At 40.0% G+C, this 72,089-nt stretch overlaps 2 protein-coding genes across 3 annotated transcripts; both read left to right on the top strand.

Annotated features, from left to right (window-relative positions):
• Window positions 1-19,029: 19,029 nt before the first annotated feature.
• On the top strand, window positions 19,030-28,138 carry LSM8 (LSM8 homolog, U6 small nuclear RNA associated). 2 transcript variants are annotated; one of them, XM_079785997.1, is made up of 4 exons: window positions 19,030-19,155; window positions 20,209-20,249; window positions 23,209-23,336; window positions 27,867-28,138. In XM_079785997.1, exons 1-4 carry the CDS (start codon window positions 19,125-19,127, stop codon window positions 27,955-27,957), a joined length of 291 nt encoding a protein of 96 aa, XP_079642123.1. In that variant the 5' UTR covers window positions 19,030-19,124; the 3' UTR covers window positions 27,958-28,138. The 2 variants fall into 2 exon arrangements, with proteins under 2 accessions (XP_079642123.1, XP_079642124.1); XM_079785998.1 differs by having other exon boundaries at window positions 19,031-19,196; window positions 19,528-20,249.
• Window positions 28,139-50,336: 22,198 nt separating this feature from the next.
• On the top strand, window positions 50,337-63,898 carry ANKRD7 (ankyrin repeat domain 7; the record flags this gene model as incomplete). Its single annotated transcript, XM_079785809.1, has 7 exons — window positions 50,337-50,566; window positions 55,785-55,899; window positions 56,060-56,233; window positions 57,101-57,207; window positions 59,250-59,387; window positions 61,459-61,565; window positions 63,792-63,898. The coding sequence occupies 7 exons, from the start codon at window positions 50,337-50,339 to the stop codon at window positions 63,896-63,898; spliced, it is 978 nt and encodes a 325-aa protein (XP_079641935.1).
• Between the last annotated feature and the right edge of the window lie 8,191 nt (window positions 63,899-72,089).

The following is a 72,089-nucleotide window of genomic DNA, read 5'->3' as shown; positions in this document are numbered from 1 at the left end:
AAACCGGCTCTCCAACATCCCCTGAGGGGTCCCGGATTGCCAGAGGGCGCAGGCCAGGCAGAGGGACCCCACGGTGCACGATCAGGGCCGGGAGGGACACAGGAGGTTGGCTAGCCGGGAGGGATCACAGGAGGGCTCCAGTGTGTGTCTGGCCCATCTCGCTCAGTCCCATCTCACTCAGTCCCAATTGGCTGGACCCCAGCAGCAAGCGTCTGTCCCCTGGTGGTCAGTGCACATCACAGCGAGCGGCTGAACACCTTAACACATCATTAGCATATTGTGCTTTGATTGGTTGAACGGACACTTAGCATATTAGGCTTTTATTATATAGGATACTGTTAAAACAACAACAACAACAAAAAAAAAGACCACAGGCCCCAAATGGAGTAATTTATGCTAAGGCCCAATGCCACCAAACTGAGGCTCAATTTAGTTTCATCTCCCAGAAATGGAATCTTAAACCAGTCAATCAGGAATTGCCTTATCAGCACTATTGGATAATCTGCCTGATAGACACCTGCCATCCCCTAAAAGAAAGTGACCTTGCAATAACCAACTCTACCCTGCTCCCAGGATAACATCTTTGTTCCCACTCCCTCTGCCTATAAAAGTAGTTCATTTTATACAGATCCTCAGAGCTCCATTCTATGTACTAGATTGGCTGTTGACTGATCAAATTGATTTTTGCTCAAATAACTTCTTGAAATTTTTAATATACCTGTTTAACTTTTAACAATATACATTAAAACTTCTCCAAAAATTGCCTAATAACTTGTTTCCCCATTTCAATAGAATTACTTGTCAACATAAGAAACATTCAAACATATAGAGAATTTTTGTGAGTTTATTTGAGCCAAACTGTCACAATTGCTGGGAAGAAAAATCTTAAGGAATTGAGATAATGCTCCAGAGAATTGCAGTTTTGCATCTTTTTTTATACATTGCCATCAAAAAAAGAAGCAAGTGGGTTACATGAACTCTATTGCTGATAGTTTAGGAAGACAGGAGAAAGCAAAGTCAGTGTGTGTGTGTGTGTGTGTGTGACCTCTGGGATTGGATGAAAAGTAAAATGATAGAAATGTACTTCTTTACATAGATGGCTACAGGATACTTAGTAGCCAACAATTAATATAACAATAACAATGAGAGGATTTATGGTCTCTGCCCTGGTGCATTGATTGTGCCTTTGAGAGGTTTGGAAAAAGGGGAGTTACCCTGACATTCCAAAGGAATCCTATATAATAAAAGGCTAATATGTAAATAGACCGAACAGCAGAACGACCAGTCACTATAACACGCACTGACCACCAGGGGGCAGATGCCCAATGCAGGAGCTGTCCCCTGGTGGTTAGTGTGCACCCACAGGGGGAGCGCCGCTCAGTCAGAAGCCGGGCTCATGGCTGGCTAGCGGAGCAGCGGTGGTGGGAGCCTCTCCCACCTCTGCGGCAGCACTAAGGATGTCCGACTGATGGCATAGGCCCGCTCCACATAAGGGAGCGGGCCTACGCCATCAGTTGGACATCCCCTGAGGGTTCCCCGACTGAGAGAGGGTGCAGTCCAGGCTGAGGGACACCGCCCTCCCCCCCGCCGAGTGTATGAATTTTGTGCACCAGGCCTCTAGTGTTATAAAAGAAATGCAAAAGACAATAGTCAAGTTTAGTTAAAGACTGACTTTTGCAGGGAAGATTCCAGCCTAGGACATAACTACCTGCCATAAACTGCTTTTAGTTAAAAAGTTTTAATTTCAGACCATGCTTTGTGTTTGTTTTAGGTCTCTGAGTTTCGCAAGATCACCAGAAGGCCTCTTCTGAGTTTGTCAGGTTAGCATAGGATCTTTTTTCATCCACATATTGAATGAAGGTGCTACCTTCTTAGCTTATAAACCACATTTAAAGCCTTTGAGTACCAAATATTTTATTCTCTTAAATAGAAAAATTTTGTAATAGTCACCTTTCCAACGGAGACAGTATTGTCTTTCCAATAGTTTTCTTATTCCTCAAGCCATATGGCAATCCTTGTTATATCCCTGCACGTCAGTTATGGCCCTGGGGGATTTAGAAGAATTTTAACAATTCTGAAAGAAAATGTTTTGTGTGTTTAATTAATTTATTTTTTAAATCTTTACTGTTGAAAATATTACATGTCCCCTTTGGTCCCCCATTCACCCCTTCTAGCCAGCCCCAGGCCTTCACCACACTATTGTCTGTATCCATGGGTTATACATATATGCATACAAGTTCTTTGCTTAATCGCTTCTCACCCACCCACCCTCCCCCATCTTCCCTCTGAGATTCTATAGTCGGTTCTATGCTTCTATGTCTCTGGATCTATTTTGTTCATCAGTTTATTTTGTTCATTAGATTCCACATATGAGTGAGATCATATGATACTTGTCTTTCCCTGACTGATTTATTTTACTTAGCATAATACTCTCCAGGTCCCTCCATGCTGTCTCAAAGGGTAAGAGATCCTTCTATTTTACTGCTGCATAGTATTCCATGGTATAAATGTACCACAGCCTTAAAATATATACATATACATACATATATATATATGTATATGTGTGTGTGTGTGTGTGTGTGTGTGTGTGTGTGTGTGTGTATATATATATATATATTACACAGAGAGTAAGGGAGAGGGAGAGATAGAAACACCAATGATGTGAGAATCAATGATTGGCTGCCTCCTGCACGTCCCCTACTGGAGATCAAGCCGCAACCCAGGCACGTGACCTTGACCAGAATCGAACCTGGGACCCTTCAGTCCACAGGCTGACGCTCTATCCAGTAAGCCAAACCAGCCAGGGCAAGCCATCAGTCGGACATCCCCCGAGGGCTCCCGGACTGTGAGAGGGCACAGGCTGGGCTGAGGGACACACACACACACACACACAGTGCATGAACTTTGTGCACTAAGCTTCTAGTTTTATAATAACAAGAATACAGTTAACGAATAATACATTTTGGATGGGGGAAAACAAAAGAGTGGAAGGAGGGTAAGAGATAAGAGTTGGCAATTCAGTTTCAACTTTACTAATTAACATTTGAGTAACCATAAATCTATTACTAATTCATATTTATGAGTTACAAAGTGTATTTGCTTTAGCAGGAAGGCATAACCAAAAGTCTATAAAATATGCTGAATTGTTCTGTCACTTATCTGTTTTGTTGAGATCATTAACATTCTTTGAAGCCAAATGTAGCAGATGTATAAACTTGCAGATATTTCTCATTGTCCCTATTAGCTCCTGACACATCATGGATTTGCAAGATGAATATTTATTTCTAATACTGCAAACCTATCAATGCCATGACCCCATTTTTTATACCAGATACTTATTTCTGAAGAAATTCAAGAGATGATTTAGACCAATTCCTCTTTGCACAGATAAAGACATAAAGGTTTTGATAGGTTTAGCACCTTATCCAAGGTAATGAAGCTAATTGTGGAAGATGATTCTAGAACACTCAGCTGCTGAGAAAATAACTATTAATTCTGAGGTCACATCATAACTTAATATCTGATACTAACACACCATCAACAGTATTGAGCCTCTTGAGACCAATCACATTATACTTCACATCCCCATGTACCTCACTAACCTGCAGTATCAGCCTTTCTACATCATTTTCTCACAAACTCTTAACCCACATGCTCTGTTTATCTTCTCTCCTTTCTTCCCTTCTGAAAAAACCCTTCCAGTGTCTCTTGTGACCCCCATTTGTGATCAGCAGTTCCCTATACTCCAAATATTCCCTTCACTTCCTTGAAACCTACCCGAGTCCTGAGTGAACACTGAATGTCAGGGCCAGTTGAAATAGGTGCATCTCTTGCTCCCCATTGCTACTTCCAAATTATCTCACCCCTTCCCTCCAGCAAAAATCACTGCTCTTTTAATGCTGATGTCATCTGGATATACCACTATGTCCTACTTCTAGTCACAACTTCTCATTCACCAGTCTTCTGTTCCTAGCAGAGTCTTCCATTCCCTTCCTTTATCCATGGTGATTTCGATACCTAAGTGGGTGACCATCAAAAAACCCCAGCCTCACAGTTTCTTGATTTCCATATTCCATTGACATTTTCCTTTTTCAACTTCAGTCACCCACCCATTTTATGGTCATATCCTAGACCTTTATATCTCTTACAAAATTACAAACCTTTTCAAATTTCAGATACAAAAGTATTTGTTTTCTGCTATAACCTCCTATGCATTCAGTTCATTGATAGAAGTAATTCCATACAACTATAAAATTCTTCAACAATGTGAGAACATTTGATCCTTTCATCCCACCACTTTATGATCCAGCAGTCTCCTCCTGTCATTATTTTCTATCTTGTTCAGCACAGATTCCATTATCACCAATATGCCTTTGCAAATACTTCCAACTCCTCGTTCCTTCTTTCCCTCAATTGAGCTCACTTTACAAAACCCCAATCCATGTATAACCTCACCTTGCTTCAGACTTTCTCCTTGTTTTCACCTAAACAGGAAAGTGTTAGTAATCACAGAAATAACATAATCAGGTGACTAATTTAACTTTAAATTCATAATTTCAGGTCACAGTTTGAATCTTGATATGGCCCAGAAATCTTGTTACATTTCTCTAAGTTTATTTTTCTGCTCCCCAGAATGATCATATTGATCTCTCTCTTCATCCTCTACCCCATCTCTTCTACCTTATCTCTCAGCAGGTATCCTTGCACATACTAGTAGTTTATTGAGAATATAGGCCTATCAGATGGAAGTGGTCTCATCTTCTCATGACAAAATTCCCAAGTCTACCTGCCACTGAACCATCTTCCATTTGCATCAAATGAGGAGATATCATGAACACACCAGAATATAGACGAGAACTTCAGAGGTTGAGGCAATTAAACTTAAGTGTTAAATTAGGGAGGATGCCAGATTTAGAAAGATGGTGAACATTTCTGTTCTGGAGAAAATGGAAAAAGGCTTTGGTGAGGAGACACCCGAACTAAGTTGTGTTATAGGACAGGGGTCAGCAACCTAGAGCTCTTGGGTCTGTTGACTGGTTTTGTATGGATACTACCATGCCACAATGGTAGGATTGAAGTGTTGCCACAGAAACCATATGACCAGCAAAGTCTAAAATATTTGCCATCTATCCCTTTACAGAAAAATTTACCAGCCTCTATTTTAGAAAGGTAACTCTGGCAACATGATAAAGAATAAATAATAATGGGGACAAATTAGATGCACAGAAAATATTTGGAAGGAAATTTTGTTAGTTTAGATAAGAATGATGAAGGCCTGGTCTAAGCCCATGGTAGTGAACATGGAAAAGAGAAAAAAATGAGAGGCAATTTGTGTACAGAATAAGAAGGATTCAATAAATAATTAGAGATGAGAAAAAAGATAGAAATAGTTTTACAAATTGACTCCAAGTTGTCTATCCTTGGCGAGAATGGTAGAGTTCTTAATGGCAGTAGGAGAAAAGGAGTGGGAGAAGTGAAAGTTTCCAGGAATAATAATGATTTTCATTTTGGACAAGTTCAATTACTATAAGATATATGCATGGAGCTTGTTCAAATTATCCCCAAATTGATTTCTAAGGCTAATGGAGTTAGGGAGTTCATTGGTCTGTAACTGGCAGCTGGTGCAATGGGAATAGATGAAGTCACTAAGGAAATGTAAAATAAATTAAAATGTCTCTTAAAAGCCTGTATTAGGGAGTAGAAAAGTTGTATATACACAAAAATATGCACAAATATGTTTAAGACAGCTTTATTCATAATTGCCACAACTTAGAAGCAACCAAGATGCCCTTCAGTAGGTGAATAGATAAAAAATAAATAAATAAAAAACAAAAAACAGCGGTACACCCAGAAAATGGATTATTCAGCACTAAAACATAATGAGCTATCAAAACTTGAAAAGACCTGGAGGAAACTTAAATACATTTTACTAAGTAAAGAAGCCATCTGAAAAGGCTGTATACTATATGATTTCTGGCAAAGCAAAACCATGGAAACAATTAAAAGATCAGTGGTTTTTCAGGGGTTGAGGGGATGAATAGGTGGAACACAGAGGATTTTTAGGAGAGTGAAACTATATGATTCTATAATGATGGGCACATGTCATTATATATTTGCCCAAACCTACATATCATACAACAGCAGAAGTGAATGGTAATGTAAACTATAGACATTGGGTGATTATGATATATCAGTGGGGAATGTTGATAAAGTTATGCATGTGTGGGTATAGAGGGTATATGGGAAATCTCTGTATTGTTATCTCAATTTAGCTGTGAACATAAGATAACCTAAAAATAATCTTAATTTAAAAAGTCTATATTTAAAGGGTAATTGAAACTCTCAATTCATAAACAGAAAATTATAGAGAAGTTAAAATGAATTAGCTAATAGAGACATCTTAATAGGTAAATCTCAAATACACAATTTTCCAGAATAAGAAAGCTACAAAGGATGCTATAATATACTATTTATGAGAAATTCTAAAACATAAAATAATGTACATTGTATGCAGACATTTTACTAAGTGAAAGAAGCCATCTGAAAAGGCTGCATACTATATGATTTCTGGAAAAGACAAAACCAAGGAAACAAAAGATCAGTGGTTGTCAGGGGTTGGGGGATGAATAGGTGGAACACAGAGGGTTTTTAGGAGAGTGAAACTATACGATATAGAAAAGTACATTAATGATAATACAACTTCAGAATAGGAGAATAGAGAGGAGAGGGAAAGACTAAGAAGGGTAGATTATAACTTTATCCGCCATCTTATATGTCCTTAAAAAAAAAACTAAAAAAAAAACTTTCAGTAAAAGACTCCAAAAAAGAGAGAGAGGGTATAAGCTGTCAGGAGGAAATCAAGAGGTGACAGCAGGTCCCAAACATCAGGAAAGGAAGGAGGTATGTTTTCCAAAGAAGGGCACAAAACATATCATCCATCTTGTAGACTAAGCCCTATCAGAAATCTCAGAAAAAGTTTCAGCAGAATAATGGGGGTGGGAGCCAAATGGTGGCGGATAGAGAGGAGAGGCTTAGCATTGAAGAAGTGGAGGCAGAGAAAGTGGCTCATTCAAAAAAGTTGGCAATGAAGAAGAGAAAGATACACAGTAGTTTGAATGAGAAATATTTAATTTGTCTGATGCTTCAATTTCAGGCCAGGTACTCAATAAGTCAACATTTTTTGCAAAACAGTGAATCCTTATATTATCAGAAGAAAATTATAGAAATAAATACTTTTTCCTTAGGGAATACCTGCAAAGTACCTCATATATTAATTTGGTATAAAAATAACACTAAGAGCTTGGTTTAAATCACAAATAACATGAAAAGTAGAATTAGAGAAGTTGAGAAAAGGTGAGCCATGAAACACCTAGGGATTTTCAGGGTATGCCATTCACCTAGACAGATCCCCACAAAGTGAGCATGTATCTTAATACAGTCTCCTGGCCCAGGATCTGTCCTTCAACCTTTCAGACATAGAAACTTAATCTCATCAATATGACTACAATGAACAAAGCTCATCACAGACTCCAAATGAAGCTGCTTTACTAGTACTTATCTATTTATATAAAAGCCTAATATGCAAAGTGTCCCCTCAGAAGTTCGACTGACCAAGAGTTCAATCGCTCACTATGATGTGCGCTGACCACCAGGGGGCGGCATGGAATGAAGGAAGGCCCTGGCTGGCAGCTGGCAGCCTCTAGGGACCCTACCCATGTACAAATTTCATGCATTGGGCCTCTAGTTTATAATAAGGAATGTAATTGCCAAGCAGAGCAGATGTATCAGGTTGAGCAGTAGTCCAATTATCACAAGGGTGTTTGGGAAACAAGAAAGCAGAACAAGGAGTTACCTTACTAGAATGTGTCATGATTACTGGCTTCTATGTGACAAGTGGCTCCTTGAATCAGCTGAACAGAACATTCTCTCTCCAGGTGAAGACATGCTCTCACAAATTTCCTTTTTCTACACCTTTATTTCTAACCATACTTATTCTAAAGCACAAATCCATTACTCACAAATGTTAATACCTCTCTGCCTAAGAGCAGATACATTTCTTTCAAATGACTGCTTTTCCCTGCACTGAATGCACTACACTTACTGTTTAATTTTTGGAGCTCTTGGAGGACATCTAAGATCACCTGCATAGAGAAGATAACATTTCATTCCTATTTACAATTCCACTGGCACATGCTGAAGGGCAGTGTCAACATTCCCCAAATGTCAGTCATACCTGTACCACTTTCACGATTTTTACTATATCTGAGGACAACTCTTTTGTTATTTATTTTTCTTCAAATAAATTCACTTCTTTACCAAAATTTATTTTTAAGGATACTTTATCTTACTACCATTAATTACCAACCCACTCTATACTTGACATAGTAAAAACAACCAATAAGAATAAAAATATCCTTAAATAATTCACTGGTTTCACTAGTACTGTACATTTACATGCTGCCATTTATTCCCACAGCTGCTAAAATATGACATATTGTTTTCTATCTTATGTAAGGTCTAATGTAGCCCATGCAATCCTTGCCTGTTACTAAAGATTGCAGTGTTATAATATCAGCACTGTTCTGATTCATCAAACCCTGATGTGAATACAAGTTTAACCTTTGAAAATAAATAAAAAAAAAAACTATAGAAAATATGAGATGTTTATATGGAATGTTCCTTAGGATAATATCTTTAAAATGAGACAAATTCTCTGTGGAAATAATGTAGCCTGTCTTTCATGAAATTCTATAACATTCTGATGGTGCACTTAAATGTCTGTCATTAAACCATTTATTGCTGCATAGGTGGCTAGTTTTATTAAAACATTTTCTGAGACATAAAAAGGTATAGCTATTCTGGACCTACAACAAAATATTTCTCACAGCTCATTCTATTCAATATGTGTAGCCCCCTTAATAATGTTAAATAATTATTAAGGAAAGCAGAAAAGTGACAAATTATGGGGTTTGTAGGCAAAGGTACAAAGAGTATATTTTCAGAGGCTATTTGAAAATGTACATGGGAGCTGATCAGGGTACAGACAATATAGTAAGAAAAGCCTTAGAAAAGCTTCTCTGATCTTTGAATTAGCAGTGGCCCTGGGTAATGCTCTTTGTCCAGACAGCTTGTGAGCTTAAGTCCCTAGAAAAGATTTGTAGGACATCTCACTAAAAAATAGCAATTATAAATACTTTATGTCTTTAAGTCTTTATTTCCAAACTTAGGTTCATGGTTATATAAAAAACCTCAAGCAAATTCAGAATGAAAAAAAAAATGTTTATATACTATTGATATTATATACAGAGATTATGATTCGAATCAATATAACTGGATCTATGAGATACAGCATCTTAATATTGGAACTTTGCTGAATTCGTTTTCAAGACATCTTAGGGAAGAATGGATATTTGCTGACTCCTTCCTTAGCATGCATTTCCCCTTTCTATTGAAGACCTCACTTTCTATAGAACTCACACAGCCTCACTACAAAGCAGCGATGTGATTGAATGGATAGATCCCACCACCAGGTTAAGTTGAGCAGAGCATCTGACACCTAACCACAGTGATTAGTTCAGGGATAGGCATGTATCACGTTTTGACCAATAAAATGCCAGAGATTTACTAAGAACTCCTATGAATGAAGTTTCCTTTTTCTTCTGTAGTGGCTTTAAAATTTCAGATTACAATGTAAGAAGAATGTGAAATCCATTAATGCCACCAAGAGCGGATCTAGCATGAAACTGAGTCCAGCAACTGGAGGACAAAGCTGCAAGAATCAAAATGGAGTTGGTGTCCCTATGTCATGAACATATGAATCAAGACTTCCCAATAGCTTAAAATCAAACAGTCTATGGGCAATTCAGTTACATGAATCTATATATACCTCCACATTTTTTCTTTTTAAATCCATTTTGGTTCAGGTTTTCCATTATTTGTAACCAAAAGCCTCCCAGTCATTACAGGGAGGTAATCTGGGACATCAGAGGAATTACTGGGTTCAGGAGGCCTGAGTTCTGGATTAGTAATACCAGTGAGTATTTTATGATCTTAAGCAAGTTCTTTAACCAAATCCTTTAATGATTTTAACCATGAGTAAAAGGAGAGCAGTAGTTCTAGATGCTTTCTGAAACATAGCACAGAATGTCCACCAATTCTACTCCTCTTCCCAGGCACACACAAGTGACTACATTTTCTAGTCTCATGTGCAGTTTGGTTAGGGAATTATGACTCAGCTCTAGACACTGGGATATAGAGCAAAGTGATAAAACCTACATCAAGGTGTAGCCTTTTAAAATATCTAATATGATCCCAAAGTTCTCTCTTTCCTTTCTGCAGCGACTGTAAGGGTAAATATTAAGGATGACAGAATCCTAGATCCCTGAGTCTTTATTAGGAGCTGCTCAATCCACATGAGACTCTGGGTGAATAAGAAATAAATTTTGTTTAATGAGAGAGATTTGGGAGTTTTTTATAGCACTTTAGCACTTAGCTATACACTAAGATTTGTTTTTCATTTTACTAACTAAATATAAATTAAGATGGAGGTACTAAACTATGCGTAATTTCAATTTACATTATCAGTCACATAATGTTGAATCAAGGCCATTTTGTCAATGCAATTAGCAAACATTGTCTTTAATGTTTGTCTTCCCCCCCCACCAGGGTAACCTGTAATGGTTGTCAAGGTAACTGGACATCAGAAATACACTACTACATGAAGCACCATATTTCTTGACCATTATCAGTTCTACAAATAAATGTTCATTGGTGTAGCAGAGAGCCAGACACTGTGATGATCAAAAACATACTGGAAAGTTGTCAGGTTTTATAGATAGTTTATACAAATTAGGTTGAAAACTAGAGAAAGAGAATTTTGAATGAATTAGGTACATTGGAATGTGATGATTTAGGGTGAAGTAGTATAGGCATCCTGTGGATGGGCCTGAACCTGTTCCTCACCAGGAGAAAAGCCACAGCAGAGCCTTGAGGAGAGAATATGGCATGACTAATAGGGACAGGCCAAGAGATAAAATGATTGAGATAGCAAGAATATTTTCTAGGTCAAAGTTGAGCAACCCATTCCATTGACCTAAGCAAGAGGCAGCATTCAATTAATAACTGATTACTAAACCAATCTGGAAACTTTAGATCAGTCTTCTAAATTGGATTTATTTTGTCTTTCCTAACCAGTCCCAGATGTTTGCCTATCACTCTACCTCTTAGGCACAAGGAATAATCTACTATGTAGTGCTAAAACTGGATCCTTCCAATTTCTTTGTTTCCCTCCAAGATCCTGCCCCATTAAAACTCGAGCTAATTGTACATAACTTACTCCTGTGTCTTCCAACCCAAACCCACAGGGAGTAAAACCTCCTTACTTCTACTTATTTTAGAAGTGATGTAATTACAGTATAAACTCAAGAGCATCTCTGGATATATATATTCTCCATAAAAATAGTAAACTTCTTAAGAAAACTATGTTATTTATTTGATACTCTTTGTCAAATAGCTATTTCTATTTTTTTTTTGGCATGTCAAACTTTCATTAAAGATTTCTGAATAAGTAAACTAATTAAATTCCACCACAATTATATTTATAGATGGGTTTTCTGTGTGGGTGAGTGTGTGTGTGTGTGTGTGTGTGTGTGTGTGTGTGTGTGTGTTTCTTTGGAAGGGTTTACAGGCGAACACAGATTTAAGATAAAGTTTTGTCAACTGCTAGAATTCAGGTCAAACTGGAAATTTCTTATACGTTTACAATCATCTATTTGCATGGAGTAGAAGGAGAATATGAAGAGAATCTTTTTCTTTACCCATGTCTATGGTCTTGTATCTAAACTCAGTACAGGGGGCCAGCTACAGACAGAAGCAAGAATTGTTTTCACAATGATTCTCTGAGACCTGGGTATACATGTAGTTCTTCTCCAAAACCCAATAACAAGCTCTGATATAGACACAAGGAGGAAGCCTGATCACTTAAGATTTGAACACAATATAGCTATACCTAAGAGAAGATATTGAGAATAGCCTAAACTAGAAACACCAATCAGAAAGGATATATGCACCCCTATGTTCATAGCAGCACAATTTACAATAGCTAAGATTTGGAAACAACCTAGGTGCCCGTCAGCAGATGACTGGATCAGAAAACTGTGGTACATCTACACAATGGAATACTATGCTGCCATAAAAAAGGAATTCTCATCATTTGCAGCAACCTGGATGAAATTGGAGAACATTATGCTAAGTGAAATAAGCCAGTCAATGAAAGAAAAATACCACATGATCTCACTCATTTATGGATAATAAAGAACATTATAAACTGATGAACAAAAATATAGATACAGAGACAGTAAAGCATCAAACAGAATGTCAAATTATAGGGGGAAGGTTAGGGAGAGGTGGGGGAGATAAGAGATCAACCGAAGGACTTGAATGCATGCATATAAGCATAACCAATGGACGCAAAACTCTGGGGGGTGAGGGCATGTATGGGTGTGGGGTTGGGGGGGGGGACAATGTAAGATATGTACACATATAATACCTTAATAAAAAAAAAAAGTGTGGGGGAAGAAAAATAAATACATAACTAAAAATGTAAAAAAAAAAAAAAGAGAGAGAGAATAGCCTACTATTTTGGCAAACTTGGAAGCCTAAGGCTCTAGAAGTTTTGGGAGACATCCTCCTGCTCTCCCATTTCCCCACTCTTCCAGAGATATATATATTGTTACTGCAGGCATGAGTCATGGTGCTGGCAAAAAGGGCACCCTGAAGAGAATTCTCAAGGCTGCATGAGCAATAATGAAATCTGGAATAGAAGAAAAGAGTCTTGGTGAGTTATTGTGAGACATCCCAGATGGACTCCCAGAAGTGACCTGGAAGACTCTAAATGGGGGATGGAAATCCTGCATGAGGCAGATTAGGCATGAGTCAGAGAAAGCTGAGTTGTTATTATATAAGTTCCTTTGGGCCCTCAAGCTATGACAGCCCCTAGGCAAACTTGAATTACATATATAATAAAGAGCAGTTCAATAGTGTCCAAACCAATGTTTCAGACAATATAAGGGTTTGTTAATGTCACAAAAAAATTCTTCTGTACAGTGAATAATCCTCTACAGGTCCTTTCTTACCCCTGCCCATATAACAAAGAACTGCCTTAATTACAAGTGAATGTTTTTAACTGTACACTTTGTTGACATGAAGTAGAAAATATCTTTTACAAAATTGGAATTATCTTCTGACCTTCCTAACATTTTCTCATTTCATATATGCCCAAAACTTAAATGAGTAGAAATTGAATTATTCACTGAAGTGAACACTGTCAGAGCTTTACCCAGACACCCTAAGATTGTCTTCATGGTTTCTGTGCACCTCTCCTGGCTTCATTAGTTTTTGCTTCCTGAGGCCAGGATCTGCTACTCTTTTCCAGAATATTGCCACCCTTAGACTACCTGGGCTTTGCCCTCCCTTACAGAGAGCTGGGAGTTTGCCTCTTCCACTCCAGGTAGCCCTTCCTAAGGATTGGCAAGGTGGGGGTTATAGAAGCCCAAGTCCGTTGCCTCAGATGAGGACAAACTGCAGCATCCACTCCCACATCGCACTCCTCTGCGGGGTCAGCCTAGGTAAGTCCTTGTCTGCAAAGGCAGCATGCTTTGTTTCCTCCCCTCCCCCTCCTGCTTCTCTCACTTCCTTACTGAGTTCTCTTGGGAACACTTCTGTAATAAATCACTGATACATAAATAAATCCTTGCTTCAAGGTGTGCTTCTGGAGACTCCGTCTTAAGACTGTCTTCTAAATAGAAAGATATATAAAGAAATCCCAGGACTCAGAAGGGGAATATGACAGGGAGTCTCACAAAAAGGTGGTTTAACCTATTACCATCCCAACATGATTTTAAGGAAGACTGTAAAAGCATTTTGCTTGAGTATTTGACTGCCACTAATATTGGAAATGCCAACATGAGTGACTTATTCTGTAAACTCTGGGCCCTTGCAGGTTCACCATATCCAGTTACTCCAGGAAAGAGGCATGTGTAGCTCAAACCTTCATCTCCACCACCAAAATCACCCAGGATTCTGAATGCTACTAGATCACTGTGGTGTTGGGGAGGAAGGTGAGTTCAGATTTGTCATATGTTAACCTGAAGAATCCACTATGTTTAGGGGGATGCACAGATTATTGGTGGCATCTCCTTATTGCCACACAGGCTGGTCAGTGTTTGGGGTCAGAATGCTTTCACTTTGGTTTGCTTTTGAAGCAGAAAGCAAGCAGCACAAAGGATATACATGAGATTAGGATATAGAATAGTGGCTGCAATAACTAGGAGGCACACCCAGAGTTGGGGGATCTCATCCTCCCAGAGGGAGGAATCAGCAGGTCAGAACAGCTCTGAACGGTGGGTTCACTCTTTGCAATTGATACCATTTCAGACTTAATGAGGGATTCCCCGTAGTTTACCCTAACACCACTAAATAAATTCTTGCTGTGCCACAGTCAGATAACTGAGTCATTTCCGTGCTTCATTTATTGCTATGTCACTGAGCCTCACTGAAGTTTTAGTGCAACAACCTGGCTATGTTCTACCATAGACAAGTATTTTGTTTTTTAAGTAAACAACCCATTTAAACCAACTTTGGTGGTAGCAGTTATTGCTTAACTAGAGTTACTTAAATAGGCCTGTATAGACCTATGGAGGGAGCAAAAATCTTATATCCTCCTTTACATCATATAAAAGATGATCTAGTGATATCAGATGATGACAAGAATTGGGGTTAGGCTACAGATACCCTCAAACTCAAGTAAGATACAGATCCCTTTGTAAGGAAGTATTCATGCTATCTTAGTTTGAGTCTCCTCTAAAAACAGACCCTAGGACAAGAACCCAAATGCAAGTAGTTTAGGGAAAACCAGAAAAGGAGTAGGGAAGAGTTACAAGAAAAGGAAGACAATCAATTAGAGGTGCACTGTTAAGTCAGCTACTATGTTGAATGACTGGAGAAATCCCATCTGAATTATTCTACCAAGTTGAAGAAGGGCTGAGATATTTATAAGCCTTCTTTGACACTCACTGAAGATTGCTCCCTAAGAGTGCTGATTCCCCAGCACTTCTAGCCTGCCACAAATAGATAGGCAGGATTCCGGAAAAAAACCTCAAACAGAGATGCACATACCAATAATGGAAAGTCACTGAAGCACAATGAAGTAGTTTTGAGAGAATTGCAAAATGTGTGTTGTTATACACCTGTTTACCTAGAAACTGAGTTACAAGGGACATACCAGTACAACTGGCCCAAGTAAAGAGTAATGACAACTTTGCATTTGAAGCATACCCAGGATGTACAGGGAACTTCAAGGCTCATGGTAGACTGACTTTCCAACAGTTCTCAGAGAATGCATGGTAACATATATACTTAAATGGGAAAAAAATGAAGTCAGCTAAAAATTCAGCACCCCTTTATGATAAAAACTCTCAGCAAAATGGGAATAGAGAGGTTATTCCCCCAACATAATATAGGCCATATATGACAAACCTACAACCAACATCACACTCAATGGGCAAAAACTAAAAGCATTTCCCTTAAGATAGGTATGTCTGCTTTTACCACTCTTATTCAAAATAGTACTGGAAATCCTAGCCACAGTGATCAGACAAGAAGAAAACATAAAAGGCATCCAAAGTGTAAAGGAGGAAATAAAACTGTCATTATTCGCAGATGACATGACATTGTACATGTACAGAAAACCCTAGAAACTGCTAGATTAAATAAATAAATTTGGCAAAGTAGCAGGATACAAAATTAACACCCAGAAATCAATGGCATTTTTATACACCAATAAATAACCCTCAGAAAGAGAAAATAAAAAAAAACAATCCCATTTACCATTGCAACAACAACAAAAATATAAGATACCTAGGAATAAACTTAACCAAGGATGTAAAAGACCTGTATTTGGAAAACTTATAGGACATTGAAAAAGGAAATACAGGAAGACATAAAAAAAAGTGCAAGCATATAGCATGTTCATTTATTGGAAGATTTAACATCATTAAAATGTCCATCCTACCCAGAGTAATCTACAGATTCAATACAATCCCTATTAAAACCACCAATGCATATTTCACGGATCTAGAACAAATATTCCAAAATATATATAGAACAAACAAACAAAAAACTCCAAATAACTTCAGCAATCTTGAGCAAGAAGAACAAAGTTGGAGGGATCACAATACCCTATGTCAAAGCCATTGTAATCAAAACAGCCTGGTACTGGCACAAGAACAGGACAGAACAGAGACATCAGAAATTGACCCATGCCATCATGCTCAATTAATATTTGACAAAGACGGTAAGGGCACACAATGGAATAAATAGTGTTGGGAAAATTGGACAGGTACATGCAAAAAAATGAAACTAGACCACCAACTTACATACAGAAGAATAAACTCAAAATGAATAAAAGGCTTAAATGTAAATCACGAAACATAAAAATGCTAGAAGAAAAAAATAGGCAGTAAAATCTCAAACATCTCACGTAGCAGTATTTTCACCAATACATTGCTTAGAGAAAGAGAAACAAAGGAAAATATAAACAATTAGGACTACATCAAACTAAACAGCTTCTGTATGGCAAAAGAAACCATCAACAAAATGAAAAGGGAAACTAATATTTGCCAATGATACATCTGATAAGGGATTAATGTCCAAAATATATAAAGAACTCATACATCTCAACACCAGGAAGACAAACCATACGATTAAAAAATGGCCAAAGGACCATTCTCCAAAAAGGACATACAGATGGCCAATGGACACATGAAAAAATGCTCAATGTTACTAATCATCAGAGAGTTGCAAATTAAAACAAAATGAGGTATCACCTCACCTCTACCAGAATGGCTACCATCAATAAATTAACAAACAAGTGCTGGCAAGGATGTGGAGAAAAGGGAACCCTGCTGGTGGGAATGCTCACTGGCACAGCCACTGTGGAAAACAGTATGGAGGTTTCTCAAAAAAAGCCATTTGACCTAGCAATCCCGCTTCTGGAATATATCCTAAGAATCCTGAAATACCAATCAGAAAGAATATATGCACCCCTATGTTAATAGCAGCCCAATATATAATAGCTAAGATCTGGAAACAGCCCAAGTGCCCATCAGTAGCTGAGTGGATAAAAAAGCTGTGGTACATCTACACAATGGAATTATATGCAGCTGTGGCAGCATGGATGGACCTAGAGACTATTATGCTAACCGAAATATGCCAGTTAGAGAAAGACAAATATCACATGATCTCACTTATAAGCGGAATCTAAAGAACAGAATAAACTGACGAACAAAATAGGTGCAGAGGTATGGTTGCCTGGACAGAATTACAGATTTCACTTGGGAGAGGGGGGAGGCAGGAAGAGATTAACCAAGGAACATATATGCATAACCCATGGCCACTGATAATAAATAGCAAGGGGAAGGCCTGGGGTGGGGAGAGGATTAGGTGAGGGGAAGGCATAATGGGAGAAAATGGGAGACATCTGTAATACTGTCAACAATAAGGTAAATATTTTTTTTTAAATGAAGTCAGCTGATAGGTTTGATAATGGGTATGGGTTTTGCCATAACTGATGTGTTAAATCTGTAGCTCCAAAATTTTAATGAAAATATATTTAAAGCACATAAACCCTATGTGGCAGAAATTAGATTCGTTGTAATTAGTAAAATCATGACACAAAACTTTAGAATTTTAAAGTAGGTTTGTATAAAGAGAATTTAGTTAAAACTGTTTTTAGTTTAAAAAAATTAGAAGCTAAATGATCAGAAGAATATTTTAATATCACTGTAGCTCAATAATATTGCACTACCAGAACATTTCTAAGTCAAAATTCTTGGTTGCCAGCCGGAAGCCAGAGACAAACTTGAGCTGATCTAAGCAGAAAAGGAATTTATTAAAGGATATTGAGTAGCTCACATCATTGTGAGAGGCTGGAGGACAAGATTAAGAAGTTACACAGCCAGCCACACAGCATGTCTCAGACACACAGGAAAGCTGGGTCCCTGTGGACACTAGTGCCAAACAAGAGTGAAGGTGGCAGGCTCCAAAACTGCTGGCAAGCCCCTGTGCCTGGGTGCCACCTGCGGCATTAATGGCACGGCTCCTTTAGGAACTTGCTCTTGCTGCATCTATTCTAACAGAGTGCCTGTCTTAGTATATGTACTATAAGTGTTCCTGATTATATGTGGTTTCAAACAGATCAGAATAAGTTTTAGTATATGAAGTATTAACCATTTGGTAATTTTATGGGAATGCTGTAATGAAAACAGATGCTTCACTTTTCATAAGAAAACTGCTGACACCGCAAGTTATTTCAAACCCACAATTCTTCAGTTAAGGAATCACAAGCCTAACTGAACTCAGAGATTTTGTAAAAAAAAAAAAAAAAAAAAAGCCATAGCTCCTAAGGGAGTCTCACACACCTTTTCCAATTTGGCTTCCATTTCCTAAATAAGTGAATAAAAAACGCGGCCAAGTTGGAGCACTTTTAGAGGCAATTGCAGAATACGCGAACCTGCTTTTTGTCGGTGTGTTTATCTTAGTCCCAGGCCATTCAGCTTCCCAAAGATTGTCGGCCCCTGTGGTGGCAGGCGGGATTCCACCTCCCGGCACCTACATTTCAGAGAACAGCACTCATCTCATTCTACTTCGCTGGCGATGAAAACGCCTTACAGTATTCCGTTTTCCCTGTCTTCCCTCAACACTTTCCCCTAGCACCTCTACCCACGCCTGTCACTCCGCTGGGAATCGCCTCGCTCTCCCACTTTCACGCTCGGACCCCATTTCCCCCCTCCGACCCCGATGAGCTGCGCCACCCTCTAGCCTTTGCGGCGCGCGGCTCCAGAGAACACTACCCAGAAACCGGCGAAAAAGTTCTGCGCACGCGCACTAAACTCGCGCCGCTTGGCCTCCTGGGTACGGTTGGCTGGTTTCTCCGTCTCTGATTCGCGGAGGCTACGGCGTGGGAACTCTCGCGGTATTTGCTGTGGACGGCTAGTGGGCTGCTTGGGCTGCTGCGGCTCCTTTTGTCGCCCGCGCTTCTGCGTCGCCCGGAGTGTCGGCCGAGCAACATGACTTCCGCTCTGGAGAACTACATCAACCGTATCCTCTGGCGGCCGCCGCCGGCGCTGGCCGGAGCCGTGGTGAGGCCCACGCTCGACCGGAGAGGGCCTGGGCCGGGTCGGCGGGCGGTTGGGACTTCCGGCCACTGCGTGACCCGGGTTCGGGGGTTAAGGATCCGGGGCCCGCCAATCCCGCGCCCGCGGCACTAAGGGGCCCAAACGCGCCTTTTCATTTTCACCTTGAAAGCATGTGATTATTCTGAACTTTTCCCTGTCTGTAGAAGTCATCGATTTATTCATCCTTCCTACCTCCTTAGGGCCTGTGCCGCCAAGTTGGGGAATAAAAGGAACAGTGGTGCTACCGATGGCGATATTGTTGTAAATCCATGTGCTGCGCTTGTTTTATTCGTAGGCCTGGCTCATTGTCCTGCCCCTTTACCACCCGAAGTCTCAACTTCTTTGTGGATAGAATGGAAATAAAGCTGGGGCGGTGGCTCGTCGCAGGGGACACAGAACTTTAGAAAGCCTCCGGGAAGTCTCCAGTGCTCTGTGCTTGTGTGACACTTTTAAAGTCTCGGGGCAGAAACGCTATATTGTGGGGCGGGGAGTGAAATACTAAAGACTTAATGCTGTAAAGCACATTCATTCCTGTGGCACTGATTACATCTTTTCTTTTTAATTCCAGAAGCCAAGTCCTGGAAGACAGTGAAATCATTCAGCATTAATTTAACACTAATCCATTTTAGTTTTAGAGATGAGCACACAGGTCTAAGAAAGGACACGCCTTGCTCAGAGTCGGAGGTACCCAGTTGGAGAGAGTACCGAACATCCCAGCTGCTTTGAGACAGACAGGTTATACTTGATCACAGACAGACAGTGACTTTCTTTTTCTATCTTTACCTTTTCTAATTGCCACAAGGAATTGAAGACGTTAGAAACTTCACGTTTTTATGTTGTGAATGTAGTGTGTGTGTTGAACAGTTGTATCTTAATTCTGTCACCTTTTCCCCAGCGATTCAAACCACTTCCTTACCAGGTTCTAGGTTTTCAGGTCGCATTCCCTGAGAAATGCTTTCCTTGATTCAGTTACCAGGAACTGTTGCTGTTATTACTTCTGATGGGAGGATGATAGTGGTAAGTATTTGGCATATTCATTCTCTGCTTTCTTGGAGGCTTATTGGTTGTAAGTTTTTCTGTAGACGCTCTGATCTGTAATGCCTGGGCACGGGAGTGTTATACTGTACCTGCATTACAGTTTTCTTGTGACTCAACTCTTTACCTGAAAGGTTACCCTGATCACATACAGAAAAGGATTTTCTTTTTCTATTTTTTCCTTTTCTAATTGTGTAGTTATCACGAGGAAGTGGAGGAGTTAGAAACTTTTAAGTTTTTATGTTGTGAATGTAGTATTTTTTTCTTTATTAACAAATTTGAATATAAGTTAAAGGTTTCTAGAAGCTAGATTCTGCCCTCAGGGAGCACCTAGCATAGTATGCAGATATCTGTATTTCATATTAATCTTTCCCAGTATTTATTTTTTTTTCCATTCAGTACTCTGATATTCACTACATGAATCATAATATTTTTTTGAAAGTTTGTATATTCTTCTTAGAATCTTTTTTATGATTAACATACTACATTTATGGAACAGTTAAGGTGTGTATGATGTTAATATTCTTTGACTCTTCTGAGGTTGTATGACTTCTATCTTCTGTAGGACAAATTATGATGATTGACCCTAAATTTATTTAATCTCATTTGTCTGTTTATCACAGTATCTCCTTTAATTCCAGAAAAAAATGGGATTCTCTCCTTGACCTCTTCCTTGATCTGAGGAATTTATTTCATAATTCTTGGCTACTTAATTATTTCTTCACTTATAATTCATACAGCTGTTTGCTTTCAAAAAAGTTTTAAGGCTACTAAACTCTCTATATTCTAACCGTATCTAATTTATATAACTTAATCTCTCATTTTTCCCTTCTTCAGTTCTGTTTTTATTTCTTGTTTTCTATTTAATTCTTGTGATTTTTCTCAGTAGGTTCTTAAGAGAAGATTACCAGTCAGAGTGTTAGATTTTGCCATTTATTAAATTACTAGAGGCCCAGTGCACGAAATTCGTGCACAAGGGAGGGTGGTCTCTTAGCCTGGCCTGCACCCTCTCCAATCCAGGACCCCTCGGGGGATGTCCGACTGCTGCAGTCAGATATCCCTCTCGCAATCTGGGACCGCTGGCTCCTAACTGCTCACCTGCCTGCCTGCCTGATTGCCCCTAACTGCTCTCCCCTGCCGGCTTGATCTCCCCTAACAGCCTCAGGCTCAGCCCCCGCCACCATGGCTTTGTCCAGAAGGATGACCGGAAGATGTCTGGTTGAACTGGTCTAATTAACATATTACCCTTTTATTAGTATAGATATTATCATTTAATCTTCAGGACAACTGGGTGAGACTATAATCACCCTTGTATTCTAGGTTAAGCACCAAGCTCAGAAAAAGTGAGTCACTTTCCCAGAGTCACCTGTAATCAAGTGGCAGAACCAAACTGGGTCTTATTTCCTTCTTAATTAAGAGAACAATCATGTTTTCTTTTAAGCACCTCAGCTTATATTTTGACAAGGACAGTTTGAAATGTTTTAACCTTAACACTTCAAGAAGCCTTCTGCTATTAACACATATTTACAAGTAGTTTTTTTTATTTTTCAAAAACATCAAGTTTAAATTTTTCTATTGTTAAAAAGATATGTAATGAATTGGAAAATTATTTTAATTTTATAAAAGAAGGGAAGCTTTTTAAAAACAGCATTTTGAGTACTAAAGTTCGTTTGTTCTGCATTTCTTTGATGCATGGTACACTTGATAGAACAGTTATATATAAAATGAAGCCAAAATGCTATGTATTTATGTGATAACTATTTGCTAATTAGTTTACTATAGACAGTATTCCATATTTTGTTTTCTCTTTATTTCATTCTGATTTTATATATATCTTGATTTTCAAAACATGAAACAATTTAATAGGGAGCTTCAGAGATTTAAGCAACCAAACAAATATAAGTTAATGTTTCTTCAAAAAATTGAATAGCCTCGAGTTATTGTGCTGTGCTATGCCCATGTCTTCCCTTATTCAAAATCAGAAGTCTTCCATTAAAACTTGGTCTGTATATTTCCTTCAAGGTCTGGCTCTAATTATTGCAATCATGTTTGTATCTACCTTATTGTGTTATTAGTAGGATTGAATAAGTAAATGCATATATTCAGCTAGAACAGTTTCTGCCAAATAGTAAAGTACTCATTATGTTAACTGTTGAGGTTTATACATCTTTATGGGACTTATCTGAATCTCTTAAGAATGTGAATTATATTTGCTTGTTCATAGTAGTATAGTAGTTCAGTTGTCTGTCTCTGAAGCTATCCTTTCATGGTTCAGATCCTAGCTCTGCTACTTTCTACCTAAGAAACCTTTAGAGATTACTTAACCTCCCTGTGCCTCAGTTTTTCTTCTCTGAAGTGGGAATAATTATATCTACTTAAAGGAAAAGATTAGTTGAGATAATGTGTGCAGTGTGTTTAGCACAAGTCTAGTGTGTTGCATGAAGTGATACTGCTACATTGCAATAGCTGGTATATATGGTTCCATACATATATACACACACAAGGGTGGCAAAAGTAGGTTTACACTCATGAGTTTGCAAAACACAGTTTATTCTTGTATTTTCCATACCTGCAACTGTAACCCTACTTTTGCCCAGCCTTGTATAATTTTCCCTTAAATTTCACTTGTTTTAGTTGGTGTCTGTAGAATGTTAGCTTCTGGATGGGCTTTTTTGCTACTTTCTTGGAAATACACTGGTACATTGGTGTCCTTTGTAAGTCTAAGCAACTCTGCACACTAGTGAAATGTGTGGTGTAGTTTCTTTACCCTTTAAAAAACCAAGAGGTAAGTTTTGTGCCAGAATATTGGTAATTATAAAGAGGAATTACATTTTATAGTGGACTTTTATATTTCTGTAGGAGGACCCAGCAACTAAAATTATTGTCTGGTTAAATTTACATATTCAAGTAAACCCGAATACTTGAACTTTTCTTTTCACAGGGAACACTGAAAGGTTTTGACCAGACCATTAATTTGATTTTGGATGAAAGCCATGAAAGAGTGTTCAGCTCTTCACAGGGAGTGGAACAAGTGGTACTAGGGTTGTACATCGTAAGAGGTGACAACGTGTAAGTGAAATGAGTCTTCTTTAAGGCAGGTTAAATATACTATAGGTGTACTGCCCTGCTATGTGGAGAGGAGGTTTTTATCTACTGAGATTTGTCCATATTTCTAATAGTTAAGTGGTCTGGATAGGGTTCAGAAAGGGCTTCGACTTACACTGAATAATTCATTAGGGAGGCTTCTTAGAATGTTCTTCCAAAATACCTCTAATTTCAGAGGAATGTAAATATACTCCTAGGATATCAAAGCTAAGGTTTGAAAATTTCTTTGAAATATTTTGCATGAACAATTTTAAATGATTCCTGCTATATAACTAGAGCTGAATTTATAAACAAGTATTTATTTATTTTTTTTAAATTTCAGTATAATTGGCATGCTAAATATGTGCTTTGTCAATGCTGTGGCCTCAGTTAATTTGTGACACACTGATAGGGCAGTTTAAGAAGATATATTGTAGTGGTGGCAGTTTAAGAAAAGTCTGCAACAATATAGAACAAAGCTGTTTAGTAGACCTTTTGGGGTGGGGGTGGTGGAAATGCTATATATCTGCATTAAGGTAGATACCACTAAGGTGGGTACTAGCTGTGTATGACTACTGAGTACTTGGAAAGTGGCTAGTGTGGCTGAATAACTGAATTTTAAATTTTATTTAAATATAATTTAATACATGTGGCTAGTGGCTACTGTATTAGACTGTGTTATAGCAGCTAAAAGATTGTTGAATCAATTTTCTAGTGAGTACTGTATAGATTTAAAACATGGCTAGAATACAGCAAAAGATGTATTAGCATCTCAGATTATTTGTGGGGACAGGTAGGATATAGAAGATGTAAGAATACTGTTCATTTGAATTGTTTATCTTAAGAAAATCATCTTTTGGATGGATAAGTTATTGGCTTTTTATCTAAATAAGGGGTTTATAAAATAGAGAGATGACTATTAGGTGCAAAGTTATAAAGTTAGCTGTAAATAATAAGAATGCTAAGGAGATGGGGCCCAGGTCCCCTGACCAGAACACACTTTATATTGCGGCTCTGCATAAAAATTGATTTTAAGAATCTCCTACATTAAAAAAATAATATTTTTGAACTGCAATTTAAAAAAATGTAGATCTTTGCTGTAGACCCAGTAGTGTGCTGAAGCCAGCTTATACTGACTTTTGAAAGCAGATTGTTGTATTTTCAGTTTTGTAAGCTGGTTGATTAATGTCTTATTGGTAGCTTGATATTGGGCATAGTTGGAGTGTTTACACTATGGATGTCAGTAAATACTCTAAACCAGCCTCCCATTTTTTTCTTTGGAGAGCTGGTTTTAAAACATTTATCAGCACCCACTGTCTTCCATAAGGATTTTAAATGGTCCTAAATTTTTAAGGGTACAGTTGAGATCTTTGATTTGTTTTATTTTGAGAAAACAATACATTTCCCCAGAGTTTAGTACTTTTCATTATTAGAGAACTGAAGGCTTTATATAGTTTAAAGCAAAATTGGGCAAATTCTGTATTGAAAGTATCCTATCTAATAAGGAGGGAATATGCTAATTGACCGCTACGCCCTCAAAGATGGCAGCGCCCAGTCCTCTTAGCCCCGCTGGGGCGGCAGGTGCGTGACATGGCTGGACCCACCCCGCATGCCTGCCTCCGGAGTCCCCCAGTCTCCTCAGACCCCAGCCGCCCAGGGCCGGCCCAAGGCACAGGCAAACCTTGGATGACAGCTGCCCAGGGCCGCCTGAGGCTCAGGTAACCAGGGCCAGCCGAGGCTTGCACTGCAGGCAGCGGCAGCAGCAGAGGTGTGATGGGCGTGTCGCCTTCCCCTGATCTCTGGGTCCCCTCCTGCCCCTGAGGGCTCCCGTACTGTGAGAGGGGGCAGGCCGGGCTGAGGTTCGCCCCCCGTCCAGTGCATGAATTTTCATGCACCAGGCTTCTAGTTCATTTATAAAGAATTTACTCTCATTAAAACCAAACAAATTTAAACAACTGATTTTTAGTGGAATAATGTTTCACACATGTCTCTTGGTCTGGATGGAACAATAACTATATCCAGCTAGAAAGCCATGGCTTTGTTACTTAGCACACCATTAATGAAATTAATGTAATAGGTTTTTGTTTAATCATGGGAAAACTTACTGGCTATAAATAGCCAATCACATAAAAAAATAATTTTATTAGGTACCTAAGTACTTGTTGCTGCTGTTATTTTTGTATATAAAAAACTACTTTTTGGTCTTGAATTTAAATCAAGCAAACTGAGAAATCATGACAATTACTAATAAACATTATACACCACTTACGGATTTAGTTCATTGATGTTACTGTTAGGTCGCCGAAGGAGGAATGCATGAGGCCAGAATGGTGAGGGATTACAAATTTATTCAATCATTCGCACACCAGGTGGCTGAGCCTGTATAGCTCCAGCCTCCAGTGACAGGAGTCAGCGGCTTTTAAAGGACTTTTGGCGGGCTTTTTCTGGGTGGAGACTTATTTATGCAGACCTGGAGGGGAGATAATGGAATATGGTCACTGCAAGTGAAATGTGGTCTCAGCAAAGGGAATGTCCATTGTGAAATGGCCTGAAAAGCCAGTTCCGGAGGGGGGCGGGGAGGTGTATTTATTCAATCAAACCTAACAGTTACTTAAATAACAGATGCTTTAATTTCTTATTTAGTGATTTTGTGATTTTCCTCTCTTCTCAGACCTCCCTAATACAGTTCCTAGAGCTGAATTCGTAGGATTGGAAGTTTTGGGTTTTTATATCATACCTATCCTTCCTTTAAAGACTTATGATCAAACTAGAGGCCCGGTGCACAAAATTCGTGCACTTGGGGATGGGTCCCTCAGCCTGGTCTGTGCCCGCTCGCAGTCTGGGAGCCCTGGGGGGATGTCTGACTGACAGCTTAGTGGGCCTAAGCCGTCAGTCGTGTCAGTAGGACATCCTTAGCATTGCCACAGAGGCAGGAGAGGCTCCCATCACTGTAGCTGTGCTCGCCAGCTGTGAGCCCAGCTTCTGGCTGAGCAGCGCTCCCCCAGTGGGAGCACACTGACCACCAGGGGGCAGCTCCTGCGTTGAGTGTCTGCCCCCTGGTGGTCAGCATCATAGTGACTGGTCAGTCCACCATTTGGTCATTTGCATATTAGCCTTTTATTATGTAGGATATGCTGTAGATGAGGCTCCCTAGAACCATAAGAAGTGCAAAAAACTCACTGTTAACTCATTCTTGAATTGGCCCCACTTAAAATCAAATTGTCCCCCCTGTGGGGCATGTGCTGCACTTTGGGAACCAGTGGGCTTGACACTTTTCCTCTCTGAGCTTTATTTCTGAATACATACGCATATACCATGGGAATTGTAATCTCTTCTCCGTCTACTTCACTGGGTTATCATGAGGAGGTTCTGAGCTAATAAACCTAGAAATGTTTCATCCAGTAAGTGATGTCTAAATGGGAAGGGACTGTTATTTTTAAGCCCACGGGTACCCTTGTGGGTAGCAGGTGCTGATTAGGGGAGGAGGGCATGCTTGTTTCTGGGACTGTAGCTATGGAAGCTTTGCAGAGGGTTCCGCAGGCCTCAGAGGTGCAGGCTCTGGCCAGCAGCCCTGTAGTGGTGGTCGTCCCTGGAGGCGCTTGCAGGGGGCAGGGAGTTAGGGGCATGCTAGGGGGGCGGTGAGGCCGAAGGGGAAGTAACTGTCAAATTTTTCTGCTTGGCGCCATTCTTTAGATTGTATGTGGCTGTTTCGCAGCTGTACCTGCTCAGGGAAGAGCTCCAATCTCCTGGAGCACGGTGGGGGCTGGGGCTGGGCCAGGGCAGAGCCAGGCAGGCTAGGAGGGCAGGTTAGCCACGCCCCCAGCAAAGTTCAGTGGGCCTGCTGTCAGGCGGGGGAGTGGGGGGAGGTCTGACCCTGGAGGGCCACTCAGGCCTGCCTCCACCCGGGTCTGGAGTTGTAGGGAGGAGAGGCATGCCCAGCACCAGCAGAGGGGGCCCAGCAGCGGCGGGCCACAGGCCCTGGGTGCCTCGGGGGTGCTGACGGGTGGTCGCCAGTGTGCTATTATTTTGGGCACCCCTGGCAGGGGTGGTGGGGCAAGAGATCAGGAGTTGGAGGTGCAGGCTGCAGCCTCCCCATCCCCCCTAGGGGTGAGGGGGTTTGGGTTAGGGTGTCTGTCGGGGAGATTGGAAGAGCTCCCCGTGGCCGCTTCCTCTTCCTTCTTTGCAGTCCAGATTTCTGTCAGGCACTGTCCTCAGATCCCTGGGAACTTGGCTCCGGCCGCCCACCCCCTGCTGCACACGCATCATGTCGTTACGGGGACACTGTCATGGACAAATTAGCATGTTACCTCTTTATATGTATAGATCACACTATATGAAATATGTCCTTTAATATTAGTTCCTGCAATAATGTTGCCTTCAAATGATTTCTTTTTGAGTTTTGTGACTTCATGAAAAGTTTGTTTTTCAAATTAAGTAGTTCTTTTTAGTTTGTCTTCTCAGTTTTATTCAGAAATGAGATTGTTTTAACTCACTTTTTTTCTCAACTAATTGCAGTGCAGTCATTGGAGAAATTGATGAAGAAACAGATTCTGCGCTTGATTTGGGGAATATTCGAGCAGAACCTCTGAACTCAGTAGCACACTGAGAAAAAATTACATACATTGGACATCTGTAAATCTTTGTACAGAAACTGATTATTCTGAAGATGATGTGTGGAATTTTTATAAACGTGTAATTGTGCAATTTTGACTATTGATTAATTGTGATATATGTAAATTATAATATTTTTACATTTTGTTGAATAAAGATTTTTCTTGTCTAAATCATAGGTTTGGTAGTTGGTTTTATTTTTCCATTAAATAGTGTGAAAATCTAATGATTATTTTGAGAATTTTTAGAAAAATTTTTTTGATATTTTAATCTTTATGGAAAACTTGTTGAAAAGAGAAATGTGTGTGTTGTGTAACTGAAGCATAAAATACCACCAATAACAGTGCAGGATACACATCACAGAAAGGTAAGTCTTGCTTTCCAGATATCTTACACACACCCCTTCCCATTTATTGCACTGCCCTGGGGACTGTTCTCTCGAACTTTAGAAGTGTGGGTAAAATGTGTTTGGTTGAGAAAAGGAAAAATGCTTAAAAGTTGTATATTATCTGAAAAAAATTAATGCCATATAATATTAAAAGCCATCTTGGTTCTTAAGAATTGTGGAATTACTAGTATTAAAGGAGTTTTTGTTGTTTATAAATGTGAGTAAATAAACCTTAAGTTTGTGTTGAAGTAGTACTTGCTATTATTGTCAACAACTTTCTATGACACTGGTTCCATAAACCTGGTTTCTAAAGAAGTACTTTAAACCTGGTTTCTACAGCATTTCAGGCCTATCATTGGTTGATTATTTGAATGAGTCAAGGAATGCCCCTCATCTACAAATAGGCTGTTTTCTAAAACTCCTTGTATAATTGGTTGATTACATATTTTAAGGAATCCATAGAAACAATGTTATAAGTAGTGTTTAGATGTCCAGGCTAGTCCACAAAGATTATCAACCTATGTTTAGGCCAAAGTGTATACCTGTGCTGAAAAAACTTGAAATTTAAATAAAATTTTTAATGAAAGTGTTAAAAATAGCTATTAGCAAACTTTTTGTCACAATGCAGATAGTAAATATTTTAAACTCTTGAGGTCCCATATTGTCTATGTTATAGCTTCTCATGAAAACAACCATCCTATTTAATAAAAGAGTAATATGCAGATTGACCATCACTCCAACACAAGATGGCTGCCCCCATGTGGACACAAGATGGCCAGCAGCGGAGGGCAGTTGGGAGGACCCAGGTCTGCAAGGGATGGCAGTTGTGGGTGATCAGGCCAGCACAGGAGGGCAGTCGGGACGGACCAGGCCTGCAAGGGAGTGATCAAGCCTGCAGGGGAGGGCAGTTAGGGGTGACTGGGCCGGCAGGGGAGGGCAGTTAGGGGCAAACAGGGTGGCAGGGGAGCAGTTAGGCATCAATCAGGCTGGCAGGGAAGTGGTTAGGGGGTGATCAGGCTGGCAGGCAGAAGCGGTTAGGGGCAATCAGGAAGGCAGGCAGGCAAGCAGTTGGGAGCCAGCAGTTTTAGATTGTGAGAGGGATGTCCGACTGCCCTTGAGGGGTCCCAGATTGGAGAGGGTGCAGGCTGGGCTGAGGGACACATACACACACACACCCCGTGCACTGGGCCTCTAGTCTATACTAATAAATGGGTAATATGCTAATTAGACTGGATCTCCTTCAGGACAGTGGCTGTGAGGGCTGAGAGCAGGCAGCTGCAGCAGCGACTGTGAGGGCTGAAGGTGGGCAGCCATGGCGGCGGCTGCCAGGGCCAAGGGCAGGCTGCCGCAGAGACTGGCAGTGGCAGCAGCTGCTGGGTGATGGGGTGGCGCCTTCCCATGATAGGCCTGGTCACCTCCCACAGAGGTAGGCCAGAGGCAGCAGCAGTGGCAGGGTGATGGGGGCTGTGCCTTCCCCTGATCAGCCCGGTCGCCTCCCGTAGAGGGAGGCCAGAGGTGGGGTGATGGGCCTGAGGCAGCAGCAGTGGTGGGGTGATGGGGGCAGCACTTTCCCCTGATCGGCCTGGTCTCCTCCTGCAGAGGTGCTCCCAGACTGAGGGGGCAGGCCGGTCTGAGGGACCCCCCACCCCCCAGGTCCTGGATGCCTGTGGCCAGCCAGAAGGAGGGAAGCCTGGGTGCGGGGGCCGAGGCAGAGGCGGTTAGGGGCAGTCAGGCAGGCAGGCGAGCAGTTAGGGGCAATCAGGTAAGCAGGTGAGCGGTTAGGAGCCAGCAGTCCCAGATTGCGAGAGGGATGTCCAGCTGTGGTTTAGGCCCGATCCTCTCCCTCAAGTAATGAGTTGCCAATATGATGTATAATTTTGAAGTCTAAAATGATTTACAAAGATGTATTTTCTTGGTTGATGTCAGAAAAATCATTCCCAAAGTATGAGTTGGTTGTCTTTATTGTTTGGTAGAGGAAATAAATGAAAATGCACCAAATGTACATGCAGTTCTTGACTCCTGGGTGCACATGGTAGGATTTTATGCTCAACCAATTCAAGTTGGATATTGTTTTGCAAAAGCACTGTAAGGGAAACATAACTATAAGTGGTATCATTAATATGCAGAGGCAAGTTTTTTATATTCTTTAATGAGACTTTTATTTTTACAGTTTCTTATAAAGAGGCTCAAATCATTTTTAACCTATAATTACCAATTCTGTGCTTTGTGACTCAGGTACTATCTAAACCCAACTTAATAAATCAAATTTTTCTTGGCATGGTATTCTCACTAAAGCATTTTGCAAATGGCAACTAACTTCAAAAAGGACTTAATTTGTTTCTTTTTAACTGAAAAGATACTATCTAAAATAATTTAAAATATTGTTTTCATGTTAAAACAATTTGATAAATGGCCTTACATGCTAACTGTTTTGGCTTAAATAATACAAATCTTGAGGCCAGAGAATAAGAGATTATAGATACATTTTTATTAATATTTGCTTTAAGCATCTCCTTTAACATCTTAATAAAATTCGAATTTTTAACCTTGTGAGATATAAGAACTTTTAAGTAGTATTTAATGCAAATATAGGCTATGTCAACATTTTTTCTCAGACATGTAACACAAAAGATTCCCCATGTGGACAAGAAAGGAAACAATCCACAATGGGATCCAAACCTACTTGTGTAGTAGCCAAAGTTACAAAGTAGTCTTTAACTGGCAATATAATGCATTCTGGGCCGTCTCCTTCAAAATTAGTGCATAGTGTTTATTGAATGCATACCATGTGCCAGCTGTGATGTTAAGTGCTTAGAACAGTGACTATTTTACATATGGCAAAATTGAGGCTCAATAGGGTTAGGCGCCTTACAAGAGGTCACTTGGAATAGGACTCTGATTCAACTAGGTCTTTGTCTTCCTTACTGCCTTATCTGCACAAAGTATAATCTCAAAATTTCTTCTATCAAGTACCTATCAAAAGCATAGTTGGAAGAAATACTTAAATGATCTAAGGCTATTCCCGAAGCTTCACATACAGGGTGGGGCAAAAGTAGGTTTGTAGTTCATGTGGAAGATAATATAATGTTAATAAATAATAATATAAAAATAAACTATTTCACATACAACTGTAAACCCAATTTTGCCCCAATATTCATTGTGGGCCACCTTTATTATAATTACCTGAAATACTTTACCCTACTCTCACTATTGTGGTTCAGTAGATAAGTGAGCACAGGTGCTCTTTGTGAACAGATGCTGCCTCCTAGTGATCACTGCTTAGTTTTCTGTGTCCATAATGTTAAAACAAAACAAACAAAAAAACCCACAAAACAGAGTTTTGAAATTTTGTCAGGGACATTTGTCAAGCCATTAATGCATGTTAGGTACTATGCTGGAAGCTATAGATATATCAGGGAACAATATTAACTAACTGTTGTTCTTGTGAAGCTTGTACCTGTCTATAGTACCTCGGCCAAACCATCTCGACTCAAAAATTTACTGTTCGAGGTCATGAGTTAGTTCATTAAATTCTCTCACTGCTCTGGGATATAACTTATGGGTCTTGGATTCCAGTTAAAGCAACTGAAAACTGTGTTTTGAGTTTAATATAATTTGTATTGAACTTCGCCTGCCTTTTTTCTGTTTTACGATTACAGAGTCTATGTAGGTTGCAAAACAAGAAGGATAAAGGCAAAATAGGACTTCACCAACAGTTCTCTATCATTAGCCAACAGTATACATCATTTGGTAATGAATGAGTTGAGAACTATTCTCCAAGACATCTTTCCTTAGGTTTAGCATTTAAAAATTTTAAAACATTCATTTTTTTAATTTATTTTTCTTATACCCGTTACTTCCATACATTTTGTACATATTTCTCTTTTAAGCATCCTTTAATTTTATAGATATATTGCTTGCCTGAGGTGGCACAGATCAAGTATTGTTAAATGAGGATCAAACTCCCATCCTAGTGGTTTTTCAACTATATGATATGGTTTCTTCTCTCTTATCATCTTATACCGTACACATTTTTTAAAGTTTATTTTTCCCATTTACTACCTTTACAAATGCCACATGATAGAAATGGCACAATATTATTATTATATTTGAAATATGTTAAAAGGAAAATAACCTAGGAGTGAAGGGGTGGGAGAGATCCCTGGAGGATGTGACACATTTTGTCATGTATGTATGTAAAACTAGAGTGTTTCTGTGTGGGAGGCTACAGCAGGAAAATAAAGTGTTTCTGTTTGCTATATGAAAACTTTGTTTCATCTAATTTGTCTCATACCAGGTAAGTCATAGGTTATAATAATTTGCACTTCACAAAGAGGAAAATTCATAAGCATATGTTGCCATAGTTTTGCAATCTGGCTTAAAATAAATGGTATGAAAGAGGTCATAATGACAAATTTTTAATGAAATTTGTTTATCTTTAAAATTACAATTCTATTTTATTTTCTAAAATTATTTATTGTTTTGATAAATATTGACAAGTGTTTAATGTATTTGTCAATTTTCTCTGTGACCAATGGTGAATGTACACATTTCTCTAAAATTTTGCTATTTTTAATTAATTTAATAAATGTAAAAAACATGGCTCTTTTTTATTTTTTTTATTTATCTTTATTTTCAAGAGCATTACAAATGTCCCCTCCTTGTTCCGCCATCACCTCATCCACCCAATTACCGCTGCATCCCAGGCCTTCTCGCAATATTATCTGTGACCATGGGCAATGCATAGCCTATATAATAAAGAGCTAATATGCTAATTAGAACCGAACAGCAGAACGACCATCCGGACGACCTTCCAGACGAAGCCAGGGCTGTGAGGGCCGGCCAAGGCAACTGGGGCTGTGAGGGCTGAGACCCTTGCACGAATTTTGTGCATCAGTCCTCTAGTATGTATGTATGTTCTGTGGTTAATCTCTTCCCATACCCCTCCACCCTTTCCTCTGAGGTTCTTCAGTGGGTTCCACGCTTCCATGCTTCTATTTAGTTCATCACTTTATTTTGTTCATTAGATTCTACATATAAGTGAGATAAAGGATATTTGTCTTTCTCTGACTGGCTTATTTTACTTACTATAATAATCTCCAGATCCCTCCATGCTGTCTCAAAGGATAAGAGATTCTTATTTTTTACAGCTGCATAGTATTCAAATATGTAAATGTACCACACCTTTTTTATCCACTCATCTACTGATGGACACTTGGGCTGTTTCTGAATCTTAGCTATTGGAAATAGTGCTGCTATGAACATAGGGGAACAAACATTCTTTCTGACTGATGCTTTGGGATTCTTTGGATATATTCCTAGAAGTGGGATCATTGGGTCATATGGCAATTCCTTTTTATTTTATTTTTTTGAGGAAAATCCATACTGTTTTCCATAGTGGCTGTACCAGTACTTGTCATTTGTTGATTTGTTGATGGTAGCCATTCTAGCAGGTGTGAGGTGATATCTCATGGTAGTCTTAATTTCTATCTCTCTGATGATCAGTGACATTGAGCATTTTTTCATGTCTCTTGGACATCTGTATGTTCACTTTGAAGAAGAGTCTATTCAAGTACGTTGTCCATTCTTTTTATTGGCTTTCTTCCCCCTTTTGTAAAGTTGTATGAGTTTGTTATATGTTTTAGAGATAACCTTTTATCAGGTGTGTTATTGGCAAGTAGGTTCTTCCATACCGTGGGTTCCCCCATTTAATTATGATGCTGGTTTCTTTAGCTGTGCAGAAGCTTTTAGTTTGTTGTAGTCCCATTTGTTTATTTTTTCCTTTGTTTTTCTTACACTAGGAGAAACTTAGAAGCAGTGAAAAATCTGCTACATGAGATGTCTGAGATTTTATTGTCTATGTTTTCTTCTAGGATTTTTACAGATTCATGACTTACATTTAAGTCTTTTATCCATTTTGAGTTTATTCTTGTGTATGGTGTAAGTTGATGATGTAGTTTTGTAGGCTTTTTTATTTTGCATATACCTGTCCAATTTTCCCCACACTATTTATTGAAGAGACTGTCTTTACTCCATTGTATGCTGCTGCCTCCCATGTGAAATATTAATTGAGCACAATGGCTTGGGTTGAATTCTGGGTTCTCTGTTCTGTTCCATTGATCTATATGCCTTTTCTGGTGCCAGTACCAGGCTGGTTTGATTACCCTTTGTAGTATAATTTGATATACAGTATTATGATCCTTCCAACTTGGTTCTTTGTTCTCAAGATTGCTGAGGCTCTTTGGGGTCTTTTTGGTTCCATATAAATTTTTGGAGTATTTATTTTAGATCTCTGAAATATGCAGTTGGTATTTTAATAAGGATTACATTGAATCTATATATTGCTTTGGGTAGTATGGACATTTTAATGATGCTATTTCTTCCAATCCATGAATACAGTATTTGCTTCCACTGGTGTACTTCCTCTATTTCTTTTTTCAATGTCCTGTAGTTTTCTGAGTACAAGTCTTTTATATCCTTGGTTAAATCTATTTCTAGGTATCTTATTGATTTGTTGTTGCAATGTTAAATTGGATTTGTTTTTTAGTTTGTCTTTCTGATAGTTCATTATTGGTGCATAAAAATGGTATGAATTTCCAGATGTTCATTTTGTATTTGTATTCTGCTATTTTGCCTGATTTATTTATTAAATCTAGCAGTTTTCTGGTGGAGTCTTTAAGGTTTTCTATGTACAGAATCATGCCATCTGAAAATAATGACAGTTTGACATTCCCCTTCCCTATTTGGATGTCTTTTATTTTTTTCTTCTTGTCTGATCACTGTGTCTAAGACTTAGAGTACTAAATTGAATAAAGGTGGTAAAAGCAGACATCCCTGTCTTGTTCCTGTTCTTATGAGAAATGCTTTTAGTTTTTCCTCATTGAGTATGATGTTTGCTATAGATTTGTCATATATGGTCTTTAATATTCCCACTTTACTGGGAGGTGTTATAAAAAAAATGGTTGCTGGATTTTGCTAATACTATTTCTTAGTCTAATTAAATGATCATGTGATTTTTATCCTTTATTTTGTTTATGTGATGTATCACATTTATTGATTTGCATATATTGTACCAGCCTTGTATACCTGGAATAAATCCTACTTGGTCATGGTGTATGATCTTTTGCCATATTGGTGGATCTGATTTGGTAATATTTTTTGAGGATTTTAGCATCTATGTTCAACATGGATATTGGCCTGTAATTTTTTTCTTTGTAGTGTCTTTTTCTGCTTTTGGAATCAGGATAATGCTGGCCTCATAAAAAGAGCTTGGAAGTCTTCCCACCTCTTGAATTTTTTAAACTAGTTTGAGAATAGGTGTTAGTTCTGTTTTGAAGCTATTGGGAGCAGGACTTTGTTTGCTGGGAGTTTTTTGATTACTGCTTCAGTCTCATTAGTTGTTATTGGCCTGTTCAGGTTTTCTGATTCACCTTGGTTGAGTTTTGGAAGATTTATGTTTCTAGGAATTTTTCCATTTCATTTAGGTAGCCCAATTTGTTGGCATATAGTTGTTAATAGTAATTTCTTACAATCCCTTTTGTTTTTGTGGTGTCAGTTGTTACTTCACACTTTCATTTCTGATTTTATTTATTTGGGCCTTCTCTCTTTGTTTCCTGATGAGTCTGGCTAAAGGTTCATCAAGCTTGTTTATCTTTTCAAAGAAACAGCTCTTGGTTTCAGTGGTCAAAGGTATCCCTGGTGGAGAATGCTGCCAGCCTTGCCCATATAGGAGTCTAATCATTGCCTCTTGGTTCCAGACAATAGTCCCTGAGGGTCTCGCACTTGGAATATCCAGCTCTGGACTGTTCTCCAGTCTCCCACCAAACTGCCCCCAGTGGGGGAATCTGGCCTTCACAGAGCTGATCCAAACTGAGAGGCATGTTCACCAGCACCGCCAGGAATACAAAGTGGCTCCTCTCCTCTGGGGCTTCTAGTCTAGTGGGGAAAGTGTCCCACACAGTGTGTATGAGGCCATTAGGAAGAGACAGCATAAACCAGGATACCATTCTGGAATCTATGGCTTCAGAGTTCTTGGTGAGGTCCACTAACATTGTTTTCCAATACCCATCTCAGCTCATTAGTGCTCCATGCCCTCCCTTAAGATACACTTGTCCTGAGTCATCTTGGCTCCTCCACATGTGAGATGCAGGCAATGCTAATGCCTCAGACCTACCTATGTACCTCATGGTCTTAAAATACATTGTTACAGAATTTATCAGACGACTGAAAAATACACAGGAGTACCCAGAGATACAGAAAAACCCCATTTATTTCCAGATGTACTAGTACTGAGACTCAGGGAAGCCTATTTCCAAATCCTGAGTAAGTCAATGTGGAGGAAGCTTTCTCTTTATATCCTTTTGTTTCTTTGTCTCCCAACTATGGATCATATTTCCAGAACTTTTGTGGGCTTTGCAACAAAATGCCATCTGAAAATAATGACAGTTTGACATCCCCCTTCAAGCACAAGCCCCATGTGTTGGGATGGGGGCAGTGAGACCACACCTAAAGGCCTGGCCTGGCGCCAGCGCTGATAACCCCCTCCAGAGGTTGTGTATTGTTCATGTTTTATGGCCTCTGTAAAATGGGAGTATTTAGGTAAACAGGTTTTGCAAGACCAGATAATTAAGGAAGGGGCAGTGACTAGACCAGTGATGGCGAACCTATGACACGTGTGTCAGCACTGACATGCGTAGCCATTTCTGATGACACGCGGCCACTGAGGCGGCCGCATGCCGAGGATGAAACATTTGCTGCTCCTGAGGATGAAACATTTGCGAAATAATGTTTTTTCCTCAAAGTGACACACTACCCGAGTTATGCTCAGTTTTTTGGCGAAGTTTGACACACCAAGCTCAAAAGGTTGCCCATCACTGGACTAGACTATAGGCTCACAGGAATGTGCATTAGGGATACAGAGTCAGGCTGCTAGCAACCCCCTCCCCAAATGTCTTATTTTCCTCATCAACGTGGCCAAGCAACATTGAAATCTCTTTAATGTTGGGCTGGAGCAATTTAAACACCCATCCCTTACTCAAGTATTCAATGTCTTTCTTCATGCAACTGCCTGTATAGGAAAGAAGCATGTCATAGTGCTACAGTTGTGTTACACAATCCCCATAGAGCACACAGGCTCAGAAAATATAGAGTAAAGGGGTTTAGTTTGGGAGGAAATGTATGGGCTCCTATTTCAGTGAAATGGCACCTAGAGTTCTAGTTACTTTTATTAACATGATTATTTCTGCATTATATATTCTCTATATATATAACAGCCTAAGTGACCGGATGACCAGATGACCGGATGACTGGATGACTGGACGACCAGCTGGTAGCTATGATGTGCACTGACCACCAGGGGGCAGACGCGCAATGCAAGAGCTGCCCCCTGGTGGTCAGTGCGCTCCCATAATGAGAGTGCCGCTCAGCTGACAGATGGGCGCCAGACACTGGGCTGATGGCTGGTGAGCGCAGCTGCAGCAACAGGAGCCTCTCCCTGCCTGCGCGCCCTGCACGCCAGAGCAGTGGGGGCAGGTGCAGCGGGCCAGGATGAGTGAGAGCAGTGGCTCCCAGCCTGGGCTGTTTCCTCCCTGGCCACCTGCTGTATCGCTCACTACTTCGTGCTGTGTGGAATCAACATGGACAGCGGGCTGGAGCCCAACGAGCTGGTGGGTAAGGCCAGGCTGCAGCGGCATGGAGGTCCACTGATCCCCGGAGGCCAGGCCGAGGGACCCCACTGGTGCAAGAGTCTGTGTACTGGATCTCTAGTTTCAGTATATAAAAGAATTTGTTAACTCTATAGTACTACCTAAAACAATGTTTATGATTAAATGCACTGCATCAAAATACACTGATAATATGTCAAAAGCAGGGTATGATTAAAACTCTTTGATGTTGAGGACCGTAGATGCGGCAGCCTTGTCCTCAAACTGCTATTTCATTCTTGAGAATGCATTTTCCTATAGAGCCACAGTGCCTTATCACAGCTACCAAAATAAACAATAATTCACCCAGTAACTAGTCTACAATCGGATTTCCCCAAGTCTCTCAAAAATGCCTTTTTACAATTGGTCATAAGAAAAGACATGATTTCTCTGTACCCTAGTTTTTGGTATTCAGATAATTTTGTGTAATTTCCCTAGAGTTGTTTGCTTGTTTTGATTCCCCTATTTCCCTGGGCAGAAACATTGAGGTGCCTTTTGCTGGGGCTGGAGATCTGAACTCAGGAAGAAGTAGCTGGCCCTTCTCTCCCTTCCCCCTCCCCTGGCTGCCACTCTTACAGTGGGGGCTGCTCCTCCCGATGCTGAGAACTTTGCTGCTCCTGCACCAACTGCCCTGGAATAGCCCTGTTCTTTTTGCTCTAGACACATTACATCCCTGCTGTTCTTAACTATTTTTTTTTAAGAGAGAGAGAGAGAGAGAGAGAGAGAGAGAGAGAGAGAGAGAGAGAGAAGGAGGTAGACACATTACATCCCTGCTGTCCTTAACTACCTTATTTTTTAATTTTTTTTTTTAGAGAGAGAAGGAGGGAGGGAAAGAGAGAGAGAGAGAAAGAGATGTCAATTTATTCCACTTATTTATGGTTTCATTGGTTGGTTGGTTATTTCTTATATATGTTCTGACTGGGTATGAAAACATGGCATATGGGAAGGATGCTCTAGCTGAGCTGCCCACCAGAGCTGTCCTTTGCTATTCTTGGTGTTGGGGGAAAACTTCAGGTCTTTCTGAGCTTTGCTTCTCTGATGCTGTTTACAAAATCTGTTCTACTTCTCTTCACTTAGTCATCTTTGCTTCTGTCTTTTGTCCCTGTAAATTCTGAAGTCCTCAGAAGCACCCAGGATGCTTGGGTGTTTCAGATGCTTCCTTCTTGCAGTCCTGTGGTGATTTTTAGATCTCATCAGTTGGGTTTTAAGGAGGAGGATGTGCATCTTGGACCATGAGAGGCACCTCTGCCCTTCTGTAGGGAACAGACAATGCTGGCAGTGGGGGCAGCTCTTCCAGACCCTGGAGCCTGCTGAGCTACTCCAGGTGGGAGAGAGGCCCTCGTGACAAAGTTGCTAATTTCCATATCTCTTTCCAGGATGCCCAGCAGTGTGTCTGATTCTTGTTGATAAAGACATTTAATACTATCTATTGATAAGTAGATGGGAAGATTCTTAGGTGATATAAATAATTGATACTGTGAATGTAGTCATTTATAAACTATAAACTGAGAGTATCAGGATATAAATAATTGATACTGTGAATGTAATCATTTATAAACTACTAGAGGCCCGACGCACAAAATTTGTGCAAGGAGCTCGGCCCTCACAGCTTTGGTGGCTGCCTCAGCCCTCGCAGCCCTGGCTTCTGGATGGTCGTTCCGCTGTTTGGCCACCCAGTCTAATTAGCATATTATGTTTTTATTATCTATACTAGAGGCTTGGTGCATGAAAATTCATGCACTGGAGAGGGGGGGTCCCTGAGCCCGGCCTGCCCCCTCTCACAGTCCGGGAGCACTCAGGGGCAGGAGGCGATCTGGCGATCAGGAGAAGACGACGCTCTCATCACACCTCTGCTGCTGCCATTGCCGGCAGCGCAAGCCTCGTCTGGCCCTGGTTACCTTAGCCTTAGGTGGCCGTGGGTGGCTGGGCAACTGCCATCTGAGGCTTGTCTGTGCCTTGGGCAGGCCCTGGGCGGCTGGGCAGCTGCCATCCGAGGCTTGCCTAAGCCTCGGGCCGGCTCTGGGTGGCTGGGGGGCTGAGGGGACTGGGGTACTCCAGAGGCTTGCCATGCGCCTGCCGCCCTGGCAGGGCTGAGGGGACTGGGTGCCGCCATCTTGTGGCTGTGGGCATTGCCATCTTTGAGGGTATGGCAGTCAATTAGCATATTCCCCCTTACCGCCATCTTTGTGACTGTGTGAGGGTCAATTAGCATATTCCTTCTTTATTAGATAGGATATATAAAAGGCTAATGTGCAAAGTGTCCCCTCAGGAGTTCAACCGGGAGACCGGGAGTTCAATTGCTTGCTATGACGTGTGCTGACCACCAGGGGTGGCACGAAACAAAGGAAGGCCCCAGCCAGCAGCCAGTAGCCAGGGAAGGAAGGCCCTGGCCAGCCAGGCCTAGGGACCCTACCCATGCACAAATTTTGTGCACCAGACCTCTAGTTATAGATAACTGAGAATATCACTGTACAGTAAAAATTAAAAAATTCTAGGACTTACATAGTTTAAGCAGCAGGAAAGGTTCTTAGGTGGTCCAAAATTAGTGACTTATTTTAATCAAGTTGGCTAGAGTCAGTTATAGTTTGAATTATACCTTTCCTCCCTTCTTACTACCACACTTCACTCGTCTTTTGTAGTTTCCCACTCCCAACTTCAGGTGTGAAATCCAGCATTGTTTCTGTTTTCATCTTCAGTACAATTTTTTGAAAGTCAACACTACCAAGTAGTACTACTGTGTATTAATCATTGAGATGAGAGATGGGAGATGGGAATACAAAAAATATTAAAAATATAGTCTTTTCCCTCCAGGAGCTAACAGTAATTTTGGGGAAGCCCATTACAAACCCTCCCCCCCACACCCAAATAAAATAGACATGGTAAAGATACTGTATGTTCTAAGAGATCAAGGAAAGGTCATGGTGTGAGGGTGAATTATTTAAGAAATTTTTATTTATCCCACCTTTTAATAGATTGGGGTTTATTTAATGTCTACATTCTTTAACTTGTTAGCCAAAAAAAAAAAAAGTCTGTGAAGATATGTAAGGGTTTTTTAATATTTTGAATATCAGTAGAATGAAAGGCTAATATTTGATGATACAACAATTATTAGGAGACATTCAAAGTTGACAATCCTGTTGAAGTTCGAAGATAGAGGTGTGAATAGTCTCAAATGGAAAACATTTTACAGGAAGAAAAACTAAGTCCAAGAGTCTGAAACTAGAGAAGGTAGAGAGGGCAGAGTGTATGGTGGGATGTCTGGGTGGGGCCTCCCAGCCACTTTCTCATCTTCGTTCTGCGCTTAGCTTTGTGTGTAACCTTGAGGAAGCCTCTCAGCTGCCTCCTCAGCTCAAACTGAGGTTAGAACACTGATCTTCCTTCCTCGTTTGTTAGATGGAAAGGTAATCCCCCTAACAGCATCAGCACCCAGACCTGTACCGTGGGGCAGATGCCACAAATGTGCATCAAATGAAGGACATGTTTGCGTTTGTCCTGACAGGTGCAGACTACCCAAGGCACCCTGAGAGCACGGGGTTTCCTTAGGGCATCCACAAGGATCATCCTATTTAGTCTGGCTGCAACGTCCAGAGAGGTAAAGTGGTGTTAGAGCTCAGAGTTCAGAGAGACCAAGGGCTCCCTGTGGGTGTTCTCAATCTAGATCTCGTCTCTTCCTGTACACCGCACTGCTTCCTCGGTAGTGGGCATACACTGAGGAGGCAAACCACCTTAGTTACAGTGGATTGTTCAAGCCTGTTAACGATGCCATAATCACACACCAGCAACAGGACTATCTGAGGAGTGGCAATAAGCGATGCTGTGAGAGAATAACAATCCATTTACAGAGCCAGTGTTCTGTATTTGCCAAAGAAAACCATTATGTTTGTGTTGTATTTTATAAGGTGCAAAATGTTTTCACATAATTTATTTCACTTACTATTGTTTACAACCCAGTTAGGTAGTATGGCAGACATTACCATTTTACAAGGAAGAAGAGATCATATGGGCAGCCATGGACAACCAGAGATCATTCCTTGAAGGGCCAGGATAAGCTTTCTTCTTTAAGAGTAATCTCTGCAATGAAAAACTGACAACAAAATAATGGCAATCAATTGCTGTGTCTGTCAGTAGAAACATTGCGAAAAAGAAAAAAAAAAGGAAAGACAGACAGAAATTATAGATAATAAAATGTGTGTGTGGGGTGTGGAGTTAGTTCTTTTCTATGACTTGTGTGACTAAGATAGAGTTGCCAGAAAAAATGCAATATGCTTATTCAGATTTGAGGGTTTTTTAAATGACTGACTTTAGAGAGAGGAAAGGAGAGAAACATCAATTTGTTGTTCCAATTATTTATGCATTCATTCATTGGTTGATTCTTTTTTTTTTTTTTTTAATATGTTCCATTGATTTTCTACAGAGAGGAAGGGAGAAGGACAGAGAGCTAGAAACATCGATCAGCTGCCTCCTGCACTCCCTCTGGGGATGTGCCCACAACCAAGGCACACGCCCCTGACCTGAATCGAACCCAGGACCCTTCAGTCCGCAGGCTGACACTCCATCCACTGAGCCAAACCGGTCAGGGCCATTGGTTGATTCTTGTATGTGCCCTGATCATGAATTGAACCCACAACCTTAGAGGTTTATCAGGATGATGCTCAAACCAATTGAGCAACCCAGCCAGGGCCTTAGATCTGAATTACAGATGTCGTTTTTTAGTGTGAGCATATCCCAAATATTGCATGGTACATCCTGCAATCATTGCATACACCATAATTTGAAACCAAAATAATCTTGATTTGCAAAAGCCCTGCATTTGAGAAGAGAATGGGGATTTTCTTAAAAACCCCAAATCTTTATGTTTCACTAGAAAAGCAAAGCTTGGTGGACCCAAGGCTTAAGCCAATAACGTGAACCTGCTGCTATTTCACCTGACACTGTGGCTAGGAAGGGGCATGAGACATGGTTCATTCCCTCCTAGATCATCTAAATCTCTTTTCAATGCACACTGCAGACCCAAGGGGACCTCCTTTTCACAATGACCCATGCAGATTCATGAGCTCTGAATACGCAGCCTGTCCAACAGGTTTCAATGACAAGTCATTCACAGTTCATTTTCTGGTGTAAGCAACCATCAGCAGGAGCTAGGAAAAATTGTTTTCCCAGCAGCAAAAGGCTAGTCAAGTGAAGCAGTGGGAGTGGAGAAGGAACAAAGAAATCTGTAACTGGCTGTGATCAATTAGTTGTAAGACACCACTGCACTCGGACCAGCCAGAAGATAGGGTGTGGTTGAAACTAATATAAACCTCTACAGTTACCTCCTTCTTTCACTCATAGTGATTATTTACAGCTGGGGTATTTTTCAATGTATGAACCTACACATCATATATAAACTATATATTTTAAAAGCGAAAACATTACACATTGGAACTTTGTCAAGAAAAGAGCCTTTTCCTCCCCAATGGAATCAAAGGAGAGCCAGGCAGATCTCCTAGAGCATTGTGGGGGACTTGCATGCAAAATAAGCCCAGACACTTCGCCAGAATCCCGGCGGTTCTGGAAAATGTGAGAAGTCACATGATCAGCCTCAAATCTCAGAGGGGTGGGCGTGTTCTTAGGAAGGATGCGGGCAGAGCTGGTCCTGAGCCATCCCTGCAGGTGGAGGAGGATTCCCTGTCTAAACTGAAAGGGAGACGAGTGAAATTTGTCCCCAGAAGCTAAAATAAGAACTACACAACCAGCAGTAAGTTTTAAAAATGAGCTCATGGAGAAGAGGCGCACAGTAGCCGCAGAGAGAAGTGCCGGGCCAGCAGCTCGCCTGGTTTGTCCCTAGAGCGGCTCCGGCAGGAGCGCCTGTGCCCTGTATTGTCCTGCAGCTTTGCTGAGGGCGGGAGGGGCGCTCTGGACCCAGAAAAGACAGCAGTGCCAGATGGACACGCAGTGCAGCTTTAGGGCCTTTTCATTTTCAGGGTCAGTAGTAGGAACCAACGACTTGACCCCTGCAGTGGGTCATTTTGAACACTCTTCTGTAGGACAAAATTATTTTCAGTAATATTCATGTAATAATCAGTAATAATCACTGTTTCCTCCAGTCGTCCTTTAGTTTTAAAACAAGCAACTAAAAAGTTAAAAAGGAAGAAATTTCCATTTCGAAAGATGCTTTCAAATTTAGTAAAATATTTCCTGTATGTCTGAAAATTTGCATTTCCCAAAATACAACTATTACACCATGAAGTTCCCTCTGTTCGTTCCCATTTTAAATAGCGTGTTTTAAATTTTTAATGAAACACGTTAAATTTAATTTAAAAACCAATTTATACCTACTTATTTTAAACTTAAACTTTAAAAGCTCATTTACATTTTAATTTAAACAAATATTCCAAGTGGTGACATACAATGATAGAAATGATTGTCTGAACAATCACTGTCCTATGGTCTTTTTTTTTTTTTTTTCTTAAGAGACTTTATATTTAGGACCATTTTAGGCTCATAGCAAAACTGAGCGGAATATGGAGATTTCCAATGTACCTGCACCCTGTTGCCACCTGTGCACAACCTCCCACACTATCAACATCCTGAACCAGAGTGGGGCATTTGTTACAATCCACACATTGACACATCACTTGTCACCTATGACAGCAGCAGGGACCTCAGAGCCTGTGCGGGAGGGGAGTGGGCAGGAGCCGTGAGAGGCTCTGCCTCCGGTCAGCCAGGGCACCCCGCCTGCAGCAGGCATGTCCTGAGCCCAGCACATGCACAGGGCACTGGTCCAAATGAATGAAACAGCCACTGCCCTTGAAGGGCTTACATCCACTGGGGAAGAAACAGTGACCTGCTCCCCTAAAAAGAACAAAGTACTATAGCAGTCACAACTGAGGTCAGTCAAGACGCGCCCATCCTATTCTAAAGATTTAACAGAGCGTCTCCTTTAATCCCCACGGCTACTCTTGTGATAGCTGCCTTAAGCAGTCCCATTACTCAGTGTAACTGGGAAGGAGGAGAGGCATCAGAGGGAGAAGTTTAAGGGCACCTGGAGAAGTGATGGCCAAGATGACAGAGGGATGAGTAGCCAGCCAGTGCCTGAACTGGGGGAGGCGAGTCCCTGGGAGGGCTTGAAGCAAATGCCCTGCCCAGGCGCCATCTCACTTAGCCTCTGGCTTGGCCCTGAGGTGTTGTCCTTAACCTGAAACATTCCCATGGAACTGGCCCATAGTATGGAAGTTCCCTAGGGCCTGGGTCCAATCTAGCTTCGCTGTCCCACTGTTGTTTGCTATATCCCAATAGCACCCCCAATCCGGCTGAGGTGATTCCCTTGACAGAGCCCAGTTGGGATCCAAACGGTGGGGACTTAGCCCTCTTAGAACATTACAAAAGGTGCATATTGGAAGGGCTTTAGAAAGGGGTGCCTAAACAAAAGAGCCTGAATATGATACAGGCCGTTCCACGGAAACCAAATGAAGACCCTTCTGTATTTTTAGAAAGGATCTACCAGGCCTAACAGAAACACACTGATGCTGACCCACAGGCACCGGAAAATGTTCAGATGATAAACATGACTTTTATTGGGTAAAGTTCCTCGGATATCAGAAGGAAGCCCCAACGTTTAGATGGGGCATTGGGAATGAGTCCCTCCCAGCTGGTGGACATAGGCTTTATTTATTTTTATTTTATTTACATTTTATTTTTAAATTTTATTGGGGTGACATTACTCTACATGAACATATAGGTTTCATGTATGGATTACTAATTTACAAAATCTATATATAGGACCATGTGCCCACCTCCCAAAGTCAAATCTCCTGTCACCTCATATTAGGCCCCCTTCCTACCCCCCCAACCCCCCTCTGGCAACCATCACGCTGCTGTTTGTGTTTATAAGTTTCAGTTTTATATTCCACATATGAGTTAAATCATATAGTTCTTAGCTTTTTCTGTTTGACTTATTTCACTTTGCATCATGTTCTCAAGGTCCATCCATGTTGTTGTAAATGACACTATTTCATCCTGCCTTATGGCCGTGTAGTACTCCATTGTATATTATACCACACCTTCTTTATCCAGCCCTCTATCGTTGGGCACTTCAGCTGTTTCCAACTCTTGGCCACCGTGAATAATGCTGCAATGAACACAGGGGTGCATATATCTTTGCGTATAAATGATTTTGAATTTTTTTGGTATATACCCAGGAGTGGGATTGTGGGGTTATATGGTAGCTCTATTTTTAATTTTTTTGAGGAATTGCCAGATTGTTTTCCATAGTGGTTGTAGCAGTCTACATTCCCACCAGCAGTGAATGAGGGTTCCCTTTTTCCCACAACCTCTCCAACACTTGTTGTTGCTTGTTTTGTTGATAATGGCCACTCTAATTGGTGTAAGATGGTATCTCATTGTAGTTTTAATTTGCATTTCCCTAATTGCCATGAGGTTGAACATCTTCATATATCTATTGGCTGTTTGTATGTCTTCTTGGGAGAGGTGTATTTTCAGGTCCTCTGCCCACTTTTTGATTGGATTATTTGTTTGGTGTTGAGTTTTATGAGTTCTTTATATATTTTGGAAATTAAACCTTTGTCAGAGCTGCTGTTTGCAAATATCATCTGCTATCTGGTTGGCTGCCTCTTCGTTTTGTAGACACAGGCTTTAAAGTTTATCATGCCCAGGAAACAAGAACATTAAAGCAGGCCACTGTTTGTGTTTTTTTATAGTTAAGTATAACTTTAAAAAATATATTTTTTATTGTTGATAGTATTATAGATGTCTTCCATTTTCCCCTCCTTTGCCTCCTTCCTCCCAGTCCATACCCACCCTCCCCCTATCAGCTCTTTCCCACCCTATTGCCCGTGTCCATGGGCTATGCATATAAGTATATGAGTTCTTTGGTTTATCTCTCCTTTCCCCCTCCCCGCAATACCCACATCCAGGTATGTCAGTCTATTCCATGCCTCCATGTTTCAGGTCTTATTTTGTTGATCAATTTATTTTGTTCATTAGATTCCACAAATAAGTGTGATATTTGTCTTTCTCAGTTTGGCTTATTTCACTTAGCATAATATTCTCCAGGTCCATCCATGCTGTCCCAAAGGGTAAGATATCCTTTCTTTTTACAGCTGTGTAAATGTCTCACAGCTTTTTTATCCATTCATCTACTGATGGGCTCCTGGGCTGTTTTCAAATCTTAGCTATTGTAAATAATTCTGTTATGAACATAGGGGTGCATATATTTTTTCTGATTGGTGTTTCTGGATTTTAAGGATATATACCTAGAAGTGGGATCACCTCTGGGCCAAACAGAAGTTCCATTTTTAATTATTTTGAGGAAACTCCATACTGTTTTCCACAGTAGTTGGCCAGTCTGCATTCCCACCAGCAATGGACTAGTGTTCCCTTTTCTCAAGAGAAAGGAACACTTTCAAGCTCTTTTTATGAGACCAGCATTATTCTAATTCCAAAACCATATAAAGACACTACAAAGAAAGGAAATTATAGGACAATATCTCTGATAAACAGATGCTAAAATTCTCAATAAAAATTAGCAAATTGGATCCAGCAATATATTAAAAAGATCATACACCATGATCAAGTGGGATTTATTCCAGGGATGCAAGGCTGGCACAATATTCACAAATCAATAAACGTGATACATCACATAAACAAAATGAAAGACACAAATCACATGATCATATCAATAGATGCAGAAAAACATTCAACAAAATCCAACACCCATTTTTTTATAAAAGTGGGAATAGAGAGATCATATCTCAAAACATAATAAAGGCCATATATGACAAACCTACAGCCAACATCATACACAATGGGCAAACACTAAAACCATTTCCCCTAAGAACAGGAACAAGACAGGAATGTCCGCTTTCACCACTCTTATTCAACATAGCACTGGAAGTCCTAGCTATTGCAATCAGACAAGAAGATGAAATAAAAGGCATCCAAATAGGAAAGAAGGCGGTAAAACTCTCAATATTCACAGATGACATGATATTGTACATAGAAAACCCTGAAGACTTCATAAAAAACTACTATATTTAATAAATGAATTTGGCAATGTAGTAGGATACAAAATTAACACCCAGAAATCAATGGAATTTTTATATACCAATAATAAACTCTCAGAAAGGGAAATGAAAAAAAAATCCAATTTATCATTGCAACACAAAATTAATAAACTTAACCAAGTAGATAAAAGACCTGTACTCAGAAAACTACAGGACATTGGAAAGAGAGATAGAGGAAGATATAAACAAATGGGAGAATATACCGTGTTTATGTATTGGTGGAATCAACATCATTACAATGTCCATCCTACCCAAAGCAATCACAGATTCAATGCAATCCCTATTGAAATACCAATGACATATTTCACAGATCTAGAACAAATACTTAAAAAAATGTATATGGAACCAAAAAAGACTCCAAATAGCCACAGCAATCTTGAGAAAGAAGAACAAAGTTGGAGGAATCATAATATATCAGGTATCAAGGTATACTATAAACTCATGTAATCAAAACAACCTGGTACTGGCATAAAAACAGGCATATAGATCAATGAACAGAACAGAGAGCCTAGAATCAACCCAAGCTCAATTATGCTCAATTAATATTTGACCAAGGAGGCAAGAACATACAGTGCAGTCAAGACAGTCTCTTCAATAAATGGTGCTGGGAAAATTGGACTGATGATTGAAAAAAAAAAAGAAAGAAAGAAACTAGATCACCAACTTACACCATGCACAAAAATAAACTCAAAATGGATAAAAGATTTAAATATAAAAAGGGAAACCATAAAAATCTTAGAAGCATCCATAGGCAGCAAAATATCAGATATATGTCGTAGCACTATCCTTACCGATACAGCTCCTAGGACAATGGAAACTAAGGAGAAAATAAACAAACGGGACTATATAAAAATAAAAAGCTTCTTCCCTGCAAAAGAAACCATCGACAAAATGAAAAGGGAGCCCACTCTATGGGAGAACATATTTGGCAATGATACATCTGATATAGTTCTAATATCTAAAGCATATAAGGAACTCATACAACTTAACAAAAGGAAGATAAACAATCCAATAAAAAAATGGGCAAAAGACCTAAATAGACACTTTTAGAAAGTGGACATAGAGAAGGCTGGGAGACATATGAAAAAATGCTCAAAGTCACTGATCATCAGAGATATGCAAATTAAAACCATAATGAGGTATCACCTCACACCTGTCAGAATGGCTACCATTAACAAATCAACAAAAGACAAGTGCTGGCGAGGATGTGGAGAAAAGCCAACCCTAGTATACTGCTGATGGAAATGCAGACTGGTGCAGCCATTATGGAAAAACAGTTTATGGAGTTTCTTCAAAAAATTAAATATGGAGCTCACATTTAACCTAGTGATCCCACTTCGAGGAATATATTCTAAGAGATCTGAAACACAAATGAGAAAGAATGTATGCACCATTATGTTCATAGCAGTGCAATCTACAATAGCTAAGATCAGTACACAGCCCAAGTGCCCATCAGTAGATGAGTGGATTGAAAAAGCTGTGGGTACACTTACACCATGGAATACGATGCAGCAGTAAGACAGAAGTATCTCTTACCCTTTGAGACAGCATGGAGGGACCTGGAGCGTATTATGCTAAGTGAAATAAGACAATCACAGAAAGACAAGTATCACATGAGCTCACGCATATGTGAAATCTAATGGAAAAAAAATACACTATATAAAAATAAAAAGCTTTGATGAACAAAACAGATCCAGAGACATAGAAGCACAGAACAGACTGAGGAATCTCAGAGAGAAGGCAGGGGTGGGTGGGAAGAGATCAACCAAAGAACGTGTATGCGTATATGCATAACCCATGGACACAGGCAATAAGGCGGTGAAGGCCTGGGGTGGGGGTTGGGAGCGGGCTAGAAGGGGTCAATGGAGGAAAAGAGGAGATATATGTAATATTTTTCAACAATAAAGATTTAATTAAAAAAAAAAAGTCAATAAGGCCCTTGATCCAATAGGAAGATTGTGTGGCAGTCACCAAGAATCAGGTCTGGGCGCTCCTAAGACGGGGTCCCAACCCCAGCTGCGCTAGGAGCTGAGCATTGTGAGGCACCTGCCCTGCCCTCTTCCGGTCATTGGCCCACTTCCGGTCTCTGGCCCACTTCCGGTCTCTGGCCGCTCTGCTTCTGGGGCTGGTGGGAGACCTTGGCCAGGCAGAGGGCCATGCCGGGTGGTTAGAAGCCGCAGGGGCGCCCTAGTCTGACTGAAGGACAGTCTCCTCTGTCGTCATGAAGAAGCTTTTCACCTTCTGGAGAAGGAGTGAGGGGCCCCACAGCCCTTCCTCTTGGCAGCTCATCCGCGGGGCCGCCGTCGCTCCCCAGGTGCACTCTGGCTACAGCCTTCGAGATGGGGGTTTGAAGCCACTTCATAAAGCTGCTGCACTAGGGGACCTGAACAAGGTGAAGGAGTGTCTGCTGCTCAAGAAACACGATGTGAACACTCGGGACAGAAAAGACAGGTGACCGGAGTGATGAGAGGCAGCGGGAGGGGAAGCGGGGCCCTAGAGGCCGCTGGGTCCTCTAACCGGAAGCAGGGCTTGTCTGGGCTCCCCAGGTGGTTGTGCCTCTGGGCAGACCCTAGCCCAGAGGTCTGGGAGCCACTGGCAGAGGCTTACATTCCCAACTTTCATCGTCTTATTTTTAAAAATGCTTACCTGGATATGTGAAGGCATTTGTGTCCTCTCTGATTCTCTCCTCTCCACCCATAGCCTGCACCTCCACCTGCTACTCCGTTTCCCAATCTCGCCCCCTCCCTCCCTGCCCCTTTCCTATAGGTTGTATTGTCCCCAGCCACCTGCGCTTTGCCATATTACTAATGTAGTGATAAAGAAAAGAGTAGAGATGACTTCCCAGATCAGTGATTATTAAGGTGGAGACTTTGAAACAGCGAAACAATGAACTCTTTAATGTGGATCTTATATGAATTTTTTTTTTCAATTGCGGAGTTATCTTCCAAAATCCCATCTATACCACTCACTGCAAAACAAAATGAATTTTATATATTAAGAAATGAAGCAGTTATGTGTTTGGCATTAATAACAGGAAATATACACCATCTGTGCCTATATTAATATCTTTTGAGGAGTTTTTAAGTTATAGGGCATGAAAGGTGTCATCTTTCATCATAATTGGGTAACTGGAAACTATGGTTAGAAAGATGATTTGTGTCATCTTGCTGATAGTTTTACCCCCTCTTTAACAAGAACAGAGTTACCTAATTTATCTTTTATTCTGTAACACTCCCTTGAATTACTTTACAAGGTCATGGAGAACCTCAATATGACTTCATTCAGCGGTCAATTCTCAGTCTTACCTGGCTGGCATCTCAGACAAGTATCTTATTTGCCCTCTCAGTAGTAGCTGAAATATTGTCTTGTCTTTCAGGACATTTCTCCTACTTCTGTGGACACTTTTCAGACTCCTTTGCTGATTTCTCCTCATCCTCCTGACTAGTAAAAATTTGAGGGCTTAGACCTTGAATTGATATTCTCATTCATATTCTCTCTCTCTCTCTCTCTCTCTCTCTCTCTCTCTCTCTCTTTTCAATAACAGGCACTTGGAAGGATGGGGGTGGGAGCTGGAGGGAAGAGAAACCCTGATTTAAAGCTATCAATATGATGTCAACTGACTGATGATTCCTGAATATTTAACAGTTGGCTCATGAGATCAGGCATCTCAAACATACCCAAACTGGACTCCTGTTTTTCCTCTTCAGATCTGCTCTTCTCATTCTATAAATGCCAAGTCCTTTTGTTCAGTTGTTTAGGACAGAAACTCCAGAGTCATTATTGACTCTTCTCATTCTTTTACATTCTCCATCTGATTCAACAACAAGCCTTGCTTCAAATAAAATCCAACCATTTCTTGCCACTTCACAGTTACCACCCTTATTAAAGCCATCATCATGTCTTAACCAGAATTACTGCAGTAGTCTCCTAACTAGTCTTCTCTTTTAACCTTTACAGTTTATTCTCAATACAGTAGCCAGAATGATCATATATAATATATGTCAAATGATGTCATTGCTTGTCTTAAAAACTTCCGCTGGTTTTCCATATCACTCCACCTGTTATCTTTCTGCTATCACTCCACCTCTTACTTCCTACAACTCTTCCTTTCTGTCATCTCCAGCTACCCTGGCCTCCTTGGTGTTCTGCAGACCTGCCAGAGATGCACTTAGGCTCTTAGACCTGCTGTTTACTTAGCCGGGAGTGCTTTACCCCCAGATAATCACGTGGCTTTCTCTCTTACTTCCTTTGGGTGTTTATCACCTTATCAGTGAGGGTTCCCTCCTTGTTGACATTTCCTACCCTTATTCCCTGCCTGATTTTACTTTTTTAGCACTTAATGCTGTTTGGCATACTTTTTATTATAAGCTTTGTGTTCACCTCTTCTGCTAGCATATATGATCCATAAGAACAGGTATTTTTGTCTGTTTTATTTCCTGCTGTATCCTTCCTTATCATCTAGAACCCGGCCTCACTGTAGTAAGTCCTTAATAATTTTTGATAAATGAATACATACATACATCCAAAGATAAACATGATAATTTAAAGATACTATTCAGAAATAAAAGTGTATCTTTTATTAATACAAAATGAATTACTCATAAATTCAACAACATGGATGATTCTCAAAAGTGTCATACTAAGTGAAAGAAGACAGACATAAAAGATTATATGTTGAATAACTACATTTGTTTAAATTCTTAAAAAGGCAAAAGTTTAGCCACAGAAAGAATATCAGTAGTTAGCTGGTATTTCAGATGAAGAGGGAAGAAGAGGATTGGTTGTAAAGGAGTATGAGGGAACTTTTAGAGTGATGGAAATGTTCTTTGTTATGATTATGGTGGTACTTATATGACTGTATATTGGTCAAAACTTATAAAACTCAATACCTAATTTTTTATATAAATTAATACCTCAATTAAGATGAATAATAAATATCAAGCTGTATATTCTACTTGAATATTGGTGTGTGGAAAAATATTGAGAATGAGAGAGATAAATTCTGAAAGGATATAAACTAAAATTATAATCATTATTTCTGAAGAGAAGATGGAATTTGGGCAGGGGGAGTAGGTAGAATGAGAATGGTCCCTGGAGACTTCTGCTTTGTGTTGGTTATTTCAAGAACACTGTGTCTAATAAGCTTGCAAATTAATAGGAGATGTTTGATATTTCTTCCAACTATAAAATTAAATGACCTTTATTGTTTTTAATAAAAAGTCCCTCAGATCATATATAGTCTGAGAGGTGAAGGCTCAATTTTAAACTAATACTTTTATAATCACACTACTGAAGCCTAGAATAGATCGAAAATGCCTAGTCTAGAGTTGAAAATAATAATGATCTAGTGTGAAGTAGCTTCCTTGGTTTCTTTGTCACTTACCTTGGATTCTAAGTTATCAAGAACCCAAGAAAGTCAGTTAATAAAAAGAGTATTCTTATGATAACCCCTAATTAAAGACTGCAGTTATGTTCTGGCCCTGCACTCTGTCTAGAGGAACAAAACTTTTCATTTCAGCTTCCATAGTACTATCCACACTTGACATCCATCTAATTCATGTTTTTGTTAAACTTGAATTAGAGATTTCTAAAATCTGATAATTTTCCACCTGTCCACAATCTATGCTGACAATTCTTTCACTGATATTTGAGAGAGTGAGAGGCTGGGAGAAAACCAAACTTGAATGAAACAAAATGATACCAGCTAACCTGAAACTTTAGAAATGAGCACTAGGCCTCACGGAATTTAGATGTTTTGTAAATAGGTATTATCAGTTAAAAAGTGACAAAACAAACTAATGTCTTAGACTGAAAAAGTACATTGATAAAAGTTAAGAATTTTTGAGAAATGGAATGATATTCTTGGTTTTAAAGCGTTTCTCTAAGATATTTATACATATCCATTTTGCGTTCAACTGTTTTAAAAAATAGAAAGGTTTTTGTTTGTGACATTTGGTGAAAAAACATTCTTATTGGCTTCAAAGCATTTACTTTCTATGTGTAAACATTGGTGAGTGCCCATAACAAAGCTATCTTTTACTGCATACTCCATTTGTTAGTTCTGGAATTTAAAATTAGTTAAATCTAAAACTTAAAATGAAATGTAGGCTAATGTTAAATCTGTATGTTTTTAAGACATTTTGTCTTTTTAAACCCTAGTGGATCATTTCATAGGATTTCAAATATTCCAAGAAAGAATCTTTAAATACTCTCTTGAAGGTTTGAGTGATATAAACTTTGTAATGTTTCATGCCTGATCAAGAGAGATTAGTCTAGTTTTCACAGTTTTTTGTGTGAAAGACCAAAGGACTGTATTGGTCAATACTCCTTTAGAAAGCTGAGGCTTTTATAGCCATTTTATTTTATTGAATTTAAGGCTGATTTTCTCTGTTCATTGGGGCATACAGATGGGCTTAGAGATTAATTGTCACAGTGAGGTTTAGACTTCAATTAAAAGAGTGAAACTTATCCAGCAGGCATGCAGCAGCCACTTTGGGAAGACCTACTGAAAGTGCCCAAATGGCATTTACTTGCTCTTGGAGTAGGATATTGTGGGAACGACGCCAGAGACACCCATAGTCAAGGCCAATTAAAGCACAAAGGCCTTGTTGTCAGTACACCAAATGTCCAAGGCCACTCTGTCCCTAGGCTAAGATACCATAAGCAGGTGCAAGGACACAAGCACAATAATTCCAGGGTATACTGCTCATGCATGCCCTTCTGTAGCCAAGATATGATGATGTAACTATTGGCAGGAAGCCTTTTTTATCTCTGGAATAATATACAAGTTACTGACCAGCTAGTGTGCTAGAGTGTGAAGAAGTGTGCTGGAGTGGCTACACAGAGATGTAAGGCTACAGAGACCAGCCTGTGTGCTGGGCCGGGGAGACAGAAGCTGCTGAGCCAGACAACAGAAGCTGCTGAGGCAAAAAGCTCAGATACCACTATGATGTGATTTTTGGAGGCAGCGTACAACTGCTCAGATAATAGCTATAGGTACAGAGATTAATGCTACTATGTAGGAAAGATATGTGTTTACCAGATGGTGTACTGCTGCCTGTATGAACTTTGCTGTGAAGGACTGTGTTGTCTGATGGCTATATGGCCACTGGCTTCTTCAATAAAGACTCATTCTTATACACCCATAACTCCTCATGGCTTCTCCATCTAAGACCTGCATCCAAGAAGGTCCAACCCTAGACAGAGAGGCTTGGACCCAACAGCATCAGTGCTCTTGCTATCTCTGACAGATATATATATATTAATTAATGAAAAAAGAGACCTGGGGTTGGAAGGAGAGGTGGGTTTAAATATTAAGTAAAAGACACCTAAGTTCCTTGGGACTAAATTCTTAGGATATGTGTAATAGTGGATGAAGGAGACAATTAGAATGTTTGCTAGGATTTGCTAAGCTACTACGAAAAGTTATTTTAGGTGGGCTTAAAGCTGTTTGGCCCTTTGGGTTGTGTGTTTGGGTTGAGGGCTGGGCACACTTCTTATTACACAAGGAATAATTCAGTAAAAAGCAATTATAATTAATATAAATTTTGTTTAAATACAAATCAGTTCATTAAGCAAATACCTTAATGTATGATCTGGCATGAATAGAGTAAGTATCGTCTCAAACTAAGCCTTATTTCTAACTTTGTGTCTTGTTATGTTGATATAGGACACCTTTGCACCTGGCCTGTGCTTTTGGATGTTCAAATATTGTGTCTTTCTTAATTGAGAAACAATGCAAAATAAACGTCTGCGATAGAGAAAAAAAATCTCCATTGATTAAGGTGTGCTAATTTTTCCTTTTCAATTGGAATGTGTTTGAGCTCTTTTCCTAGTTAACTTTTGTTGAATTTCATATTTTAAAACCAAATATTAAACATTTGATTAATATAGCATATCCTGAGTAGCAAATTGGTTACTTATCTATTTTTGTTGTATTGACAGGCAGTGCAGTGTAAAAAGGAGGCTTGTGCTGCTATGCTTCTAGACCAAGGTGCAGACCCAAATCTGGCGGATTTCGATGGCAATACTGCTCTTCATTATGCTGTCTATGGTCAAAGTGTCGCATTAGTAAAAAAGCTGCTTGAACACAAAGCTAATCTTGAAGAAAAAAATAAGGTAGTCGTCTATTAAAAACATACATTATATTTTAGAAGGTAATGGAAGAGGTATTTATTGCAGATAATTTATATCTGTTGAAACACTTGTTATATAAAGTATGAATTTTCTAAAATGAAATTGGGGAGGAGAATGAGATTATTAACCACTGGTTTGGTTTTCCTTTTAAAAAGTCTTCCTCCATTTTATTTCAAATTATAATCCTGACCTCCAAAGCAACAACACATTTATCAGTGATAACTGTTCAAAGGCCTATATCAAATGAGAACTATTTGATTTTCCTATAAATGAATATTGAGTAAGAATCATAAAGCCTATGTTTTTCTATTTACATACTTATGAATAATGGTAAGAATAAGGTTGAATTAGAAAATCATTTACAATACTAAAAGTAATCCAAATTTCCTATTGAGACATTATGGAAAACTGATGAGTATTTTTTTAAGCTTCTTAGCACCTTAGTTCACTGATATTTTGTTTACATGACACACTTGTAGTGCCAGCTTGGAAGTTTAAATGAAACCCTATGAAAATTCAATTGTTAACAACATTATTAAATGTGAATATATGATTTGCAATTCTTATATTATATGCTAGGGGCTTATCACCTAAATAATCTAGGCGCCTCTTACCCACAATTTGCATTAAGACTAAAGTTGAAACTTTAATTTTGTTTTTTGACTGGCCCAACTTTAATTTATTTTCTTGGTCTTTAAAATCATATTTTGTTATGTATCAAAACCTTTTAAAAATTAAAGCGTATATCAGAGTTTTCTTAATAGCACACTTATCTTTTAAATTGAATTTGGGTCTAAAAGGCATGTTAATGTACAATATTTTAAATACTTTTTGAAATATTTTTTTCAGGATGGGTACACTCCACTTTTACTTGCTGTTACTGAAAACAATGCAGAAATGGTAGAATTTCTTCTGAAGAGAGGAGCAGATGCGAATGCTTCAGATGATTATCAAAGGTATAATTTGATATGCTAAATAAGAGCATATACCTACCTAATGGGATGATATATATATATTTGTGGGCATGTATGTGTATATACATACATATATATATATATATATATATATATATATATATGTTGATATATACATACATATATATATGTTGATATATACATACATATATATATATGTTGATATATACAATGTATATTATTGTTGCTGTTGTTGTTTTTGGAAAAAGATCTGGCCATATGATTTTGAGCAAATAACCTAGATTCCTTGTGGGAACCCCTTTCACGTCCCGTGTGGTTCAGGTTCAGGATTCAGGTTCTGGAGAAGGCTGCACACAAATGAAAGAGACTAGAAAAATATTAATTTGGAAATATTGGGGGCCAGGTGGGAGCCCACCTCTAGGGGGAGGACTACACTTTGCTTTGGCCTTGCCATCCCTTTTATTCAGGTTTGGGATACATCTATTGCCCGTAGGCAGGCAATTCCAGTAACAGGCAGATTATCTTATCACTAAGGATTTACATGATTATTTTGTGGGGAAGTTGCTTCAGCTACCATTGTCTCAATTAGATAGGGAGTGGTTGGCTCTGACTTTTCAGAGCTTCAAGGTTGACCAGCCTTCCGGGTTCCTTGTCCACACCTTTCTAATTAGTGAGACAATGATCAGTTTCTGGCAATTCCCAAGACCTGTTTTCCTGTAAAATCAAACATTTGGACAAAATTTATTATTATTATAACTAGAGGCCCAGTGCACGAATTCATGCACCAGTGGGGTCCTTTGGCCTGGTCTGGGGGATTGAGCTGAAACTGGCTCTCTGACATCCCCTGAGGGGTCCCGGATTGCGAGAGGGCACAGGCCAGGCCGAGGGACCCCACTGGTGCATGATAGCGGCTGGGTAGGGACGTGGGAGGTTGGCCAGCCGGGGATGGACTGCAGGAGGGCTCCAGGGTATGCCCAGGCCGCCTCGCTCAGTCCTGATCAGCCAGACCCCAGTAGCAAGCTAACCTACTGGTGGGAGCATCCGCCCCCTAGTGGTCAGTGAACATCATAGTGACTGGTCGACTGGTTGACTCTCTGCCCCCTGGTGGTCAGTTCACGTCATAGTGAGCAGTTGAGTGGCCTTATCATATCATTAGCATATTACACTTTGATTGGTTGAAGGGACGACTGGATGACCAGACACTTATCATATTATGTTTTTACTAGGAGCCCGTGCAATAGACTTCTCCTTCACCTGGCTGCCGGCACCAGTTATCCGCCAGCAGCAGTTTTCCTCTGGCCACCCGCCGATCAGAGCGCCTCCCGCCAGCACGATCGACCACCCCGAGAGGAACTCCGATCGGGAGGTGCTCCGATTGGGCGGGTGGCCAGAGGAAAACTGCTGCTGGCGGAAAACTGGTGCCAGCAGCTACGCAATCAGCCACCCCGAGTTCCGCCACCAGCGTCTTCCGCAGCGCTGGCCTAAGCAGCACCGGCCGTTTAAGCCCTCGGGAGGAGCGGGGGTCGGGGACTCACGAGTCCCCGCCCCCCGCTCCTACTGCCAGCCAATCGGCCACCCTGAGTCCCGCCCCCCGCGTCTCCAGCCGGCCCAATCGTGGGCGTAGCGGAGTGATGGTAATTTGCATATTACCATTTTATTAGGTATGATTATATAGGATAATTTTTTATAACATTAGAATTTTACACAGAAACTCAATCTCTACCTCCTAGATGTTGTAGTTAAACGAGGGTAGGGAACCCAAGCTTCAGACACACTCCTCCATAACATTTTGAGACATCTCCTTGAAACCCTAGGGTTTTGGGAAGGAGGCATTGAAAACCATTGAGCTAGCTGCTTCCTAGGGACTCTTTATCTTTAGACTCCCAATAAGATCTGGGATTGACACAGGTTTTTGAGCAGATCTGCCCCACTTTTTACATTCTTGCCCTGATTCATTTCCTGATTAAGATTCTACACTTGAACAGGAAATTTAAAGATTAACTTTTGAAAAAAGTGAAAGACATGTTTAATCCATAAATATACATTTCTATCTCTTGTTCCAGAACAGCCCTTATGATTGCTCTAAGTGATGAACCAACAAATTTGGTTAGTCTTCTTCTTCAGCAAGAAGTGGACCTATCTTGCCAAGATATTTATGGATTCACAGCTGAGGAATATGCTTCTTTTAATGGTTTTACAATGTAAGTGATACTGCATATCTTTTAACAATTGTATGGAATTTGATCATAAGAAAAGAAACATAAGCCCCCAAATACAATGCTGGAATAGTCTCTGCAGTATGGGTGACCACATTATGAACTCTGGTCTCATGGATCCAAGGATCCTTGCTTTCACCTGTTTGTAGGGTCCAATCAGTATAAGAACTACAGATAGACAGAATGTACAAATTAACTCATAGTGGCATGGGAATTTAAAGAATGCCAAGACAGGGGATTCCAACAACTAGTGACATAGCCATTAATAAAAATCGGGGCAATAGGGTTGGGCAAAATATAATTAATTCACACAAGCTCCTTTAATTGTGTTTACACATTAGCAATGTAATAAGTATATTCTCATGCACCCAAAGGATAAAACTTTTCATGTATTATCATATATTTCTGATTTTAATAGTAGGTAAGAAAATAAAATGCATTATTCAGAAAAGTTTTTGTTTTTGTCCCTCTTTTGCAATGGGAACTAAGCTTTCTGTAATTGTGACTATTGTTGCTTGAATAGCGGTTAACTTTCTGCCATATTTTGCACATACATGGCCTTTGCTTATTAGTATCATTTGTTCTCTCTTTCTTGGTACATAGGTTCTATGATTCCTTAAGAGTGGAAGCATAGAAAATCTTTCTCATATATGTTTTTTTTGTTTTGTTTTGTTTCGTTTTTGTTGTTAATCCTCATCAGAGGATATTTTTTCCATTGATTTTTAGAGAGAGTGGAAGGGAGAGAGGGAGAGAAAAAGACAGTGAGAGAGAGAGAGAGGGAGAGAGACAGACAGAGAGAGAAACATCGAGGTGAAAGACACACATTGATTTGTTGCCTGCTACACACACTCTTACCCGGGCTAGAAATCAAACCCGCAACCCAATACATGCCTTTGACAGGGAATCGAACCTAAAACCCTTTGGTGTGTGGCCAACGCTTTAACTATTGAGCTCTCATATAGTTTTTTTTTTTTAAAATAAGTGAAACTGTAAAATGAGGCAATTATGTTTAGATATTTATTTTATAGTTAGTTTAATCCATATGTTGCCTCATTTTTTTCACTGAAATACTGAAACCGTATACCTAATCATTACATCAAACTTAAAATTAAATAATATTTGTGATGAATTGAAATTGACATGTATCTATTAAAACAATTTTTGCTGTTTATTTTCAAAAATAAATATAATTATTTAGGTCTTTAAAAATCAGGGTGTCTTTTTTTTTTGTGTGTGTGACTATGTCTCATATTGGCATGGAGAAAAGGTTTATTCTTTACTGAGTATGGCTCAGTCCCTGTTAATTGTGTTAAGTGTTGTTTTACTGTTAAGCCCAAATGTTATGAGCTAAATTGTGTAACGGCCCCCCACCCCCATCAAATTCATGTGTTAAAGCCCTAATCCCCAATAACTCAAAATTTGGATACCTATATTTGAAGAAAGGGCTTTTAAAGAGGTAATAAGTGAAATGACTGTGCATTAGGTTGGGCCCTAATCCAATCTGACTGGTTTCCTTATAAGAAGGGGGGAGTACGACACACAGCGAGACATCAGAGGTGCTCATGCACATAGGGACAACCTAGTCAGAAGGCAACAAGAGGGCAGTAATCTACTATCCAAGGAGAGAAACCTGGAACAGATCCTTCCCTTATGGCTCTTATAGAAAACCCATCCTGCTGGCACCCTGAACTTGGACTTTCAGCCTTCAGAATTATGAAAAAATAAATTTCTGTGATTTAAGTCACCCAGTATGGTATTTTGTTATGGCCTCCCCAGCAAATTTATATAGCAAATAGAACCTCATCCTGCTTTTTCTACCTTGCTAATGGCTTATTTGTAATGGCAGGTAAAAAAGAAGTGCCAGAAAATGGGAGTACATGAAATAAAAATGGTGTCTGTTAATGCAGTTGGCTTGAGAGGTTGCTTGAGGTCAGCGCCAATGTGTGACATCCTTGGCAAGGCATTAGCTAATGTCTAAGGTCTTAATTTGGTAATTATGTATTCAATTGACTGTTTATGAAGCTGATATTCATATATATTTTCTCTTTATGAGTAGATATCATCATTTAATTGCTAGTTATGGAAAGAAGAAGAAAGTTAAAAAGATATCTTATAAAGGTACAACCTTGGACACTTCATTTGATACAGAAGAACTGGAGGAAGGTAAGAAGATAAAAACAAGTAGTTTTTCTTGTTGGTTATTTGTTTGTCTTTTAGGAAGAAACACAGCTTTCTCAAGTAATATTTTATTTGAAATTAAAATTTTCTATTTTGAAATGCTAAATATTTTTAAGAACTGTCCTTAAGAATATATGTGACTAAAATATTCTGGCATTGTGTTGACTGAAAATGTAATGTAAAGATATAATGAGTGATTAAGATAATTTTATCTCTAGTCTCTTGACTAGATATAGAAAACAAACTATTTTTGCATTATATAGAGATTTTAATAGATATTAGTAAATTTTTTATTTTAAAACACCTCGGTTAAGTACTTTGATAATAGATAATATAATCTATACCTAATCACTGCATAAAATTTAAAATTAAGTAACACTATTTGGATGAATAATTTTTTGTGTTTATTTTCAAAAATAAATATAGTATTTAGGTCTGTAAAAATCAGCTTTTTTTGGTTAATATGTCTTATTGGCACTTTTTTTATTGTTGAATGAAATAAAAATTTGTATAAATATTCTCTGTGTTCACCAGAAACCACACTCCTACCCTACCCTTTACCTATGGTGTAAAAAAGAAAACAAGGTGGGGGGCAGAAAGGGAGCCTGATGGTAACAGACCATATAAATGCCACAACATTCAAACACTCACCATGCCCTGTGTCTGTAGGCATGATGTTAGAACAATGCTTGGCCTTATTGACTTGAGGTGAGTAAATTTAAGAGAGAATTTCCCTGAATTCTTCTTTTATAATTTAATGCCACATACTTTTTCAACAAAGTTTGTTTTCTGGACTCTTGATCTAAATCCTTATATAATTGTCTCCTACTATCTTATTTTCTTTTTTTAAATGTCCATCCTATCTAATAATAGAGTAAAATGTAAATTACCATCACTCCGCTACGCCCACGATTGGGCGGTGGGAGGCTGGGGGGCGGGACTCAGGGTGGCCTATCCGGCCATTGAGAGGCACGGATCCGCTACCACTGAGGGGGGCGGGACTCCCGCCCCCTGCGACTCTCAACGGCCAGATCGAGGCCAGATCGAGGCCAAATCCGCGGCCAATGAGGGGGCCTGCGCGGACACCCAGCTGCGCCTCTCAACGGCAGGGTAGCCAGGTGTCCGCGGCAGCCCCCCTCAGCGCCTCTCAACAGCAGGGTAGCCCCCCTCAGCGGCCACGGACCATCAAAAGCGTGGGAGCTGGGCCCTCACCGGTTTGGCTCAGTGGGTGGAGCGTCGGCCTGCGGACTGAAGGGTCCCAGGTTCGATTCCGGTCAAGGGCATGTACCTTGGTTGCGGGCACATCCCCAGTGGGGGGTGTGCAGGAGGCAGCTGATCGATGTTTCTCTCTCATCGATGTTTCTAACTCTCTATCCCTCTCCCTTCCTCTCTGTAAAAAAAAAAAAAAAAAAAAAAATCAATAAAATAAAAAAAAAGCGTGGGAGCTGGGTGCCTGTCCGCTCAGGCACCCAGCTCCCCGCGATCAAAAGCAAAAGTGTGGCAGCTGGATGCCTTTCCGCTCAAGCACCAGGCCTTTCAGAAGCCTCCGCCGCGCTGGAGGCTTCTGAAAGGCCTGGTGCACCAGGGATCGAAAGTGAAAGCGTGGCAGCTGGATGCCTATCCGCTCAGACACCAGGCCTTTCAGAAGCCTCCGCCGCGCTGGAGGCTTGTGAAAGGCCTGGTGCACCAGCAGACAGGCACCCAACTCCCCGCGATCAAAAGCAAAAGCGTGGCAGCTGGATGCCTTTCCGCTCAGACACCAGGCCTTTCACAAGCCTCCGCCACGCCGGAGGCTTCTGAAAGGCCTGGTGCACCAGCAATCGAAAGTGAAAGTGTGGCAGCTGGATGCCTGTCCACTCAGACACCAGCAGACAGGCACCCAGCTCCCCGCGATCAAAAGCAAAAGCGTGGCAGCTGGATGCCTTTCTGCTCAGACACCAGGCCTTTCAGAAGCCTCCGCCGCGCTGGAGGCTTCTGAAAGGCCTGGTGCACTAGCGGACAGGCACCCAGCTCCCCGTGATCAAAAGCAAAAGCGTGTAGGGGACCCTACACGTGCATGATTCAATCATGCACTGGGCCTCTAGTACAGTTATAAGAAGTAAAGAGTTTCTGTGGTTTGCACTTTAAAACCACCCCCAGCTTAACGCATATTTCGAGTTTCTAGGCAAATGTTAAATCTTTGTGTGCTTTAAAGTGTAATTGAAATATTAGGTAAAGAAAATTACCAAAAGACACCGCAAAAAGTGGCGAAGATAGAAAGTTATATTTCTGTCAGATTCAAAGGGGATAAAATGCAGAGGACCAATGATAAATTATAACTGTGTTGTAACCAAGGCATTGCATTTAAGAAATGTACTTAGAAGTAACATATTTGAACATAAATGAAAACATTACAAATTTACTTGTTTCCTAGATGTATAAACTCATTTCTGCAAATCGATCGCTGCTACCTTGAATTAGAAAAATCTATATCGAAAGAGCAGTTAAGTGAACTATCACAGCATTTTCACTGACTACTTCTTTGAAGAAAAGTTTATTAAATTGAGAACAGTTTTCACCATAGAAGATGTGAAGAAATTTCAAAAGAAAAAATGTCTATCTTAGTAACTATATCAGCTGAAAAGATACAATTGTGTTCAGTATGTAGGTAGAAAAAAACTTTTTAGTCAAAATACTAAATGAAATGTTCGTAAAAGTAAACTTTGCAATATATTGTGTCAGGCATGCATTAGAACATTTAAATAAAATAAAATATTAATGTGTTGGCTATAAATAGAGGAGAAATTAGAAATAATCCTGTGTAATTGGAAATTCTCTTTTATTTACAAGTACTTTCATTGATAAAGCCTTTTAAAAAAACCACTACATTAATACATATTCAGAATATTTGGATTGAAAAGAAAAAATGCATTACCATAGTCTTATCAATCGAACAAAACATTTGTTCAATTTTTGGAATGTTTTTGTAGTCTTTTAAAATTTGTGTAGCTTTTTTTTTCCCCTCAAAGGGAATTTATAATTTTGCATTTTTTTTTTTTAGAAAATACCACACATAATATTCGGTTTTCACTGTGCTCCTTGCCATACCTTAACCACATTCAATGTGGTCTGGCTTTGAGACTTTTCCCTGGAAGACTTCCTTTAGCTGTCTCCTGGGACAGCTTCCTTGCCTCATGGGACCTCAGTGCAGCCTTTTCTGGTTGCCCTGCCATTCTATCATTTGTAGTGCTTTATAATGTACTAGAGGCCCAATGCACAAAATTTGTGCAAGGGGCTTGGAAGGTCGTTCGGTTGTCTGGTCTAATTAGCATATTATGCTTTTATTATTATAGATTCCTCTCCTCCTTGCCTTGTGGATTCCAAGTTCCACAAGAGCTTGAATTTTTTGTTCATAGTTAAATTCTCATCACTTGTAAAATGCTCGGTGTGTAGTAGTTATTCAATTTGTCAAATCCTACCTAATAAAAGAGTAATATGCAAATTGACCGTACCTTCATTACACCCATAAGCCACACTCACCAGCCACGCCCACCAGCCAATCAGGAGCAAATATACAAATAAACCCAACCAAGATGGCTGCAGCCACAGAGAACAGGAGAGAGGCTTGGGTTTCCCCGGCAACAGAGGAAGACAAGCTTTCCGCCTGCCCTTGCTGGCCTAGGCCTCCACTCAAGGCTACAAAGTTTTAATTATAGAAGGTAAACAAATCCAAACAGAAATGGCGGCAGCCACTGAGCTGGAAAGAGCGGGAGGCAAGGGTTGCCCCCGGCAATGGAGGAAGCTAAGCTTCTGCAGGCCTGGCCAGCCCAGGCCTCTGCTTAAGGCTACAAAGTTTCAATTATATTAGATACATAAGTCCCAACAGAAATGGTTGCATCCACTGAGCGAGCAGAAGGCTTGGCTCCACTCCAGGCTACAAAGTTTCAATTGTAGAAGGTAAATAAATTCCAGATACCAAGGCTTCCGCTTGGGTCGCCAGGTGGCATGGCTGGCCTGCAAACCACCACAGGCCCCTTGCTCAGGCCACCCCACACCCCAAGGGAGCCCCCACCCTGATCTGGGACACCCTTCAGGGCAAACCAGCTAGCCCCCACCCCTGCACCAGGCCTCTGTCCTATCTAATAAAAGAGTAATATGCAGATTGACCATCACTCCAACACACAATATGGCTTCTTCCATGTGGTCAAAGATCCTGCCCCCATGTGGACACAAGATGGCCACCACAAGATGGCCAGCAGGGGAGGGCAGTTGGGAGGCACCAGGCCTGTAAGGGAGGGCAGTTGAGAGGGACCAGGCCTGCAAAGGGAGGGCAGTTAGAGGCAATCAACCCTGCAGGGGAGGGCAGTTAGGGGTGACCAGGCCGGCAGAGGAGGGAAGTTGGGGGCAAACAGGCTGGCAGGGGAGCAGTTAGGCATCAATCAGGCTGGCAGTGGAGTGGTTAGGGGGTGATCAGGCTGGCAGGCAGAAGCGGTTAGGGGCAATCAGGAAGGCAGGCAGGCAAGCAGTTGGGAGCCAGCAGTCCTGGATTGTGAGAGGGATGTCTGACTGCCCGGTGGGATCAGGTCTAAATGGGCAGTCGGACATCCCTCGAGGGGTCCCAGATTGGAGAGGGTGCAGGCTGGGCTGAGGGACACCCCCCCTCCGTGCACGAATTTCGTGCACTGGGCCTCTAGTACATAATAATACTAGTAACTGACACTTGTCAGGCACTGCTCCAAGTGCTTGACATATGTAATCATCACATAGTCTTGTTGAGGTAATTACTATTCATATCCTCATTTTATGATGAGTATATGAGGTACATCAAGGTATAGTAGCTTGCCCCAGGTTATTGAATTAGGAAGCTGAGAGCTGGGATATAAACTCATGCATTTTTTATTTGAACCTACTCAGTCTCACTCAGGATTTGCACATTAATCAATATACTACACCATTTCACTTATAAATATATGAATATATCATCCCTGTAAACTTTATTTTTAATGCCTCAGAGGAAACATTTTAGTATTATTTGCAACTTATTAAACCACTAGTTCATCTAAATATATGCTTATTGTGAAAGAGTTAAAGCCGAGGAAGAAAACCTAACAATTCTTGACATCAAGTCAGCGCACATTTAATTTCCACTGTGGTTTAGATCAATGGTTCTCATTTCGTCCCCCATGGAATATTTGGCAATGTCTGGAGAAATTCTGGATGTCAGGATTGAGGGGAATACTGCAAAATAGTCCACATGCACAGGATAGCCCCTATAAAGTATTTATCTGGCTCCAAATGTCAACAGTGCCCAGGTTTAGAAACACTGATCTAGAATCTATAATATGTACCAGGGAGCAAAGATGAAGAAGATATCTTAGTCTTCTGCCCTCAATGAGTACACAAATGTTTAGTATTTCTCAACAATGTACGTTAGTGAGAGTCAGACAATGTGTTCTCTACCTTTACCACGAGCTTAGAGGGAAAGAGCAGGTTAGGGAGAGTCAGGGGTGATTTCAAATGAAAGAGAACTTTGTTAGCTGGGTTAGAAGGACAAGTGAGATTTTGATGGGTCTTCCAATCAGAACTTACCCATCATGGTAAAAGCTAATTCATAAGAGAGGCAAAGGAAAACACCCAAGAATCAGAGGAGAGAAGGTTCATTTGTGGTACCTTCACCAAGGTTAACCCTGGTAGAGAATAAGAGATTTGAATCAGGTCCTGAGGCTGGGTGAAATTTTGACATGGGACATCTAATAAAAACTAGATGGGATAGACAAAGAACATTGTATATTTTATAATTGAAATGGTGCTGACTACCCATTTGGTAAACATGCGTACTCTAGTACAGTATATTGTATGGTGCTGGCATAGTGCAACAATATTGGACTTGAGTTATTTGTGTTCATTGTTGTGAATTCTTCCAAGTATTTAAAATCTTAGAAAGTTGTCAAATTGTGAATTATTTCCCACATCTTTGCCAGCACTTACCATTTGTTGATTTGTTGATGATAGCCATTCTGACAGTTGTGAGGTGATACCTCATTTTCATTTTGATTTGCATCTCTCTGATGATTAGTGCTTTTGAGCATTTTTTCATGTCCCTTTGTCTTCTGTATGTCCACTTTGGAGAAGTGTCTATTTAGGTCCCTTTCCCATTTTTAATTGCTTTGTCTTCCTTTTGTTAAATTGCTAGAGTTCTTTATATATTTTGAAAATTAACCCCTTATCAGATATATCATTGGCACATATGTTCTCCCATTCAGTGGGCTGTCTTTGTTGATGATTTCTTTTACTGGGCAGAAGCTTTTTTATTTTGATGTAGTCCCATTTGTTTATTTTCTCTTTTGTTTCCCTTGCCCTAGGAGATGTCTGAGATTTTGGTGCTTATGGTTTCTTCTAAGATTTCTATGGTTTCACAACTTACATTTAAGTCTTTTATACATTTTGAGTTTATTCTTGTGTATGGTGTAAGTTGGTGATCTGGTTTCATTTTTTTGCATGTACCTGTCCAATTTTCCCAACATTTATCGAAGAGACTGTCTTGACTCCATTGTATGCTCTTGTCTCCCTTGTTAAATATTAATTGAGCATAATGGCTTAGGTCGATTTCTGGGTTCTCTGTTTTGTTACCTTGATCTATATAACTGTTCTTGTGCCAATACCAGGTGGTTTTGACCACAGTAGCTTTGTTGGATAACTTGGTGTCTGGTATTGTGATCCTTTTAACTTTGTTCTTTCTCAAGATTGCTGTGGCTACTCAGGGTCTTTTTTGGTTCCATATACATTTTTTGAGTATTTTTTCTAGATCTGTGAAATATGCCATTGGTATTTTAATGGGGATTACACTGAATCTATAGATTGCTTTGGGTAATATGGACATTTTAATGATGTTAATTCTACCAATCATGACCATTGTATATTCTTCCACTTGTTTATATTTCCTGTATTTCCTTTTTCAGTGTCCTGTAGTTTTCTGAGTATAGGCCTCTTACCTACTTGGTTAAGTTGATTAATTTTTTTTGATGCAAGGTAAAATGAATTTTTTTTTTCATTTCTCTTTCTAAGAGTTCATTATTGGTGTATACAAATGCCATCAATTTCTGGGTGTTGATTTTGTATCCTAATACATTGCCAAATTGATTTATTAAATCTTGTAGTTTTTTGATGTACTTGTTAGGGTTTTCTGTGTACAATATCATGTTGTCTGTGAATACTGAGAGTTTTACTGCTTCTTTCTAATTTGAATGCCTTTTATTTCTTCTTGTTTGATCAGTGTGGCTAAGCCTTCCAGTACTATGTTGAATAGAGTGGTAAAAGCGGACATCCCTGTCTGGTTCCTGTTTTTAGGGGAAATGGTTTTGGTTTTTGCCCATTGAATATGATGTTGGCTGTAGGTTTGTCATATATGGATTTTATTATGTTGAGGTAAGACATTTGTATTCCCACTCTGCTTAGAGATTTTATCAAAAAAGGGTGTTGGATTTTGTTAAATGCTTTTTGTGTCTATTGATATGATCACGTGATTTTTGTTTTTTAATTAGTTTATGTGATGTATCATGTATTGATTTGTGAATATTGTACTAGCCTTGCATCCCTGGAATAAATCCCATTTGGTCATGGTATATGATCTTTTGTACACTGCTGATCGGAATGCAGATTGGTGCAGCCACTATGGAAAATAGTATGGAGTTTCCTCAAAAAATGGAACTGCCATTTGATCCAGTGATCCCATTTCTAAGAATATAGCCTAAAAAACCTGAAACACGCCAAAACCAGTTTGGCTCAGTGGATAGAGCGTCAGCCCGCGGACTGAAAGGTCCCAGGTTCGATTCCGGTCAAGGGCATGTACGCTGGTTGCGGGCACATCCCCGGTAGGTCGTGTGCAGGAGGCAGCTGGTCGATGTTTCTCTCTCATCGATGTTTCTAGCTTTCTATCCCTCTCCCTTCCTCTCTGTAAAAAATCAATAAAATATATTAAACAAACAAACAAACAAAAAACCTGAAACACATTCATAAAGAATATATACACTCCTGTATTCATACCATATCTGGAAACAGCCCAACTGCCCATAAGTAGAGGAGTGGATAAAAAAGCTGTGGTACATATACACAACGGAATACTATGCAGCAGTAAAAAGAAAGGATCTCTCACCCTTTGAGACAGCATGGAGGGACCTGGAGAGTATTATGCTAAGTGAAATAAGCCAGTTAGAGTAAGACAAGTATCACATGAGCTCATTCATATGTGGAATTTAATGATGAAAATAAATTGATAAACAAAAATAGATCAATTCCATAGAAACATGGAACAGACTGTCGAATCTCAGAGGGAAGGGGGGTAGGGGGTTGGAAGAGATTAACCGAAGAACTTGCATGCATATATGCATAACCCATGGACACAGACAATAGTGTTGTGAAGGTGTGAAGTGGGGGGTAAGGGTGGGCTAGAGGTCATTGGGGTAGGAAATGGAGACATATGTAATACTTTCAACAATAAAGATTTTAAAGAAGTAAAAAAATAAAAATATATTTTTTAAAAATTATGTTCAACTTTTTAAAAGTGTCAATTATTTTTAGTGTGCCTGGTCATATCTAAACTAAAGCACATTTACTCTTCCTTTAATAAGTTTAACAACAGAAAACAATTATTTAATGTACATATGACCCTATGTGAATATTTAAACTTCCTCTAGGCAGACATATAATCAGACTGTTTTTCTCACCCATGTGGACGACTTAGAGGAATAATACCCTTTATAATTGAAGTCTTTAAATTTTACCTCCATTCCCTCCCTTCTAATTCCAACCAAACTAGGGTTATTGTATGAAAGTGTGCATATTTAGGCCACTCTTTTGGAGGGAGCAAGTGGGACTGAGTGAACTATATGCCCTGACACCAGTCTGTGCAAAGGAAGAGAGAGCACATGTTTCTGCTCTTCAAGGAATTTCTATGGGATAGTGGTGGCCCTATCTCAACCCCATCACAAGCCCTTCTGAATGTGTTCTCTTTATGCAGCTTCTGCTGGCCAATTTCCTGAATGCCAGTGCTGCATTGTTATCTTCCAGAAACCATAGACCATGCCTTTGCCTGGGTTATTGATCCAGCTTGTTTTAACTTTATTACCATGTAAAACAGGTCCTTCCCAATTTTGATGGGGTTTTCCATCTTCTGGTATTTTTCTGTTGTTAAAAAGTAGTCTTCCATTGTTAAAGACTCACTTTCTATGCCCACTGATTCCACTCAGAGGCTCCTCTTCTCCTCTCCCCCCACCCCCCACCACACACACACACTCGTTTATTCCTACTTAATGATACCTTTCTAAATTACCAACATGGAACACAAAGTATAGGAACTTGGGCATGAATCTTAACCTTTCTGAACTTGTTTTCTCATCTGAAAAACTTGTGAAAGTAAAAATTATTCAGTACAGTATGTAATAAATAGATATTAGTTTACTTTTACTTCATGTCAAAGAAATAAAACTGCAACCCATTTTTTTTCTCCTTTTTCTGTTTTTCTTACTCCCTTGGGCTTACTGTTTCAGTTCTGTGCAGATTTTAATGCAAAACTCACCATAAACTTGGCTATCCTAAAATTTCACATGACACCTGGCATATCATTATTTTCCTCAATTTACTGAGGTACTGTGGTATTATAGTAGATTGGAATATTGTTCAGCAAATATTCACTTACCTCTCTCTGACCCTTTCCCCTTTCCTGCTGACTTGGCTTGCCCATGTGACTTCCATGGGTAGAAGTGACAGGTGGCCTTTTTCTAGCAGAACCCATTACCCTCTTGCTCTCTTTCATCCTCCTTTAGAAAAGCATGTTTCACAGGTACTTCTTCAGCCTGGGTCCCACCGTAACATAGTGCAAATCTGAACTCAGGCCTGGTTAATACCAGGAACTGAGCTCGGCCTGTCAGAGCCATAGCCAGTACTCATGATTAAGAAATACTTGTTTATTGTTTAAGCCTCTGAGACTTTGGGATTGTTTACTGTCCCAGGAAAAAGCTAATTAATATAAAAATCATGGTCCTGGCCATTTCATTCATACAGTTTCCAGAACAAGTACTCTGTGTCTTATTCCTGGAATCTAACCTTCACCTCCCCTAACTGTCCCATAGCAGCTCATTGGTACCCCCTCAGTGGTCTCTCTTATTGTGCAGAATTGCTTTTCTCTTGCAATGTCAGCTCCATTGTGTATTATCTCACTTGCAAAGTGCTTACCCAAATACATTCTCAAGAAACCAGGCCTTTCTCCACAATTATTTTACCAGTTGCAAGGAAAAAATTTCATTGTATGTTATATTAGAAGGATGCTTTTATCCTGTCATCACTTCTGAGATGTAAGTGAATCTTACTCAAATTTAAATAATCACATTCTTGCTTTAAAGGAAATACCTGATAGTTCTTTCCTAAGGACTTGTATCAGTTTCTTATTGTTGCTGTAACAAATGACCACCAACACAGTGACTTAAAACAACACAAATTTTTAATTTTAGAGTTCTGAAATTCACGAATCCAAAA

Source organism: Cnephaeus nilssonii, assembly GCF_951640355.1.
Source record: "Cnephaeus nilssonii genome assembly, chromosome: 12".
Classification (NCBI taxonomy): Eukaryota; Metazoa; Chordata; class Mammalia; order Chiroptera; family Vespertilionidae; genus Cnephaeus; species Cnephaeus nilssonii.
Note: the sequence above shows the minus strand (reverse complement) of the source record. Positions and strands in the feature narration are given on the sequence as shown.

Excerpts from the sequence above, each read along its gene's own strand:
- LSM8 (XM_079785997.1), top strand. The coding sequence starts at position 19,125 with ATGACTTCCGCTCTGGAGAACTACATCAACC. Across the intron at positions 19,156-20,208 it reads TCTGGAGAACTACATCAACC|GAACTGTTGCTGTTATTACT; the intron begins GTATCCTCTGGC and ends TTCAGTTACCAG. Across the intron at positions 20,250-23,208 it reads CTGATGGGAGGATGATAGTG|GGAACACTGAAAGGTTTTGA; the intron begins GTAAGTATTTGG and ends TTCTTTTCACAG.